General features: G+C 36.4%; 2 protein-coding genes across 3 annotated transcripts in view; both read left to right on the plus strand.

Moving 5' to 3' along the window:
- The window catches only part of LOC118823121 (dysbindin-like), a 21,757-nt gene extending 8,380 nt beyond the window's left edge, over positions 1–13,377 (plus strand). For both annotated transcript variants that reach the window (XM_036592530.1, XM_036592531.1), the window contains 3 exons: positions 4,491–4,637; positions 6,558–6,701; positions 12,899–13,377. In XM_036592530.1, the coding sequence (XP_036448423.1) occupies positions 4,491–4,637; positions 6,558–6,701; positions 12,899–13,152 (545 nt within the window). In that variant the 3' untranslated portion in view covers positions 13,153–13,377. The remainder of the gene's footprint in view (positions 1–4,490; positions 4,638–6,557; positions 6,702–12,898) is intronic.
- An 8,160-nt stretch (positions 13,378–21,537) lies between these two features.
- cdh26.1 (cadherin 26, tandem duplicate 1) lies at positions 21,538–56,037 on the plus strand. The gene is made up of 19 exons (XM_036591749.1): positions 21,538–21,706; positions 30,961–31,020; positions 31,514–31,609; positions 32,765–32,920; positions 33,366–33,513; positions 36,265–36,452; positions 38,140–38,268; positions 38,963–39,148; positions 39,817–40,097; positions 40,243–40,385; positions 42,013–42,243; positions 43,948–44,169; positions 44,506–44,627; positions 46,620–46,676; positions 47,532–47,588; positions 48,319–48,375; positions 51,640–51,672; positions 53,045–53,116; positions 55,119–56,037. The coding sequence occupies exons 1-19, from the start codon at positions 21,671–21,673 to the stop codon at positions 55,335–55,337; spliced, it is 2,493 nt and encodes an 830-aa protein (XP_036447642.1). The 5' UTR covers positions 21,538–21,670; the 3' UTR covers positions 55,338–56,037.
- Positions 56,038–72,089: the final 16,052 nt, after the last annotated feature.

The raw sequence follows: 72,089 nt of genomic DNA on the forward strand, positions 1-72,089 counted from the left end.
CAAAATTCAGTGTCTGTATTGGAAATGTGGTTTGCGCATTAGAACTGGAACATACATCTCCTTAATACACTCTTAGTGTCTCCTTTGGACTCTTGAGCCAGAAACTGAGTCTTTCTCTTTGGAGTTAAAGGGGTCACTGAAAGGGCAGCTGCTGAATGAGTTTGAATAAGTACACAGCCACTAGTCTTCATGAGCAAGTGTTACAGTGTGAGCTTTTGTTATTCTGTGAGCTTAATGACACGGTAAAGATAAAGCTATGACTTTGGGCACTGAGAGTTACATAATCCATGTGAATGCATCATTGTCAAACGCCTCCAAGAGAAGAAGCTAAACAAATCTGTCAGAAATCAGCATGAAGCCTAACCTTAGACCAATAAAATCACTCAGTGTCACTCGGGCAGCCTTCAGCTGTTCGCCGGTGGAGAGTTAGAGTGAAGTCTTCTTTTCACCTTTTGTTGCCAACAGTGTGCATGCAGGATTAGAAAACCCCAAAAACAGTTTTATTTACTTAGTTTACCTTCTTATCTTGAATGAAATCCATCACCTAAAGCATGTTTGGTGTGTGATATTTGCTGGATCTACAAAGCTAATTTAGCTATCAATAAAAAAAAAAATCCCCCAAAAATACAAAAAAACACATGACAAATGTTTTGTGCTCAAAAACAACCCCTTTATCCAAATCCAAATGTATCACACACGAAGAGAAGAGTGATGATATAAAGTCTAGTCCAGTGGTTGGCAACCCAAATATTAAGAAGAGCCATTTTGTCGTCTCACCAAAAAACAATCTGCCTAGAATCCAATTTATTGAAGTAACATTTTATCATCTTGGCTGAAAATATGTCTTAATATGTGCTAGTTAATGTCCTAGTATAGATTAAAAAATATAAACGGAAACGGTTTTTACAAGGCTGAAGTCACTTCTCGTTTGCCAGCTTCTTGTTTGAATTTGGTGGAACGGGAAAATTCAAACAAGAAGCTAGTGAATGTGAAGCTGACTTCAGCCTCGTGACTTTTCAGTATTTGTCAGTTTCTCATTGCAGATTAAATGTGTTATAAATGCAAATACATCCACTTGTCTCCAAATTATCGATGTTCGTCTTAAATCTTTCTCTTTGCTGTTTCATTAGCTACTAGCTAGACAAGATTGTTGTCTGCATTGGTAGTATGCCGCAGTCTGCGCACCAACCTTCAGGGTTAAAGGGTGAATTAGCAGTTCTACATTAACTCCAGCATTTAAGACCATTTATTGTTAAACCTGTGTTAGACCGATCAGCAGATCTTTATTTTACTGCAGAGGAGGATTATTTTATTTTTACCTAAAAATCTAGTTCTGCTGTGGAGCCATAAGAGCCACATGCCAAAGTTTGATTGGTTAACTAGTGAGGTTAAAATAGAAATTAAATGTACTGTATATATTGATGTTAAATAATCTGTTTTAAAACATATATATGTTTTACACATGCTGTTATTTGCAACTATTAAGAGTAATTGCAATAAATTAAAAAGGTATTCATGGCCACGCATGCGTAGACCTTGTGAGCAAGTTTTTACCTTAATTTATCAACCTATCTCTTTCTCTCTCTCTCTCTCTCTCTCTCTCTCTCTCTCTCTCTCTCTCTCTCTCCTTCATCTTAGTAAATGCTAAAGACCTATGTTAGAATCTTCTATCTCTTCATGTCTTCATGCTGGAACCTATCCCAGCTGTCACTGGGCAGAAGGCAGGATAAACCCTGGACAAGTTGTCTTAATATGAATGAATATTATTTCTTTTTTTTCAAATTTTATCGTTCAAGAGATCTGAGCTTTTCGGATTGCAGTTTTTTTTTAGAAATTTCAATACAGCGCCACCATCTGGTCATGGCTATAATGAACAATTCCACATTTTTACATGATGACACAACAGTGTAAAGAGACAGGTAAAGAAAAGGCAATAAAGTGATAATCTAGATCATGGAGATAAGGTTTGAGACACCTACAGGAGCTTTTATGAATCCCATTCGAAATCCATAGGCATTCATATGGAGTTGGTCCCCCTTTGCAGATATAACAGCTTCCACTCTTCTGGGAAGCTTTCTACAAGATTTTGGAGTGTGTCTGTGAGAATTTTTGGCCATTCATCCAGAAAAGCATTTGTAAGGTCAGACACTCATGTTGGATAAGAGAGCCTGGCTCACAATCCCCATTCTAATTCATCCCAAAGGTGTTTGATCGAGTTGAGGTCAAGGCTCTGTGCAGGCCAGTTAAGTTCTTCCATACCAACCAACCTCACCCAGCCATGCCTTTATGGACCTTGTTTTGTGCACTGGGGCTCAGTCATGCTGGAACAGAAAAGGGTCTTCCCCAAATTGTTCCCTTAAAGCTGGAAGCATAGAATTGTCCAAAATGTCTTGGTCTGCTGAAGCATTAAGTTTTCCTCTCACTGGAACTAAGGGGCCTAGACCAACCCCTGAGAACCAACCCCATAGCATTATCCCTCCTCCACCAAGCTTTACAGTTGGCACAATGCAGTCAGGCAGGTAACGTTCTCCTGGCTTTCGCCAAACCCAGACTCATCCATCAGACTGGCAGATAGAAAAGTGTGATTTATCTCTCCACAGAATGCGTTTCCACTGCTCCAAAGTGCTTTACACCACTCCATCTGCCACTTGGTTTCGTGCTTGGTAATGTAAGGCTTGCATAAAGCTGCTCAACCATGGAAACTCATGCCATGAAGCTCCCAGTACACAGTTTTCTTAGTTTTCTTTGAGATTACATTACTTCTTACCTCCTAGAAAAGGTAATCTCACTACTCATTACTTTACTTCAATGTTACAACATACCAAATTATTTCACTGTGCTGGCAGATCAGTTTGCTTGTTTGAAGCATATTTCTTGGCTCTTCATAGGTTATTTAGTGAAGAAAATGTTTCTATATAGAACAGTGAACACTCAAAGAACCTTTTGCACAGTTAATGAAAGGTTCTTCAGATTAATGGAGAATGTGCTGCAGATGGTGCTCCGTATAGCACCAAAAAGGTTTCTTCTTCACCATGCAAAGAACCCTTTAATCGTGCAAAGGGTTCATTGAGTGTTCATGATTCTATTTAGAACCAGTTTCTTCACTATTAAAATACTTTTAATAGTGTATATTGCCAAAAAATGTAGGTGATTAATGTGTTGAAAGTAATGCGACAAGCTTGTAACAGTGGCAGAACCCTTTTTGGTGCTATATAGAACCTTATGCAACACATTTTCCATCAATCTGAAGATCCATTTCACCATGCCCAAATGGTGCATATAGAACATTTTTTTAATTAAAGAACCCTTGAAGAACCATCATTTTGAAGTGTGTAGTGTAGCTTAAAACTCAGCTACCTTAAAATTGTGCATCTAGGGGGCGACATTCCTGTATTTGCCCAGTGCTGCAGAATTACTAAATCTGCCCTGACCGCTTCATATCATCATACTGCAGTATCGGCCTAACACAAGAACAAGTACCTGCGGTACTAGATCGGCCTGATGCCAAGCGCAACTGATGTTATCAATGCAGCCCTAGTTCTGCAGTGAAGCTGATGGTGAAACGTAGCTGATTAGGTTCTCTAATGCTGGTATCAGAGTCCACTTACAGTTTTACTTCAAACACAACTCTGTGGATGTGGCAACCAGCATGGTAGAGTTCTCTGACACGCGCCACTGAGAATGACTCACTGAGAAACAACCCTTCACCAACTTTGAAGATGGCAGATAAGTGTGTGTGTGTGTGTGTGTGTCAGAGCAAATCACAAACACTCTAATGACTCCAAAAACAGTGTTTGCTTTTGTATGTGTGCCAGCATAAGCAGTATTTGCATATTGGCAGAAGTGCAGTTACTCATGTACAACTATACAGATGAATTACGGCGTCTCTGATGAGTCATAATGCTTTAGGGAACAGTTTCAGTAGAACTACAGCAACACAAACACAGCATAGAGTGATTTCACTACTAAAACTTTTACTTTCTGTAATACACAAACACACAATTAACAAGATTAGATGCATTTAATTAAGTTCATGAACAACGTATATTTAATGACTTGGCCTATTCCTCTTGGCAAACCATGCTCAATTTCCCCCTGAGGTTACGAGGGTCCCAGAGTTACACTAACAATTTCAAATTTTCAATGGGATTCATGTCAGAAGATGGACCCATGCGAGCACCTTTACCTTCTTTTAGACACCAACCTTCAGTTATTTTGGCTGTATGTTTGGCGTCATTGTCATTAAAATGCTCAGATTCTTGGCTGATGAGATTAAATTCTCCTCTAATATCTCCTGATACATCATTCCATTCATGTTTTCTTCGACGGCATGTGATGATCCAGTATTGTTTGTAAAGAAGCAGCTTCAACCTAAAGAGAAACTGTAGAACAGACTCACTTTATATCACAATATCTACATTTATATGATTGTATTAATGTTTTCAATCTTTCCCTCTCTTTCTTTCTCGCCCTCTGTTTTTGACGCCCAGCTGGGCCAGATCATTCTCAGAAAGGTTTTGACATGGAGGCAGCCTCAGTAAAGCTGAGAGAGAGAGAGCGATTTTTTGAGGAAGTTCTCCAGCATGATGTGGACATCTACTTGTCTGCTAATCATCTTCATATCAACAGCAGGAAACGTCAGTAGCAATTATTGATTTTGCTTTATTCTTTTGTTTATTAGGTCATTAGTGACCTGTTCAACACAGACACACACACACAGGTGGCATTTCACTGTTAAAATCAGCTGATATTAAGGTTTCATAGATTTGTCAGCATCAATATGGTGAATGTAATTCCTTGCAGTTAAGTGCTGGATTAGAATTACTGATGGAGGTTTGTTAATGTAAATTGTTAGGGATTTGATTGTCCAATTTTTACAGGATTAAGTATCTTTGTAGTTTTCCCCAAATTACAAAAGATAGTCTAGATCGAAATGTCATGGGCTAGATGTTTACATCAGCATTTAGATTAAAACAAGGCCAAACGAGCAACAAAAAAAACAGTTTAAAACAAAACTCATATCTTTATAGCTGCACTCAAACCATTTATACACACAGGAGCACTGTTACATGTAGCTAGCTGACATTTTCAGAGGCTCCCCAAAAAGTTTCACACAGAGGTAGAGCATAGTGCTCCTATAACTTACTCTTTAATTTGATGAAAAGACTGAAGGTCCACCTCTTTCATGATTCAATTAAATGTTAGATGAGGACTCTTGGTAGTCTTCACTAATGTGATTTAACATTAGTAAATCTTTTCAGGATCAATATGAAGATTATAGTTTTGAATCAACATTAGTTAATCTATCCAGGATCAACATGAAGAAGATGGTCCTGATTCAACATTAGTTAATCTATCCAGGATCAACATGAAGAAGATGGTCCTGATTCAACATTAGTTAATCTATCCAGGATCAACATGAAGATGACAGTCCTGATTTAACATTAGTAAATCTATCCAGGATCAACATGAAGATAATGGTCTTGAATCAACTTTAGTAAATCTATCCAGGATCAAAATGAAGATGATGGTCCTGAATTAGCATTATTAAATCTATCCAGGATCAATATGAAGATGATGGTCCTGATTCAGCATTAGTTAGTCTATCCAGGATCAGCATGAAGATGATGGTCTTGAATCACCTTCAGTAAAATCTTTCCAGGATCAACATGAAGATAATGCTCTTGAATCACCTTTAGTAAAAATCGATCCAGGGTCAACATGAAGATAAAGGCCTTGAATCACCTTTAGTAAAAATCTATCCAGGATCCACATGAAAATGATGGTCTTGGAACAACTTTAGTAAAATCTACCCAGGATCAACATGAAGACAATTGTCCTGAATCAACATTAGTAAATCTATCTAGGATCAACATGAAGATGATGGTCCTGATTCAACATTAGTAAATCTATGCAGGATCCACATGAAGATGATGATCCTGATTCAGAATGAGATAATCTATCCAGGATCAACATGAAAATGATGGTCTTGGAACAACTTTAGTAAAAATCTATCCAGGATCAACATGAAGATGATGGTCTTGAATCAACATTAATAAATTTATCCAGGATCAACATGAAGATGATAGTCTTGAATAACATCAGTAAATTTATCCAGGGTCATGATGATAATAATATCCCTGTATCAATGGAATCAACATTTCAAAAAAGGCTATACAGCACAGAAATTTTATAATATAAATCTTATAGAAGAAAATTACATTCTGGAAGGAGATACTTTTTGAACAACAGCCAAATGTTGGCTGTAAATGCATATAATTTATGAATTTATAGGTTACTGCTATATTATTCAAATTATTTTGAAATATTTTAGAATTTTTACCTTCTTGAAATCAGTATCAGTGATTGACTTTTCACATCAATCAGTTCATATGTATAAAAATGTATACTTTTACCCAGGATTTCCATTTTTATGAAAGCATTTCCACACTAAAATAGTGTTTTGGGTTTTTTTAGCGTTTTGATAATTTTTCATGTAATAAATGGTAAATGATCAGCTCTCAATGCTTTGGATTAAACATGTTTTTCTCTTGTAGCTCCCATGGAAAGCATCTCATCATTGGAGGTTAATGTGGACATCCTGGAGCATATAGACCTTATGGAGATCTCTGACCACGAGGCTCTGGATGTCTTCCTAAACTCTGGCAATGATAATAGTGTTCTCACAACTACTCTACAGGGTTAGTGTGAAACCACACTCGGTTCACTACATAGTTCACTATACCGTCCCAAACTGTGCTGTATTCATTACATACACTCTTGAAAAAGGTAGTTCTTCAAAGGTTCTTTAGTAAAAGCAATAATCTATTTACAACTATGAGTTCCATATAGAACCTTTTGCATGCTGAAATAGTCCTTTGCATTGTGAAATCGTTCTTCAGACTGATGGAATGTGTGCATATGGTTCTATATAGCACCAAAAATGGTTCTTGTATTGTTACAAGCTTAATATCATACAGTAAAGACAATGGTTCTAGATAGAACCATGAACATTCAAAGAACTCTTTGCATGATTAAATGCTTCTTTGCATCATGAAGAGTTCTTCAGATTGGTAGAAATTGTGCATGAATGTGCTATAGATGGTTCTATATAGGACTTTTTTGAAAAAGGTTCTTCTATTGTTACAAACTTGACATCATAACAGTAGAAGAACCCTTTTGGGTGCTATATAGAACCATTTTCTTTACTAAGGAACCCTTGAAAGATCATCTTTTTTAAGAGTGTAACTATAGCAGAGCTCTTTTTGGTGTAATATAGAACCATTTTCAAAAAGGTTCTATATGGAACTGTACACAACACAGTCTCCATCAGTCTGAAGAACTAATTCACCATGTAAAGAAACTTGCAAGCATACAAATTGTTCTATGTAGACCTCCTGGACCTAAATAGAACCATTGTCTTCATTAAAGAAACTTTGAAGAACTATCTTTTTTAAGAGTATTGTGGTTCTATAGAATCAGCAATTATTGCTCTTTTTGACTATTTAATTATTGTGTTAAATATTTTAGAACAGGGCGGCACAGTGGCGTGGTGTATAGCGCTGTTGCCTCACAGCAAGAATTGCCGGGGTTCGATTCCCAGCCGGGCGACCGGGGTCATCTCTGTGTCGAGTTTGCATGTTCTCCCCGTGTCTGCATGGGTTTCCTCTGGGTTCTCCGGTTTTCTTCCCACAGTCCAAAAAAAAAAAAACATGCAGTCAGGCCAATTGGACATGCTAAATTGCCCCTAAGTGTGTGTGTGAATATGTGTGTCTGTCTGTCTGCCCTGCGATGGACTGGTGACCTGTCCAGGGTGCATCCTGCCTTCTGCCCAATGACAGCTGGGATGGGCTCCAGCACCCCACTGTGACCCAGAAGGATAAGTGGTTTAGATGGTGTGTGTGTGTGTGTTAGAACATAGAAATATTTTAGTGCATAAAATTATATTTACACTTCATTTACATTCTTTACGGAGAGTTTGGAGTCTGTGGTTGTGTATGATTCTGTGTGTGATAGTGACTTCTAAAATAAAAAAATTCACAGTTAACTTTTAGATCAGAATGTATTTACAGTTATGAAAAACATTCAGCATATTCAGTAGGGTGCGTCCAAACTTGTGAAACTGTCTCACACAAAGCACAACTGGCTGTCAGTGACTCATATTTCTTATGTGTAAGGGAGACAGCATGCCACAGGGTTACAAATGATTACCGACACTCATCTCTGGTATTTGTCTAATGACAGCACATCATTAAGTGTTTTACAAGCTGGAGAAGGAAAGTAAAACGCCTTAGAACATGAGAATGACACAGCAGTTAATTATGGCTCATTACAGCCCTAGTAACTCTGGTTTAGCTAGACTTTATGTATGACTAGCTAGACTAGCTAGTATGTTTGGGCAGGTTAATCTTAAAGTATCTGTACTTCTGATTATAACACTTACTTTTAAGAGTCAGTCATTTCTTATATATATATATATATATATATATATTTTTTTTTCCCATTTATAGCTTTCAAAAGTAAGTACAGCTGCTATTAGTAGTATTAATCCCACTGCTGTGACACTGACGTGGTGGTGACGTGTTAGTGTGTGTTGTGCTGGTGTAAGTGGATCACACACAGCAGTGCTGCTGAAGTTTTTAAACACTGTGTCCGCTCACTGTCCACTCTATTAGACTTTCCTACCTTGTTGGTCCACCTTGTAGATGTAAAGTCAGAGACGATAGCTCATCTGCTGCCGCACAGTTTGTGTTAGTCATCCTCTAGTCCTCCATCAGTGGTCACAGGACGCTGCCCACGGGACACTGTTGGTTGGATGTTTTTGGTTCTCAGTCCAGCAGTGACACTGCTGTGTTTAAAAACTTCAGCAGCACTGCTGTGTCTGATCCACTCACACCAGCGCAACACACACTAACACCACACCAGTGTCACTGCAGTGCTGAGAATGATCCATCGCCCAAATAATACCTGCTCTGTATATAGGGGTTCTGACCATTGAAGAACAAGGTAACCAAGTATGCAAACAGATGGACTAGAGTCTGTAATTGCAGATCTACAAAGTCCTCCTATATGGTCAGTGGACCTGATAAAGACGACAATGAGTGTTGATACAAGGAAGTGGTTTTAATGTTTTTGTTCTGGTTTATATCAATCTATATGGAACCTTTTTGAAAAGAGTTCTATATAGCACCTATTTTTACAGGCTTGACAGAAGAACCCTTTTTGGTGCTATTTAGAACCTCTTTTCAAAAAGGTTCTATATAGAACCATTCTCCATCAATCTGAACAACAATTTTGCCATGCGAAGAACCATTTAATCATGCAAAAGGTTTTTTTAGTGTTCATGGTTCTGTATAGAAGAACCTTTTTGGTACTGTGTAGAACCCTTTTCAACTGGGGGGGGGGCACCACATGATAATTCTGATGGTAAATGGAAAAACTGGGTCAAACAAGACAAATGCAATTAATTGCAACTACACATAATACAGCTAATTATGATTCATTATTTTAATTGTTTGGCAGCTCTAATGAAATACTGAAATATATTCAATTACAATCATCTTGCCTTAAAACTATATCAAGTTCACAATGTACCTCAGTTGTGTAATTGAGTTGGGTTTAAACTGCAGGTGTACTTTAAACGTAAGCAGCTGAGATTAGGAGCCCACACACACTTATACATTCTACTGTGATTGACATTGTCGCAATAACAGCAGAACCCTTTTTGGTGCTTTATAGAACCATTTACAACACATTCTCCATCAGTGTGAGAACTATTTTAGCATGCAGATAACCATTTAAGCATGAAAATGGGTCTTTTAGTGTTTATGGTTCTATATAGAACCACTGTCTTCACTAAAGGACCCTTGAAGAACCATCTTTTTTAAGAGTGTAGTAAACAGTAAACTGTGGCTTATTAAATAACCCGTAATCACCTCCACATCCTCCCTCTAGATGCTTTGGAGGTAAAACAGAAATAGATTTTGTTAAGACCCCCCCTTCCCCCCAACACAACATCTACAAAGATTTCATCACCATGTCACAACAAATAAAATTCCAAGAAACTCAAATTCACAGAAATGAAACTGAAGGTCTAAGTGTCATATTCCCTTGACATGATTTGGACTTTGGAAAATAACTTGTTTTGAATATGCATCTGTTGAAATAATAAAACATAAAACCATCGACATCTCAGCAGTTAAATTGGGTCAGGGAAGTGTTCAGGGTAAAGTTACTTTTGCAAGGGGACTGAGTGTCTATCTGGATTCTATTGTAGTGGAGAGTAAATGATATGAAACTTCCACTTTTTTGATGCTTTTACATATAATGCAATTGCCTGAAAACAAGGTCACTCCCTAAGCGAAATTCCACCAAAATTTCCATATTTCTGCAGAATTAAATGGTAAAAATGTACAACCCCATTTCCAAAAAAGTTGAGACGCTATGTAAAATGTAAATAAAAAACAAAATGCAACGTAAAGACAACATATCAAATGTTGAAATTGAGACATTTTATTGTTTATTGAAAAATGTATGTCCATTTTGAATTTGATGCTAATAACACGTTCCAAAAAAATTGGGACGGGAGCAACAAAAGGCTGGTAAAGTTGTGCAATGCTTAAAAAACACTTAATTGGCAACAGGTCAGTAACATAATTGGGTATAAAAAAAGCATCTCAGAGAGGCTGAGTCTTTCAGAAGTTTAACTGCATTAAACACAGACATTATTCTGTAGTGGAAATCACTGCATGGGCTCAGAAACACTTCTGAAAACCACTGTCTGTGAAAACAGTTTGTTGCTGCATCCACAAATGCAAGTTAAAACTCTAAAACACAAAGAAGAAAGCATATATAAACAGGATCCAGAAATGCGGCTGCCTTCTCTGGGCCTGAGCTCATTTAAAATGAACTGAGGAGAAGTGGAAAAGTGCCCAGTGGTCCAACAAATCAACATTTGAATTTCTTTTTAAGAAATCATGGACACTGTGTCCTGTGGGCTAAAGACCACTCAACTTGTTATCAGTTTACAGTTCAAAAGACAGTATTCATGATGGTATAGGGGAGCATTAGTGCACATGGTATGTGTGACATGCACATCTGTGAAGGTACCATTAATGCTGAACGATATATACATGTTTTGGCAACATATGCTGCCATTCAGACGACGTCTTTTTCAGTGAAGGCCTTGATTATTTCCACAAGACAATGCAAAACCACATTCTGCATGCATTACAACAGCATGGCTGTGGAGTAAAAGCATCCAGGTGCCTGCAGTCCAGTCCTGTCACCCACTGATAACATGTGGCACATTATGAAATGAAAAATACCATAAATGAGACCCCAAACTGAGGAGCAGCTGAAATCAAACAAGAAGGGGAAAATATTTATCTTTCAAAACTACAGCAGTTGGTCTCCTCAGTTCCCAAACGCTTGCAGTGTAGTGGCATCAAATTCACAGTGGACATATATTTTTCAAAAAACAATACAATTTCTCAGTTTCAACATTTGATATGTTGTCTTTGTAGTATTTTTCTTTAAAAATATGGTTTACATTATTTACACATCATTGCATTTTGTTTTTAAATAAATTCTGCAGAGCGTCCCAAATTTTTTGGAAATGGGCTTATAAACAGAGTCATTCAGAGTGGTTTGGTGTGAAATGCTCTGCTCTAGAGCAACTTACCGAGTCAGAATTGCTCACAGTGGTGGTGATAGGAACCAGACATCCACCTCAAAAATCTCCCTCACGGAAAGTTATTACATGAAATAGTTATGAATACACTGACTGAGGACTGAAACACTGTTTTACGATAGTTTTGAGAAGATTTTGGCCTCAAGCTCCATTCATGGTGGAGGGATACATAATATTCAAATATAGTCCCCAAAGAAAACTTATTATTTCAAATTTTCCACTATTTTCCCACTATCAACATTCCATATAAAACTCAGAAGACACGTATAGGTTCACTGGTGGTTTTGGACAGTAAATAAAATGTCTATATTTGTGTTGTAGTCATGGCAAACCCTGGTTCCTATCACCACCACTGTAAAGAAATCTGAACCATTTCACACCAAACCAAGCAGACCACTTTGAATTACTGTTTACATCTCAAACACTCAATAAAGCTTAAAAAATCCTCTTTAAGAAGCTCCAAACCGACTGATAAAGATGGACAAAAGCAAATGGATATGATAGTTAGTTAGTAGGTCAAAACCCCCTACATAGGTTTGGACACACCTACAAACACAATGTGGTTCTTAATAAGGAAAATGATAATGAAAACCTTAAAATAACACCTATAGAATTTTGAAATGACCAAAAAAGTGTGGCCACCTAGTCTGCTTCCCCACCAGCTTTAGGAAGTTCAATATATTGATGCTGTTATAACAAAAACAAGAAACAATTTTTTAATTTATAAAATTTATGTTTTATTTCCAAATAGGGCATATATAAGAAGGGATATAGATATATGAGGTTCATACATGAAATGAACCTTTTTAGCCAACTGTGTCTGAACACATGAGAATTAGACCTCTTTTAACCCTTCCGTGCAGTGAAACAACACACACACACACAGCACCCAGGGAGCAGTTGGGGGTTAGGTGCCTTGTTCAAGGGCACTTCAATCACATACTGTCAGCTGAGAGGATCAAACCAGCAACCTTCCAGTCACAAGGCTGGTTCCCTAACCTCCAGCCCACGACTGCCCATAGGCATCACCTTCACTATTATATTTGTCTTAGAAACAATTTACAGATTTCACTTTTTTACAATAGAAATTCTTCAATATAAAAAAATGCATGGATTTAAAACGAGTTGTTTTGTCAGTCTGGGTTCTTATTCATCATCATTCGAAAGTAAACAGATTGTCAGGAGGCTTCTGACTCTTTTTTTCAGAGGAAGACAATGAAGAGTTGGAAGATGATGACGATGGTGAGGTGGTTTTCAGACAGAAGCGAAAGCAAATCAAGTCCAGAACCTCGTCCACTTCCACATTGTCCAGCAAAGGCGACAGTGATGGAGGCAGGGACACTCCAATCATCCAATCAGATGAGGAGGAAGTCCAGGTGGACAATTTCATGTTGACCTCCACAACCTCAGCCGTGGAGGAGCATGAAGAGGAAGAGGTGGAGGAAGAAGAAGGGGGCTAACAACCTGGGCGGTTGCCATAGCAATGACACAAAAGCAATACGGGTCCCCCTTAGCCCAAATACAGGTGACATATGTTTGGTGACAAAGATCCTTGTGAAAATTATTCTTCAAGAGTCCATTAGTAAAGACAATGGTTCCATAAAGAACCACTGATACTCAAAGAACGACCTGTATGATTGCATGGTTCTTTGCATGGTGAAATGGTTCTTCGGATTGATGGAGAATGTGTCGTATATGGTTCTCTTTAGCACCAAAAATGGTTTTTCTATTGTTACAAACTTGACATTGTCACAACAGCAGCAGAACCGGTTTTGGTGCTATAGAGAACCATTTTCAAAAAGCTTCTATATAGAACAATATACAACACATTGTCCATCAATCTGAAGAATGATTTTACCATGTAAAGCATGTGTTCATGGTTCTACATAAAACCATCGTCTTTACTAAGAAACCCTTGAAGAACCATCTTTTGTAAGAATATAGGCTGTTATTTATTGTAGGTGTGCCACTAGCCATTCACACAGTGTTGGTGCAGCAAAGTGGTACAGCAGGCTTATGCTGCATTTACATTTTTGCAATGAAAGAAACATTAATCCACTCCTCATATCGGTATGTGACCAAAGACAACATAAAGCCACGCAAGTTACTATTGAAAATGAATGACTATTTAGCAGTGTGGATTGTTTATTTCAGGTGTAAAGGAAGGGAGGATGTTTTACACTCTTTTATTTTGTGTTGTATAATACTGGTTTCATCTGAAATTCAACAATGAAAGGTTTGGCATCAATGGCTCCCAAAACAATCTATATCCAGTGTATTTAACAGCTGTAATTGACAGCAAAAGATGAGAAAATTTAACTCTTGACAAAACATTCTGCTCACCACTGCAGTCTGTGGATCACGCTGAAACTAAAAAGCAAACTTCAGATGCTAAACATGTCCTGGCTGATTGATTACATTTGGGGTTAGATTGGTTAACATTTGGTAACACTTTCTTTTATAGTCTTTTAAGTTCTAGATAATTATTTTAATGGCAAGTTCCAAGGCAGTCTAACTTAATAACACTGGAATGCCCATAGTTTATCCACCAACTGCAAATAGTGAAACAATTGTCCTCTTAAAGGTGCAAACACCTGCCTCACAGCAAGGTGAAAACCAATGACATAACAGAAATGTTGGGATGGTCAATCAGATTTTAGGGGACACTGGCCAATTCAACAACCTCACCCTTGTGTATGCCAAATCTTGTACCAGCTAGCCTAATTGAAGCCACTGTAGATATTGAGTTAGCTTTGAATATGAAGAAGGCTCATGAAGAACTTTAGAATATGGTGACGCAGAAAGTAGCAGTGATGACTTAAAGTTCAGAACTGTTTAACCACAATAGCTAAAATATTAATAATAATAATAATAATAACAATAGTAAGATCTCAAATATAAAATGATTTGATAATGACACTAATAAATACGTATGTGTGATCATTTTAGAATGCAGTTTGTATTTTTTTTATGTATTGTATTTATATTACGTTTTATTAATATATTTTGAAAACCTGTAATGGATGTTCGCTGTTTAAAGGGCCCAGGGTATCATGTAAAACCAAATTTCTCCTGCTTTTTGGAAACAAAAGAGTTTGATGTAGTATGTACATGATTTACATTCAGTGTTTTTGTGATGTCACAAAAAATAACACATTTACATGTATTCACCTATTTAACAGTTTAGCCCAATCATTAAGCATACTGCAGTTTAGCCCCACTCATTCACACTGAAGTTATAAGCAGTGTTTTAACCTCAGTTTTTGATTAAGGCACAATACAGGGCACCAATAAAAACAGAGCTCATTTACATATATTAATCTTTAAGGCACAGTAACAAAAACAGATTGTTTACTTGTAAAAGATACAGATTTTTCCTAAGGGAAAATACTGGTAGGCCGGCCACTCCTGGGAAGGTTCCTGGTAGATTTCAATGACCTTGTTTTGCATCTGTGTTTGAATCGCTGTAGGACGTGGTGTCGTGCTGCTTTTGGAGACCTGCCTTCACATTGCCAGACAGGTTATATTTAAGTGATGTTTAGATTCAGCAGGTCTGGCAGTGATCATGTCTGGGTGTGGCAGTGAAATTGAACACAATAGTCAATTGAATTTGGTTACTTATACACATAGAGCCAGGTAGGGCTGAACTGCATTTTTCCTTCAATAAATGAAATCATCATTTAAAAACAGCATTTTGTGTTTACTTTGTGTTTACTTTGTGTTTTCTCTGTCTGATATTGAAAGTAGTTTGATGATCTGAAACATTCAAGTGTGACAAATATGGAGAAACAGAAGAGTGGGAAGGAGCAAATACTTTTCCCCAGCATCATATAAATAATATACCAAATTGACCCCTTCCCAATATCTATATGTATGTATATTCTTTTTTTAATATTATTTTTTGTGTCAATAATGTACATTTGATTATTGAATCTCGACATGTGACTCTCAGCATAACACAGTCACTTACCACACCACATGTCAATAGTATGCTCCGATCATTTTGGTAAAGTTTGTCCAGAATGAGGGATCAGATAAATCACTCCTCAGCTGCGTACCTGCTGCAATGAGGTGATGAGCTGAAGAGGTGTGTTTAACTAAGAAAAACGCACTTTGGCATTGAGAAGTGATTATCGGGGCTTTTACACACTACAAACAAAGCTCTACTGATGAGTGAGGATGGCCTGAGGTGAAGTTAACAGCTGGTTTTCACACACTGACACAGAGGGCAGCTCTGAACGAGTTTGTCTTTCCAGGGAAAGGGATTTTAAGGCCACAACCTTCTCAAAACAATCTTAAAACAATGTCTCAGACATCAGGCAGTGAATTCATAACCATTTAATGTAATAACTTTCTGTGAGGGAGCTTTTAGAGGTGGACGTCTGGTTCCTATCACCACCACTGTGAATGATTGTGAATTAGTAAGTTTCTCTACAAATTTAATTATAAAGACATTTTGAAATAGTGGTGGAATTATCCTTTAAAAGCACGGTGTTTTTGGTGACTTAATGTATTAATATATAATTCAGCTGTTTCATAGTTTAAAACCAGTTTCAAATTTTTATAATTTATAGTTTTGTCGTTTTCAGTGTTATTCTAAAATGAAGAAAACAGTAAAAATAAAGAAAAGCCTCATCAGTAAGTGTGTTCGACTTGTGAGTCGCAGGTTCTGAGTTCAGGTTGAACGGTGAATGCCCTGATCATGATGGACATTGTGTTTTTATTCTCACTCTGTCACTGCATGTCAACCAAGTGCACCTGCCTTTGTTTGGTTTGCAGTTTTCTAAGTCAAAGCTCTATAGTTTGAGTGCTAATCCTACTTACATACAGCTTTGTGAAATGTTCTGCTTCTGCCTGTGAACAACAACTAAGTGCAGTTTTACTGATTGAAGGAACTTATCTAGGAGACCATTCAGCAGTAACTTAATCCCCTAAACACTACAGCACTCATACACACATTCACATAGTCGAACACATCCTGTATCTAGCCAGACACATCAGTGTGTTCAGTTGGAGACGACACATTTTAGGTTACTTTTAACACAAAATGTGTCATCCATAACTGGGCACAGAAATATTTCAACAAATTTTGTGTTAAAAGTAACTTAAACTGAACACACTGATGTGTCTGGCTAGATACAGGATGTGTTTGACTATGTAAATGTGTGTTACTGTACAGTCCGATAGCATTGTGTACGTTCTGAACGTGATATATGTTCATGATTGGCAGCTCCTCCCTCTATCACGGCATGTCGATCATGTGGTTTGTTATTCTGTTAGTGGAAACGCCCTTGTTTACGTTTGAATACCTTCATACATACCGAGTATCTATAACATTACTGAGTTTTGATGCATTCGTTGCTCTAAATTGTGTAAAAGGATAAAAATAAAAACCTCTTGGATTGGATGGCTGTATGCAAACTTTTAACTGGTACTGTAAGTGCTTTTGGTAGCCACATGGGAATCAATATTCAGTACTACACATAAAAAATGGGCCCAAAATATAATGGTTTTTACTATTGATTTTGGCTGGTCAGAGTTCAGATTAAAACCCTGTAGAGAATATGTGGTCTCACATTATTAATAAACCAGCTTGGCACTGTTTTACATTTTAAAACCACTGATGTCATTTACTGATGCCTAATTAAGGCACAAGAGAGGATAGCGTGACAGGTCTGAAGAAACAAACTCATTAACCTTGGAATTTTCTCATATCTTAAACAGCTGCCAAACCTTAGCAACTGACTATCCATTTATCCAGCTGATGGCGTAGCCTGGAGGGATTCCTGAGAACTAGACACAGCCACTTCTCAACGCTCTTTACCCTCTACAGAAGGTTCACCAATTTGTACTCTTAAATTTTCTTAAATTTAATGGCACTCTTCAGGCTGGTCTTCACCCACTTGTCACGCTAGAACCTCACACTCAACCTGTCGGTGAATAAAACAGTAAGCTATGAGAGGCTGTGCATTACCAGTGTGTAAGGGACGTTATTAGGCATTGCACTGTAAAAAATGGCTCGTGAGCCATTATTCAACTAAAAAATTAGTTTGATTGAAAAAATCATTCATTCAAAGTATTTCTTTAGGTTAAGTAAAACTAGTTCATTTATTTGTCACCACTTGAAGTAATTTTCAGGGGCATGTATTTTAATGTATTTTATAGCTTCTAGAGGCAGGGGGTAAAAAATGCTCCATGCACCAGTGTTGCAGGGCTAGTAATAAACTTTTGATAGTCTCCTACACTATATGTTTTTCTGTGTTCTTTTTTCTTTCTTTTTTGTGAACAACGTTTTAATGAATTAATTATTATTCCCAGCTGGCACTGGGAACAATAAATATAGACAGTAGACTTTGGGTTGAGTTAAATTTAGGATTAGGATTAGGACCAAGGTGAGGGATAGGGTTGGAAGTTGGGTTGAGATTAAAGTTAGGATTTGGACCAGGTATAGATTTAAGTTCAGGCTTTGGGTTAAAGTTAATGTTAGAATTAGTATTTAGACCAGGGTGAGGGTTATATTTAGGTTTTTTGGTTTATATTAAGGTTAGGATTAGGGCCAAGGTGAGGTTTAGGTTCAGACTTTTGGTTAAGTTTAAAGTTAGGGTTGGGATCATGACCAGGGTTAGGGTTAGGTTTAAATTGGTGGTTGAGTTAGGAGTAAGGTTAAGACTAGGACTAAGGTTAGGTTTCAATTAAATAAAAGTGAATTTGCCAGATAATTGAATATAAATTAAAAGCAAGTCATTTTTAGAAAAAAAAAAACATTACAGGTCATATCCAAAAATGGTTACATTGCAAGGTTTTAGAGAAACAAAAGCAGCTGTTTTATGCCATCGCTCCACAGAATCCATTTTACCACTTTTATTTTTAGAGGTGTAGTTACAGAAAAATTAATATGGTTATTTAATAACAGGCCTTAAAGTTAACTGAAAAATACACCTGCAGTTTAAAAGGTTAAATGCATAGCATGTTGTTAGAGCTGTTATCTGTTTAGCAGCACCAGCTCTACTTTTATGTGAAACTCTATTAATCAAACACACAGATGGATTTGAAAAGGCTGTCAGTTTTCAGTCATCTCTACTCCGCCTCCTCTCAGCATCGGTCACACCCCAAACAAAAAGACTCAAGTCAACATCTCAGTCAAACGGGCGGATCGACCAAAATTACCTTTAATGTCATTATAATTACACTCATTATTCCTAACTGACATTGCAGAGACACAGAGACAGGCTTTAGACGTTAGCCCCACAGCAGAGCACATTCTCTCTCATCTTTATATTCAACCTCATAACCTGAGAATAAACGATTCAAATCATAGTCAAATTAGTTTATCACTAAATAAGTCAAAATGGTGTAGAAGGATAGAAATTTGAAAATCCTCCTTAGCTCTTTGGCTGAAAAGGGGGTTCTTAACTAATTTAATAATTATTGACAACAATCTGTGCAGTCTATAATGCTGTCTCTGCTCAAGTAGTCAATTAAAACGGTCATAATTAATAACATTCTGAGCATTTTTCTGTTGTTTTTGTATGCTATTGCCACTACAGGTTATTTACTGTAAGAAATCATAGCAGATTAGTTACCATTTTAGTAACGATGTGCATTTTCCAACAATTTTATTTTTATTTTTTTTTGCCTTAGAAGGATATCTTTAAAGTTGAAGTACCACAGGGTTCCATTTCGGGCCCTCTGTTGATTATACTTATCTATATGTAGAGGCCAGTATTAGCAACACTATTTAAAAAGAAGGGTTCTTTAGCAAAGATAAAGTTTCTATATAGAACCATTAACACTCATTTGCATTATTAAAAGTTTCTTTGCATTGTGAAATGGTTCTTCGGATTGATAGGGAATGTGTTGTATATGGTTATATCACCAAAAAGGGTTCTGCTATTGTGATAATATCAAGCTTGTAACAATAAAAAAAATGTATGTATATAGAACCATTTTCAAAAAGGTGTTATAAACAGCCATCTCCAACACATTCTCCATCAATCTGAAGAACCATTTTATCCCACACAGAACCATTTAATCATACAACATTAAACATACATGTTTAATCAAACATGCTGAGCTCTCTGTTTCATTGAAAGGAAATTTGTTCTATTATTGAATTAATTTTATAAAATTTAATTTGAGCGTAGACAATAAACTATCTTGTATCCTTCACATTGAGCAAATAATAAAGAAGCTAAACAGCTGCCTTTTTGCCGGGGGACACTTCATACACAGAAGCTCTGAAGACAGTTTTACAGTCACTGGATCTGGTCATCATCATATCAGATTCCAAACATTTGACTCATCACTACGATCTTCATCAAAAAGCTGGTCTAGTTTCACTTTCAGTGCAAAGGCTAATATAATGGAGTCCTTAGTGTTGGCCAGCTTCATTCATATTTGTGTGTATGTTTACTAGCAATACTAAGTACAGTCTGTACTCTAATGGTTTGATTTATTCTAAAGTTCTGACAGTAAAACCTTATTAACTTGGAACGGCCTACAGGAACACTGAGTGAGAATTACAATAACAGAGTGACTAATTTCAGATCTTAAGTTAGTCTTTGCTTAAGTGGATCATGTTTCTTGACATTCAGTTATTCTTTTTTTTAATTTATATTGTCTAGTTTTATATTGTTAACTGTTTTTATATATTTTAACATTGTGCATCTTCATTTTTCATGGGTTTCAGAAAGGAAGCAGGAAGCAGGTGGCACTGTGGGTAGAGCTGTCGCCTCACAGCAAGAAGGAGTTCAATTCCCTGACCAGGCAACCAGGGTCCTTTCTGTGTGGAGGGTGCTCTGGTTTCCTCCTACAGTCCAAAGACATGCAGTCAGGTCAGGGGTCAGCAACATGCGACTTCTAAAGCCCTGTTGCAACTCAACAGCAGAATTTGATTTTTAGGCAAAAATAAAACGATAATTTTTATTATTTAATAAAAATCAGTTTTAACAATATATGATTATAAACACTGGAGTTAATGTAGCCTATATCTGCTAATTGAGCAAACCTTAAACCTGAAGGTTGGCGTGCAGACTGCTGATCACCATAGCAACACAGACAACAATCTTGCCTAGCTAGTAGTTAACAAAAAGTAAAGAGAAACATTTAAGATGAACATAAATATTCATTAATAAAGCAGCTATGGCTGAGCTAAAGCTTAAAGCAGAGCAAATTAGTCTGTGGTTTTGTTTTTATTTTTATCCTATACTCACACATTAGCACATACTGAAACATATTTACAACCAAGATGGTAAAATAGACATAAAATGTTGTGGCTCCCAATGTGGTTTGATTTTTACTGAAAAGACAAAATGGCACTTTGTAACATTTGGGTTGCCGATCTCTGAGTCAGGTGAATTGGAGATACTAATTGCCTCCATTTGTGTGTGTGTCTATGTGTCTGCCCTGTGATATATGGGCGATCTGTCCAAGGTGTTTCTTGCCTTCTGTCAAAAGACTGCCGTGATAGGCTCCAGCACCCGCCGTAACCTAGGAGGATAAGTGGCTTAGATCATAAATGAGTGAGTAAATAAATAACAAATATAATTAAAAGGCATAAAAATCTCTTTGCTTGTCATCAAGAATATTGTGCTGCAGTCTGGTATACTTTACAGAAGCATAACATATTTCTTCCTCTTGGCAACTGGATAGTCCTGTTTATGTCCACGTGGGAAACTTCAGGGAAAACTGCGGTGCGCATGAGAAGAACAAGAGAGAGAAGAATAAACGAAGGGACGCGTCCGTCCGTATACAAGCTGTTCACGTCAAAGTGGCCCCTCCCAGACCTGCAGCCTGAGGGCTCTTTCCGTTCATGTGCGAGTGTTATTTGCAGAACAGAGAGAGAGAGAGAGAGAGAGAGAGAGAGAGAGAGAGAGAGAGAGCAGCAACTGTGTGGCGGCTGTTGTACCTTCTGTCGAGCAACTTACTGTCGTGTTTGGAAGCTAAAATTTATGATCATTTTAACTTGAATTCTTCAGGATGAGGATGACCTTCCGTCTCCTTCTTCTGCTGTCTGTAAGTAGAACACATTTCTGTCTGAGTCTCTCTTTGTTTTTCTTTATACTATCTAATGTGTTCAGTTCAGTTCTGCTTTACTGCTATTTGTAGGTATAAAAATACATACACTGGAATTTAAGAGTGGAGCTCATTGAAAAACATAATAAAAAGAAAGAACCTACACACATACACCCTCATACAGCCACTAACCATCCATACATCAATTTAAAATTCACACAGCACTACACTTGTTCAGATTGATGAAGAATGTGTTGTATATGGTTCTATACAGCACTAAAAAGCGTTCTTCTATTGTTATGATGTCAAACTTGTGACTTTTTACACTCAATATGGAGTTCAATTGTTGATGAAACAAAACTGAAACACTCCATTGTCATTTATTTGGCTTTCCCTGGAACAGAATTCTCTTTAAAATAAACACTTTTCATTCATCTGTGCCTAATACAAGTAAAACTGGTTACTCTAAAACAACACAATTCATTTGATTATTGTCTACATGTTTTAGTTTGTAATTCAAACAATCCAGTTGGTTCTTTGTTTTTTGTTTTTTCTAATGTAAAGAAATTCCTTATAATCTTCACACTCAAGCCTGCCTTCTTTGAAAGCCTTAACAATACAGACACTTTTGAGCCTTCATAATTGATATTAGTTGACCATGAATAATCAAATGAAATCACAAATCTAAAAAATTGAAATAAAAACTACTATTTCTTTCCATCTTTTTTTTATATAATTGGTCCACGTTCCTTTCATCTCTTTTGTTTTATTGACGTTCATAATGAGATTGTTATAGCCCACCATTCAGCCAAACCTTCTCTCTGTACCTGTTTTCCTCTGAAGTGATGAAACCATGTACTGAGATATCATCAGCGTATTTGATTATTAAATTAGAGTGTCACACTGAGCCTGACAGTCAGTAGCAGCAAAGATAGTAAAGCGCAGGCTTTGATGTAATGTGTTACAAGCTGAACAAGTTCTAAAGCAGAAGCATGCCGGTGTAGTAGAGGAGAGCGGGCACAATGGCACATTTTGTTTTTGGGGAATCATTTTTAAAATAGTTGGAATAATCATGTTTTTATGCAAGCAACATATACATCTCTGCTACAAACAAACACTTGAACTGTTTGTAGCTTCTACCATTCATGTACAATTCCACTCATAATGACAGGAAGTAGAGTGTTACAGTTTAGCCCATTGGTGCACTCTTAAAAATTATGGGGCTCTTCAGTACAGGAAGTGGTTCTATGTAGAACCATAAACACTCAAAGAGCCCCTTGCATGATTAAAGGGTTATCTGCATCATGAAAGGGTTCTTCAGACTGATGAAGAATGTGCTGTAGATGGACGTAGATAGAATCCTTTAGAAAAGGGTTCTATATAGCACCCAAAAGGGTTCTTCTATTGCAACAAGCTTGACATCGTAACAATAGAAGAACCCTTTTAGGTTCTATTTAGAACCCTTTTCAAAAAGCACATTCTCCATCAATCTTAAGAACCATTTCATGATGCAAAGAACCCTTTAATCATGAAAAGGGTTCTTTGAGTGTTCATGGTTCTATATAGAACCTTTTATATATATATATATATATATATATATATATATATATATATATATATATATATATAGAATCTTTGGGTTGGGAGTGTGGGTTCACTGTAACAGACAGAGGGTCAGTTTAACTCCTGCTAGAAAAGTCTAATCAATCAGTGCAAGGTAATTCAATATAATTCTGTGTTCTAAGAAATATATTTTTCAGCCGTACTGCATTTTATATTGTCATCTATACGACAGACAGATAAACTGATATACACACACATCAAATTGTATATGAACACTGACATGAGACAGCAAATAAAAACATCCCACATCAGTAAAATATGGAACATTGTTTCTGAATAACTACTTTACCAACTGTTAATGTCAATTTCATTGATATACCAAAACACTAACATCTGAAAGACTCTAATAAAGTAGAAGAAAATCCCTGTTTTCAGATCTTTTCTCTTTTTCATCTTAAAATCTGTGTAAACATGTGGAATAAAAAGACCAAATGTACTTTGTCTTTGTTTACTAAAGGTGTCTTAGCTGTATCGCCGTGTAAGAACTAACCCTGCAGTACTGTAATTAAGCCCAGCTGCACTTGCTGTCAGCTGCTTCAAAATGGTGCTGCGTTGTAGGAAACAAGATGATGATTAAAGTAATATAAAGCTGAATTTTGTGATTTACACAAACAGCTCAGTAACTGGAAAACCGTGCATTGAAAAAAATGACTTACATGCCCTGAAAACACTCTTTGGCTCAGATCTCTTTAAAACACTGACCAATCACTCTGAATTTTGGTGGGAGAAGCTCTAGCTACATTTAGAAGATTTGTTCTTAATGATTTTGCAAGACCAGAACTAAAGCAGAATTTATTCATTCTTAATAACCACTGCCTTACCCACAGAACGTGCTTATTATTCATTTTTTCAGGGCATAAAACGTTTGACTTTATAGCATGGGTGCTATAGTCTAACTAAGCTTATAGCACCCAGCCAATTTCTGGTATAGTAGTTCTTCTCAATTTATTAAGAATACATTACAGATGATACAAAATAAGTTGATCAGGGTTGTATTGAAAACATCTCCTTGTACACATTTGGAAGCAGATCATATTGAACAACTCAACCTTCTTCAGGTAGAGGAAAGAGTAAACGCAATTAAGCTAATAAATTTGTCCCGAACTACCTGCAGTTTAATCTTGTACAAGATAATTGCAGTTATGCAACTAGAGGAAGTGCAACAACAGTTCATTTGATAAAAATACATTTTTATATACTGTTATGTGGAAGATTTTGGGTGACCAGGGTTCTTTCTGTGTGGAGTTTCTGTTCTTCTCCCCGTGTCTGTGTGGGTTTCCTCCCACAGTCCAAAGACATGCAGTCAGGCCAATTGGAGATGCTAAATTGCCCCTTGGTGTGAATGAATATGTGTGTGTATCTGCCCTGTGATGGACAGTTTACCTGTCCAGGGTGTTTCCTGCTGTCTGATCAAAAAGTGTTGGGGTAGGCTCCAGCACCCCCTGTGGCCAGAAGGATAAGCTGCTTAGAAGGTATTTGTGTGTACTACCTTATCTATCATCTTGATATCTTTTATGAGAACCACAATAGAAACAAGCCTGTTTTTATTCTTGATTATTTTTAAATGCTTGTAAGTTCTGTATGAATGCACTCTTATGTGTATTTTATGTCATTGGCAAATAAATCATCACCATAATACAAAAAAACATGCTGCAAACCACCACTGAGATACATTCAGTGTATCTTTATTATAGATCAGCATAAGTGTCTGCAACAGACTTTAAAAACACAAATATTCATCCTAGAAAATTCCTCCACAGCTAATCAGACGAAAGGGACAAGTGAAGAATGAGGAAATCAGCAGGTATCGGGACGAAACAGAAGAGAGAGAGAGAGAGAGAGAGAGAGAGAGAGTGAGAATCCTGATCTGAGAGATGATGAGCGGAAGTGAGAGAATCCACTTACGCTGCATTAGTTCAGTGTTTTTATAGAGACTCGTAGAAACTAGAGCCTGACTGTCTCAGAGACCCAGAACAAAGAAGAAACAAAATGATTAATCCTTTGTCAGCAAAAATAACTAATAATTCTACCAATGAGCCCCTTCACTGGTCTCTGTTCATTTGTTTCTTTGTTATGCCACAAAGTTAATGTGTGCATTTTAGAAAGGTGCTGAAATCTGTAAAACATTATTATTATTATTATTATTATTATTATTATTATTATTATTATAGCAAATAATAAGAGTTATTTGTTCATATTCTATAGAGAAAATGTTTAAATATGAAAATTTTTAAAAAAATTCTGTACATATTAGTGCACAATTTATTTGCTGTTTGACATACTGAAAAAAAAAATTAAATGTGCCACAACTTTTGCACAAGCCACATTTTGTTTTTGGTTTTTTTTTTTAGTAGGAAGCTTTGTATAAAAATAGAGAAACATTAAATGAGTTCAGAATGATCCATACTACTACTACTACTACTAATAATAATAATAGTAGTAGTAGTCTTATTTTATGCTGCATCTTTCATACATTAAAATGTAGCTCAAAGTGCTTCACAGTAAAAACAGCAGATAAAGACGAGTAAAAAAGGTAATTAAAAGTAATAGTACCTAGTAAAAGTAATAATGATTAAAAGTTAAGGTGTACACGATCGAAGCAAAATATTAGACAAGCATTCAATCTAAAAGCCATAAACAGGGATGGACATATAAATTAAAAATGAAACCACTTAAAAAATAAAGAATGTAGGCACATGAAATTACAAACTCAGTGGTGTTAGAAGGTGCTAAACTGTTACTGAACAAATGCAGAAGATGTAAAAGGTTCTAAAATGACTAAAAAACATCAAGAATGAAGTTCTCACATCATTAATATCCAGACTGAAGCTCTAATTTAGTAGAATAAAAATGTTTATGCATTAACTCTTAAAACAGATGGTTCTTTTTAACACCCAAAGAACCATTTTCATGCTTAAACGATTCTATGCATGGTGATATGGTTCTTCAGGTTGATGGAGAATGTGTTGTATATGGTTCTTTTTACCCCCCAAAAAGGTTCTGCCATTGTTACTACACTCTTTAAAAAGATGATTCTTCAAAGAACCCTTATCCTGACTGGATAAGCGGTTCTTTGCATTGTGAAAAGGGACTTCAGATTGATAGAGAATGTGTTTTATAGGGTTCTATAAAGACCTTTTTTGAAAAGCGTTCTATAAGGTACCAAAAACAGTTCTATTGTTACAGGCTTGATGTCATAAGAATAGAAGAACCCTTTTTGGTGCTATATAGAACTCTTTTAAAAAAAGTTTCTACAAAGAACCATCTACATCACGTTCTTCATCAATCTGAAGAACCATTTCAACATGCAAAGAACCATTTAAGTGTTCTTTGAGGGTTCATGGTTGTATATAAACCATTTTCTTTACTAAAGAACCCTTAAAGAACAATATTTTTTAAGAGGGTATGTCAAGCTTGTTACAATAGAGGAACCCTTTTTGGTGCTATAGAACCATTTTCAAAAAGGTTCAATAAAGAACTACCAATTCACATAGCACAATGAAAGACTGCTCTTCAAGGGTTCTTTATCTAATATAATGGTTCTATATAGAACCCTGAACACTCAGTGAACCATTTGCACATTAAATAGTTTTTTTTTCATGGTAAAATTGTTCTTCAGATTGATGGAGAATGTGTAGTATATGGTTCTATATGGCACCAAAGGGTTCTTCTATTGTTATGAAGTCAAGCTTGTAACAACAGCAGAACTATTTTCAAAAAGATTCTACATAGAACCACATACCACACATTCCCTATCAATCTGTGAAAACATTTTACCATGCGGAGAACCATTCGAGCCTGCAAAGGGTTCTTTGAGTGCTCATGGTTCTATATAGAACCATTTTCTTTACTAAAGAACCCTTGAAGAACCATGTTTTTTAAGTTTGTAGCGGAAAAGTCATTAAGTGTCTACCTAGTTTGTGTAGTGTAGTGGGTAACACCTCTGCCTTCTACGCTGTAGACTGGGGTTCAATCCCCACCTGGGTAAACACCCTACACTATACCAATAAGAGTCCTTGGGCAAGACTCCTAACACTACCTTCACCTACCTATGTAAAATGATCAAATTGTAAGTCAGTCTGGGTAAGAGTGTCTGCCAAATGCCGTAATCAGTCAAGCTGATTAAACAATGTTAAGTGTGTGTTAGCTGGGTTTAAGAAAACCAGAGGTTCTACCCACAGGGACAAAGGAGATGTTTCCATGGTTACAGTGAGTTATTTTGCTGAATTTGCCTACCAGAAGCTCAGCTTCCTTCAGCTTTGCATGGCAGCTCCAGCTTTACTGCAGTCAGCAAATGCTGTAGAAACACACTTACAAACAGCAATACAACAAATACAATCTCGGTGGTTCCTCTAGAAGGAGAACTGTACTGACAAATACAGTTGTATGCAAAAGTTTGTATACAATGTGGCCTGTGCAAAAAATATGGTGCATTTTATACTGTTTTATTTTTCACTAACATGTTAAATTCAGCAAATAAACAGTAATTGTGTATTAAAATGTACAGAAGTGTGTCTCTGTAGAGGATGTGTTAACTTATTTAAACTTCAAATGAGCAACAACCTTTGCACACAACTGTATGTAGTCTTAATTGTTGAACATTTGCAGATTATTTGTTATTTAGTGCAGATTTCACAAGGATTCAATTTAATTTGAATATTTTGGTGAAATTCAGAATTATTTTTAAAACACACTGAATACACAAGTGTGACTGGAACTATTTTTATAGTACACTGTTATAAATAAAGTGCACCTTAAATAAGTTTTTCCAGGCGAAAAGTACGTTTTTGTACCTTTTCATAACCTAATGTTTTAAAACAGAACATTAAAATGAAAAGCCTGGAGACGAGATGGGGTGTGTGGAGTCAATACAACTTAGAAAATATGATTATGGTACAGTTATGTTCCGTGACTAAAGGTACTAAGATGTACTCTTGAGGATCCCACCCAAGTGACAAGAGTGACAGTTTAGTAGCTTTATTTCTGAGAGTGTAGTAGAATAGAAAGATTTCATCATTTACTTTTCTATTGAAAAATGTACAGTTTTTGTTTTTTACATTTTTGTTTGAAAATAGCCTGAGAATTTTATTCCAACCCATATTCTCCTACGTTTATTATTAAATGTGTTCTTGAAAAAGATACAAAGATAAAGTCTACATCACATTCATGATGTGCTCTTAAAGAGCAGAACTGTTTTTACCTTTGTTCTCTTGAGTGTGTGTAGATTCTGTTCTTACCTGAAAACAAATCCCAAATAAGAAAACACTGGTGAATGTCAGAATCTTTGTAAAAACTGCATCAAATCTGAAGAATGGATGGTAAATGAGGCCCAATGTTATTTTTCAAAGTGTTAAACAATAATAACTGATGATGGCCAGTTGTTCAGTGGGAACACTGTGAGTTTTACTTACAGGGCGTAAACCAGACAGAGGGTACTAAATAAGCAGCTCTGCTACTGTCAGAAACACTGTGTTCATATTGACAGGTGACATTTTTACAATGAACATTTTTTACCAGATTTGTCAGTTATGTTTAACAAAACTTGTGACACATTCCACTCGCTGTTCTCCTCTCAGACAGCGTTTATGATGGTGTTGAAAGTTTCGGAAGATGTTTGTCTGAATGTAAGTGTCCTACAGTTTAGTCCCCATAACGCCTCGGCCTGAGGGTTTGTGCAGCAGCTTGTCTATCAGCTGAACTGAGACTCTCGTCTCTCTTCAGCGTTTTAATTCAGCTTTTATTTTGGCTTCTTAGATTCAAAGAAATGAACTGTTCAGATTAGCAGGCACTGTAAAGATTGTTATTTTTGGCAGTAAAAGTCTATCTAATAATTGAATAACTACAAATAAATAAGGCTGTCAAATGATTCAAATAAAAAATTGTGATTAACTGTGTTATTTGGTGATTTGCTCAGATTTGACCTTCATAAAAAAGATTTGTATCCAGTTATGAAGCAGTGCATTGTGTTATAGTTATAAAAGTGGACAAAATAAGATTCACTGGAATGTATGTATTACTTTCAGTAGTTTAACATAATTTTTGAATGCAGAACCTGAAAAAAAAACCAATTTCTTGAGTTTAGTTTTCATCACCAATGTCCAGTGAGAGCAACCAACCAATGAGTGTATATATCATACATATCATATATACAATAAATAAGTGTATATGTCACATATACACATATCATATATACAGCCAATGAGTGCATATATCATGAATATCATAATTAAAGTCAATAAGTGTATATGCATCATACATACCATACACAGTTAATGAGGATACATATCATACATATCATATACAGTCAATTAGTGTATATATCACAGACGACATATAAACATTATATCAATAACTTTACTGAAAACAAAAACAATTTTTTTCTGTATTTTAATGTATTTTATGACTGTTAATCAACACATTAATAATAAGTTAACAACATTCAATTTGTGGTATTAAATGTTTAAAAGAAAAAGAAGGCAATTTAAAAAAAGGAGTGTAAAATGATGTTTCAGGTGTGTGAACGGTGAAACAGAGGGTGGGAGTGTGTGTGTGCATGTGTGTGTGTGTGTGTGTCTGTGGGAATGCTCTAACTGAAGGTTTGTTGGTATATAAATAATGACAGGTTTGTTTTTGGAATGACTTTTCATGATGGTTCCATCTGACCTAGTTTAATAACAGTAGTGTACTCTATGTGTACAGTAGTGTTGTGTGTGTATATATATATATATATATATATATATATATATATATATATATATATATATATATATATATATATGTGTGTGTGTGTGTATATATATATATATATATATACACACACACACACACACAAGTGATGCTCCCCTCCTTCTGGCTGTCACACAATGTTGCTTCTAGGCAACATACATATTCAGGGAAATTCCCAAAAATTATTTATACAATACAGAATGAACACCATAAAAGATGTGAAATATGTTTTTGGATGGATGAAAAAATGTGAAAAAATTTGCTTCTTTGAGGTAAATTGCCCAGATCAGAAATATTTGAGATCTACAAGCTTCACAATGTCAGAACAAGGTTTATAAATGCCCACCAGTAGACAATATGAACTGTAACAGCATCGTTTATTGGTTTATTTAAACACTTGCCTTCAATATTTACCCCATTCATTGCTATTAAATATTATATTATTGTAAAGTGAGAAAAATGAGTTTGTGGCTTTGTTGCTCTGAAGCAACATAAAGCAATGGAGACATAAATAATGAATCTAATTGCTCAAACCTGTTTGTATGTCCACATTGTATAAAATAGCTCTTCAGAACAGCCTAAAAAAATGATGTAGTAACAAGTACAACTAGTTTAAGTCAACCTAAATAAATACTTTAAATGAGTGATTCTTAAATAAAAGATATAAACAAAACTAGTTCAGTTGCTTGTTATTACATGAATTGTTTATTTTTTGTTATGAATAAAGTTACATTAACTCTGGTCAAGATAAAAATATCTGAGTACTCTTAATATTCCCAAAATAGTCACTATTTTAAGAAAATGAAATCTTACCTTACCTTTACTTTAAATTTGAGAGAAAGTTGAAAAACCCCAAAATTTCATTCTCCGCAATCACTGTTTTTTCTCATATTATTTTTCCTCAGCTCTGGACAGAAACTGCACTCAGCGACCTGAGCCTGGAGAGGAACCTCACAGAGAAACATGTATGTATTCAGAGCAAAACTTTAACCTAAAAACCTCAGGAAAACCTCAAACCCTGAAAAAAAATCTTGCCTTCAATTAACCATTTTTTTATTCAATGATTTACTCCTCACTTCATTATTACTGAAAATGCTTACTTATTCTTTACTTAATCACATTTTCAGGTGAAAAATACTTTTTAGTTCTTTTATTTAAATTTAGATCTTCAAGGATTTCAGTCACAAATCTCAAAGTCCAGTAGATTCGTCTCTCTCGACAGTCAAGTTCACGCACAGCTAAATTTTTACATTTATGAAATTGTTCTGTTGAAAACATTAATTGCACAGTGTTGAACCCTGATTACAAACGTGTTATCATTAGTGTCCCTGAGCATGTTTACATTTTCATAATTACATCATAATTTGATGTAATACCTGTTTTTCAACTTCAGTACAATTTCTCTACCTCAGCTGAACTTTATCATCATTAGCATTTCATTTCCATCTCCTTTGTAAGGAGCGTGTGCTGATTCGCACTAAGAGGAGGTGGGTTCTCTCTACAATCGAGCTGCAGGAGGAGGATCCTGGACCTTTTCCCAAAGTGGCCACACAGGTAACACACACAGTCACAGAGGAGGGATTACGAGCTGAGTCCTCACTCCACAGGGATGTCTCACTGCACCTGCAGAAGAAGCTAGAATTAGAAGTTTGGGCTGTACCAAAAAAAAAATAAATAAATGAACAAGTCTGAAAATACATAAGAAAAAAAAATGAATAAACAGAAAAATACATACTATTAGATAAAAAACAAATGAACCCAAAAACAGTAAAACATAAGGAGACTCCAGTTTATTCAGTTTTTATTTATAGTGATCTCGATAGAAGAACACAGGTTAATTTGTTGTTTTCCTCAGTGCAGCTTCAGCCACTGCTGGTATTTTTTCATATACACCAACAGCATAATGGATTTAACTTAATGAAGGTTGATTAACCTGACTGAACTCAATCAAGGATTATTAGCCTGATTTATTTTAATGAATGTTTGATTAGCCTGATTTACCTTAATGAAAAATTGATTAACCTGATTTGCCTTAATGAAGGATTGAGTAACCTGATTTAACTTAATGAAAGATGATTAAACTGGTTTAATGAAGGATTGATTAACTTAATGATGTACTAATTAAACTGATATAATTAAGGATCCATTAACTAATGAAGGATCATTTATATTGCTTTAACCTAATGAAGGTGTGATTAAATTGATTTAATATTAGGAAGGAAATAATTAATCTGGTTTAATTTAATAAAGGATTACTAACCTGATTTACCTTGATGAAGGATTGATTAACCTGATGTAACTTAATCAAGTATTATTAACCTGATTTAACTTAATGAAGGATAATTCATTGAAGCATTGCTTATACTGATTCAACATAATGAAGTTTTAATTAAATACATTTATTTAATGAAGTATCAATTACACTGATTTAAAGAAGGATTGATTAACTAAATGAAGGATTGTTTATACTGCTCTAACTTAATGAGTTGATTAAATTGAGATGTGATGAAGGATTGCTAAAATGGATTTTATTTAGTGAAGAATTAATTAAACTGGTTTAATGAAGGACTGATCAGAATAATGAAGGATTGATTATACTGAGTTAATTTAACAAGGGGTTGGTTAACCAGGATTAAAGTATTGAAGGATTGATTGAACTGATTTCAATAATAATAGTACAAATGTTTGTTCTCTCTCTGTTGGAACCAGTTGTATAACGATAAGAGCAATATGCACAAACTCCGGTTCAGTATCAGTGGTCAGGGCGTGACAGAAGACCCGCAGGGTATTCTCACCATTGATCCCTTCACTGGTGTGGTCAGCGTACACAAACCTATCGACCGAGAAACGTACGCTACTTTCATGGTGAGTCACTGCTTGTGGGTATTTCCCTTCAGATTTCTGACAGTGCTAAAAAGAAATGAACCTAAATAGTTAGCAGTTAGCATGATTCCCTTGCATAAAGCTAGCTAGTGGTTATTCACCTTTGTTCATTATTAGCATTGTTAGCATTTTCAAGTGAACTGCAACTTTAATGGTAATGATGACATTGTTGAAGTGCGAATCATTCATTTGAGAAGGTTTGTGTTCTTATCTCCATATAATCACTGTCATTAGAAAATGGGCACAAGCCGATTTTTTTCTGTTCTTATTTATTTGGAGTTGTGCTTGAAAGTTTGTGAGCCTTTTAAAATGTTCCATATTTCTGCATAAATATGACCTAAAAGATATTTTATACATATCACCCCTTTAGCTTCTGATTGTTTTTAATATATTCTGGATCTCCTTGTGTCTTATTGTTAATGATCAGGTGAAGTTTGATGTGTCAGATCGAGAAACCAACGAAATTCTTGACAAAACTTTGTCGTTCAGCGTAGCCGTAAAGGACATAAACGACAATGCACCTCAGTTCTTACCTGAGGTTCTACATACAACAATTCCAGAGAACATCCAAGAAGGTCAGAACCATGCAAACTACTGCCTCACAAGCACCATTAACAAGAGAACATTCACACAAAGTTTGCAAATTATTGTGTAATTCTATTGTAAGTGCACCAAAAAATAAATAAATACACATTGCATAAAACTACTGGGAACTGCAAATGAACATGAAGGTAAATATCATTATATGATTACAGTAAATTGATCATTGATAACTCTGTAAATGTAAAATATTTACATATCTAAATAATCAACACACAATTATTTCATAATTTAAATAATACACTGTAAAAAGTGGCTCGTCAGATCAACCTAAAAAGACTTACCTCATGTGGTAACAAGCAATTGAACAAAAACTACTTTGATTGAAAGAATCATTCATACAAAGTATTTATTTAGGTTGAATAAAACAAGTGAATTTACTTGTTAACACATGAAGTAATTTTTTTAGGTAGATCTGAGGAGCCACTTTTTACAGTGTAAAAAAAACAATGTTGTTCATGCATAACTCATTGTTAATCAATCTGAAGAACCATTTCACCATGCAAAGAACCATTTAAGCATACAAATGGTTCTCTGATTGTTCATGGTTCTACATAGAACCAATGTCTTTACTGAAGAGCTCTTGACGAACCATCTTTCTGTAAGAGTGGCATTACAACATTCATGTTCACAATGTTCTCATGAACAGATTTTGTACTATTATAATGAGTCATAAATCCTGACATAACAAAGTTATATACTCTTGCTTTATAAAGTGTTATAAATGTAACTGAACAGTAGCTACTTATAAGCAATTACACAAGGTCATGATGGACATTATAAGGTACTATGTGTGTCATACCGCTGTTGTCGGAACAAAACCTTGTATCTCCAAAATGGTAACTTCAGAATGAAGGAAAAAACTTTTTATGTAAGTCAATGGAACCAGACTTTTTTCATTTTGGGTCATTTCTTTTGGTCCATTCATCATGAAATTTATACACAATGTATAGGGCATTCAAATTCTATCAAAAACTGAGAAACAACCGAACAAAAATGAAGATATGAGGTTTTCTTTAGAGAGAAGCAATATAATGCCTGATAAATGTACTTAGTATGTATTTCTTGTAGAAAGCTTCCCAGAAGAGTGGAAGCTGTTATAGCTGCAAAGGGGGACCAACTCCATATGAATGCCTATGGATTTAGAATTTGTCATAAAGGCTCCTGTGGGTGTAATGTGGGTGTAATGTGTAGGTGTCCCAATAATTTTGTCTATATAGTATAACTCTTCTTGCACTCAAAACGCTAACTTAGTATAGACTGAAAGTTTACAGTGTGCACTTTATACACATTGTCTCCACTCGTGTCAGTGAGCTATAATTCATATAAAATCACAGCCTGCTTGTTGCTGCTGTAGCCGTGTGTGTGGGGGGGCTGGTGAGTTGCCATAAAACATGCTAATACAGGCTCTTCAACATAAGCTGTGCAGCCATGTATAACTATTTGTAAAGCCTGCAACTCACATAAACTTTTTGCACTTCATCATTTAATTTCATTTTTTACCAATAAACTCACTGTAAAAATGCCAGGCAGTTATTATAATTGATAATTACTGCACTCACACTACTGCACTCATACTGTGGTATTTCTTTATAGTAATGATGGATCACTAACTAAATTAAACAGCAGTGAAGAGGATGATGGTTTACTGCTTCAAAAAAGTACTTTGGCACATTTTTTTACAGTAAATCTATGTATTATTACAGTGTTGTTACAGTGATATTACAGCAGCCATACAATGGAGTGTTTGATACAGTAAAATCTGACTGTACTGTAAACTGTAAAACACATTTTAAGTGTCATACCGGCAATACTTGGAGAAATCATTTTTCTACTTTGAGGCTATTTTGTAAAATTTTGCAAAAGATTATGTCTTTGCTTGTTTGTTCCCTTTATATATTTCTCATACCCAAGGTCACTGTATAAGGAACAGTGCTGAGTGAAATTCAGAGACCACCCTTCATTTATTTAATTTCCAGTCAAAATGGCCATTAAGTAAAATGTATTCATTTTTTCAGGCAATTTCTGAATAGATTAGATATAACAGAATGAGTGTGCATAAAGAAGGAGAAGGTCACAGTGAAATAATTGAAAATGCAGTCCTTTAGTCCTTTAAATGAGTCCTTTAGATTGGAGTTCAAAAAATATTTAAAAGGTACAGAGAAAATGGGCCTTTTAACAACCACCTGGAAGATCTGGTAGACACCCAAACTGCCCCATCAGATAAACAGCACTTAAAGCTTTCCTCTTTGAGAGAGAGGAGAAAATCAAGCTGCTTCAGATCTAAAAAAAAAACATCCACAGTTGTTTCTGTCCATCCTTCCACTGTGAGAAGTCCAGACCTCAACATCACTGAATGTGTTTGATTACATTAGAAAATGATTAACCAACTTCTAAGACTGAACTTTGCACTGAACTGAAAATGAGTCTTCTGACAGGAATGGAAGCTGTAATGAAAGTAAAGAGTGACACACTGAACACTCAAATATCTAGTATTAGATTTAGCTGTTAAGGCTTCTGTTTTGGTTTTCTTTTAAATATGTTTTCTATTTTTTTTCTTCAACACTGAAAAATGAACTTAAAGGCTGTTTTGACTGGAAATTCAATAAATGAAAGGTGCTCTCTGATGTCTCTAACTTTCCATATAAATAAAATACATTGCACTGAAATGTTGCTTTTTTTGTGTGTTCAGACACAGTAACCTTGTTCTGTTCCTGCTGTAATAGGAGTGCTCTCAGTTTCACTGCAGGCCAAAGACAAAGATGAGAAAGGCAATGAGAACTCTCGCATCACCATGAGGGTGGTGTCTCAGGAGCCACCATCACCAGTTATCACCCTCAAGCCTCTCAGCACAAGCGCTACAGATGACAACATCATCGCACAGCTCGCCTTCACTGGGTGCTTTGATTACGACGTAAGTGTCATAGTTAACACAGAATAATACACAAAAACAGAGTGTCACTTTTGAGTTCTCTCCAGATAAGGCTGCAGATTTTTCAGTGTAACCATTTATTACTTGAGAAACATTCAAAATTAAACACATGCTAACCTACCCAAAGCTGAGAAATAAGTTCATGCTTTCATTCTGTTGTATGTGAAGTTTTAACATCCCCACACCATGACAGATGCTGGATTTTGAACAGACACTGGTAACAACTTGAATGGACCTTTTTTTCTTTGGCTCAGAGATCATGACATCCATAATTTCCATAAACAACCTAAAGCTTGACCCGTCAGACCACAACACATATTTCTGCTGTGCATCAGTTCATATCAGTTGAACTTTAGCTCAGAGAAGGCGGCGGTGTTTCTGGATGCTGTTGATATATGACTTCCACTGTGCACAGTATAGTCTTAACCTGCATTTGTGGATGCCGTGACAGTTTACTGATAATGGTTTGTCAAAGTATTCCCAAGCCCATGTGGTGCCTCCATCTCAGTTACATTTCTGTTTTCTATGCAGTGCATACTTAGGTGTCGAAGATCACAGTCGTGGTTTTTATTCTTTTCCTTTATGTACAGAGATTTCCCCAGATTCCCTAAATCATTTGATGATATTGTGTACTGTAGAGGGTGAAATACCTAAAATCCATGCTATTCTTTGCTGAGGAACATTATTTGTAGAGTTTTGGATTTTTTGCTGCTCACTTTTGGCAAAGTGGTGAACCTAAAACTAAACTCGCTTATAAAGGTCTCAGCCTTTCCTGGATGCTCCTTTGCTTAAGTACAATTGCATCACCTCTTTAAGATGTTTTTTGAACATTTCACAATGTTCCTGGTCTTAAATATCTCCTGTCCCAACTTTTTTGAAACATGTTGTGGGCATTCGTTTCAGAATGAACATATAATTACAAAGAAAAGGTACAATATTACGTATCTTGTCTTTGTACTGCATTCATTCAAATGCAGGTAGACTTATAAATCACTGCTTTCTGTTTTTATTTGCATTTTATGTAATATCCTAACTTTTTTTTTGGAACTGGGTTTGAATGTTAAGTTTTACATTTTTTCCAAAATGTTAAACTAATCAAATAAATAGAAAGCGAGCATTAATTTAAATAATATTAAATTTATTGAAGTATGTTCTCTGTAGAGCATGTTTTAACTTATTTTCAAATAGAAAATCAATAAAACGTAATGTAGTGTACAAACTTTTACATTCTATTGCAAATACTAGGCTAGGCTACTATACCATGTTAATGGCTGGTTGTCTTGCACTTTAAATCCAAGAAAAACACTGATTAATTCACATTTACTTATGGAAATTCACTTAAAATGTGTGAAACGTTAAATTGGCTCCAGCTAGTTCAGAATGCAGCAGCCAGTGTCCTAATCAGGAAATTATAGTTTGAACTTACTCCAGTCTCATTCAGTTTACACTCGCTTTCTGTTAAGTTCTGCATTTACTGCAAAGTCTTGCTGACATTTGAAGCCCTTTCCTTTAGCTCATTAAGACCATGACATTTATCCAATGTTTTACTTATGTTGCTTTGTATAAAATAGAGATTTCTAACTAAAACGACATGAAGATTATAAATGTATTACACTTCCATATGCATAAACACAAACTTGCTAACACATTCCTGTCTTGTGTGTTTTAGAAAGCAAAGGCTTATAAACTGCTTGTTGAAGCCCAAGATCATGGAAGCCCAGCGCTCTCCTCTACTGCCACTGTTAATATAGCCATCACTGACTCCAACACACATCTACCTGTGTTCACTGCCACAAAGGTGAGTCTGTTTAAACTGCTCATGTATTCACTCTGATTAGAGGAATAGCTAATGTGGCTAACAGTTAATGGAACCAGTGGCCTCCTAAGAGTATGAAGTCCTGTGTGTAATGCATCTTTTTTTTTTCCATTTTCTGTTAACATTGAATGAAGGGTAGCATGAGAGCTTTTAAGCTGCTTTATTAAGGTGCACATTTCTATGTAACATAAGGCAATTAATCAAGTAACCAAATACCCAAATGCAAAAACAAACAAACAAGAAAACAAAAAAAAAAATAAAAACAAAACTTTGGAGGTCCAACATGGCCTGTTTAATGGTATCAGTATGTTGTAATCGTTACAAACAGTGTATTATTTGCTAAAATTTGCATTATTTTTTGCTATTTTTCTTGCATTATTTTAGACTAAAATGTATAATCACTGCTGCCTACCACATCTATCTATTTATCTATCTGTGTCACAACCACCTTTTTACGGCACTGCCAAAAATCTTAAATATTTACAGTACCTAACGGTGACCCTAACACTGAACCTTGAGGCACTCCTTTTTTCCTTTTGTTTTCCAATTGTTTTACAATTGTTAAATGTATTAAATTGTATTATAGATCTAAAATGTCACAAAGTCAAAGGCCAAAGTTTCCACACTGATTTTAACTCCCCTGACATAACGACTATCTTGACATCTCTTGGTGTAGTACAATACTCAGGTTATGGAGATGGAAACCAACAAAGAGATTTTAAGGCTGTCCGTAGAAGACAAGGATACCCCCAACACTAAAGCATCTAAAGCTGTGTACAAGATCCTGAAGGGCAATGAGGAGGGCAACTACAAGATTGAGACAGACCCGAAAACGAACGAAGGAGTGTTAACAGTAATCAAGGTACACTTTATTCATACTTCACATAAAATTATGTTATTTCTTATAGAAGTCTTGACTCTTCAGTGACACTTCATTTAAATGCTACCTAAATAGGGGCTTCATAACACAGGCACAGAATAAAACATTTTAAATGTAATACTTGGGTGTTTATGAACAGTGTATGCCATAATAATTTTAATTTTCATGCATATTTTCCCAGTTTACTATAGTTTAAGGGCATAGGATTGGAAATGATGCATTCTAACAGTAAAATAAATGTCAGTCACTTTAATTGAAGTTAATACAATGCCATTTACTTTAAAATGCACCTTATGTCCAAATAGGTTAAATATTAAAGTATTGTTTATTAACCCTTTAAAGGGCTCACCAAAAGACCCAAAGTTTTATTACACACTTCTATAGTCTAAGAATTGCTCAGCCAGTTTGCACTGAAGTCCCTGTAGTTACTGAATAATAAGCCTTAGTATGTAATAAGCCTGAGATTTTAAGTGGTTAACCCTTAGACATGTCATATAGCTGCCTTGGCATTAAGGATAATATAGATTTTTTTAGATAGATTAGTTAATATACAGTTTTAAAAGCAGTAGCATGTCTTGGTTGATGAAAGGTGCTTAGAACTCATAGCATTTTACTAGTTTTTTGTGGAAATCAATGTCCATTCTTTACAGGGGAAGGATTATGAGAGGACAACTCTCACTAAACTGGAAATATCAGTGGAGAACGAGGAGCTGTTGTTTTTATGCATCGACGGAAAGCCAGCATCTCCTGCCATGCGCGCTGCGAGAAAACCCAACACTACTACAGTTGAAGTCAAAGTCATTGATGTGAACGACCCGCCAGTGTTTCAGCAGAAGATTCAGACAGTGTACAAGAAAGAGGAAGGGAACCCGGGAGAGGTGCTGTACGAACCCATTGTCAAAGATGTGGATTCAGACGTTGATAAAATCAGGTGCGTATGAAAAGTAGCTGAATTCACCTCTGGGTGTGGCTCTGTGGTTGTATCGTTTTTAGCCTCAGGCTGTCTAGCCACAAGAATCTTAAAGAGTTTAACATTATGAGTCATCAAGATTGTTTGTTCGTTTTTTGGTTTCAAGGTATGAATTAGCAGACGATCCAGCCAAGTGGGTAAAGGTGGACCCCAAAACAGGCAAGGTCACCACAGTGATGAAGATGGACCGTGAGTCTCCATACGTAGTCAATGGCACCTACACGGTTCTGATCCGAGCAATAGACAATGGTACAACAAGCACATTTCAGACATCCTTCATTCATTCTGTTGTAGTTATTTTGTATGTGTTATGTTGTGCAGGTATTTCATAAAGAATCCTTTCTGTGGTTCTTGCACTGAAGACCCATCTGTTAATTGGGGTGATTCCACACTAAACAAAATATTAAACACAGATAAGACTCTGAATGAGTTCTGCGAGGCCATCCAAAGTATATTTAAAAATGTAGTTTTACAAAAATGAGAGATCGCGAGTCTTTAGTTAGTTAGAATGATGTTTGTTGTATGCTAATGCAATTATCAAATCAAGGCCCTATTCTTGGGTGGAATATTTGCTACAAATCCATAAGCATTGTAAACATGCAATAATTGTAACTTCACATTTGTCTGCAGACTAATCAAGTAAAATAATGTATAAACTAGCCACAGGGGAATCAGACGCTTGCAGATATAAAATACAAAGGCTTTACTAGTAGAAGTGCAGTGCAAGTTCGTGGTCAAAAAACAGGCATGGGTCAATTCCAGAAAGCAGATGAGAAACAAAACAATAAACATAACACCAGGCAAACAGTCCAAACAGGAGAAGGCAAAAACGTGGTCAAAAACATAAGCGGAGGGTCTAAGTCCAAAATCCAAAATCAGGCAAACAATCCAAAGGGCTGGGCAAAAAGACAAAGTCAAAGAACAAAGGCAAAGGTCATACACGATAATCAGATACAGGAATAAACACTCAGTAGATCACGAAAACGGATGCAGTACTTCGCAAGTTACCTACTCTAAAGCCCAGGCTTAAATACTACACTATAGTAGTCATATGATCAAAACACAGGTGACATTCATTAGTATTCTGGAGATCGCGAACGCGGATAGGAGTTTGAGGTCAGGTGGGGAGTCATGTGACCTCCCGGAGAGTTCTGGGAGTTTGAGTCCAGCTGTCTATCGTCGTTGGTTGGCTGCGTGGAGGTCAGGTGATCTCCCAGAGGACTCTGGGAGATCGAGTCCGAATCCAATGAGGCACTCGGCGGATGCGTGACAGCCTGGCAGTTTGATGGATGAGTCTGGGTTTGGCGAATGCCAGGAGAATGTTACCTGCCTGACTGCAAAGTTTGGTGGAAGAGGGATAATGCAATGGGGTTGTTTTTCAGGGATTGTTCTAGGCCACTTAATGTTTTAACAGACCAAGACATTTTGGACAATTGTATGCTTCCTACTTTGTGGGAACAGTTTGGGGAAGGCCCTTTTCTGTTCCAGTATTACTGAGCCCCAGTGCACAAAGCAAGGTCCATAAAGACATGGCTGGGTAAGTTTGGTGTGGAAGATCTTGACTGGCCCTCACAGAGCTCTGACCTCAACCACATCGGGGACCAACTCCATATTAATGCCTATGGATTTAGATTGGGCTGACATAAAAGCTCCTGTATGTGTAATTTGTAGGTGTCCCAATACTTTTGTCCATACAGTGTATATCATATATATAGTCAGGGAGTGTATATATCATATGTTTCATATAAACAATCAATGTGTGTAAACTAGGAAAATGAAAATACATTTAAAAATATCACTTTAAGTATGTACTTGGGTGCTCAGTCCTCATATATTAAACTTCAAGTCAGTTACTTTCTCCGTCTTTGTTCTGTAGGGGAGCCTCCTGCCACAGGCACAGGAACTTTGGTGATCCAACTGGGAGATCTAAATGATAACGTACCCTACTTGACTACCAACAACTCGATCATGTGTGGGAATAAGACTGACCGGGTGACGGTGAAGCCTGATGACGCTGACGCACCTCCATTTGCAGGACCCTTTTCCTTCTCTGTTGCGAGTGAAGATAAGGAGCTGTTGAGCATGTGGAAGTTAAACCCAAGCACAGGTGATGTCAGCATTGTTTCAGTATTTTTACAAAAAGTCAGTGTTTTTCTCCCAACATTTTTGATCTTTAAAAGATTCATGAATGTGCTACAGAATGAGGCATTCTGTTCTCTGTCCTAATTTGAAAGCTTGCATAAACGCCTTCATTAGAAACGGTCAATCATCACAAGGCAAGAGCTTTGCTGATGAAAACTTCTCTTTTCTGATCATAGTCAAAATAAAAGTGTTTAAATTAGTCAGGAGGCATATGAGGATATGAAAACCCCTGCCTATTCATCTCACTATAATCTATAGTTTTTGTGGTGGGTTTACTTTTGTCTTTTCTGTTGAGAATTTATACATTAACTAGCTATGTTAGCTGCCTAAAACATGGCTCACATTTTTTTTCCCCATAAAATTACTTTACAGGTGTGTTACACAATAAAACACAGGAGAAATTTCTCCACCGTGTCTGCAAAGATGACCATGCTGACTCAAGAGAGGAGTTCAGAGCAACCTCAGTTTCAGAAGCAACAGTCCAACAGTCACGTCATCTAACTACTTTTAATATTAGACAGAGATAACCCAACAAATACAATATCATGCACTGATGGAAAATCCTGTTCAGCCCTACCTGGCCCTATGTGAAAAAGTAATTGCTCCTTAACTACGAAATCCAACAATTAACCAAATTAAACTGAATATGGGGTTCAGTTTCACTGCCACACCCAGACATAATTACTGCCAGACCTGCTGAATCTAAACATCACTTAAATAGATGGCAAAAAAAACTCTGGCAATGGAAAGCAGGTAAACGAGCTCAAAAAGCAGCACATGTGACCATGTTCTAAAAAGATTCACATACAGATGCTAAACAAAGTCATTGAAATCTTCCAGTCTGGAAAATGTTGTAAAGCCATTGCTGAGGCTCTGGGACTCCAGCAAACCTCAGTGAGAGCCATTATCCACAAATTGAGAAAACTTGGAACAGTGAGGAACCTTTCCAGGAGTGGCCGGCCTACAAAAATTTCACCCAGAGAACATCAACAACTCATCCAGGAGGTCACAAAAGAACGCAGATGAACATCTAAAGAACTGCAGGCCTCACTTGTCTCAATTAAGGTCAGTGTACATGATTCCACAATAAGAAAGACACTGGGCAAAAATGGCATCCACAGGAGAGCTGCAAGGTGCAAACCACTGCTGACCACAAAGAACACAAAGACTCATCTCACATTTGCCAAAAAACATCTACATGACTCCCAAGACTTTTGGGATAATATTCTGTGGACTGATGAGTTAAAGGTGGAACCTTTTGGAAGACATGGGTCCTGTTACATCTGGCGTAAAGCTAACAGTGCATTCCACCATAAGAACATCATACCAACAGTGAAACATGGTGGTGGTAGTGTGACGGTCTGGGGCTGCTTTGCATCTGCAGGACCTGGACAACTTGGCATAACTGATGGAGCCATGAATTCTGCTCTCTGTCAAAAATTCACCTTTGTACGTTTTCATAACCTATTGTTTAAACATAACAGAAGGACCTTGAATGGCTGGATCAGATTCTTTAGTGTTAGGCAGGGTGGGTGGGAGCAGGGGGGTCAGCATGTTAGATGAACATAGGAATTAAGCTTTGCAGGACAGCAGATCTCCAATAGCATGGTTGATGACCACTGTTACGGTGCTTAGTAGATCTAAAAGGTGTGCTGTGTTTCTACTGCAGGGTCTGAATCTTCATTGATAAGTCTGAAGAGTTTGCCATACGGGAACTACTCGGTTCCACTGCGGATCGAGGACCAGCAGGGGAAAGTAGGACTGGACACTCTGAATGTGGTGGTGTGTGACTGTGGGGGTAAAGATGTGTGTCGATCGCTCCTGCCTCGTTCTTCCAACCTGCATGGAGCAGCTATAGGAATCTTACTGGGATCGATGCTGTTATTGGCTTGTAAGTGTCTTCTGGAAAGGAGTCAGAATAGAAAATATAGCTTTCTCATTTATACCAGCTGCAGTATTTCGCATGCCAACTAGGCCTCTTCTTTGTATCTGCTGGCAGGAAATCAAATCACTCTCTTTAAAATGCCTTTGTCTTCTGCAGCTTCTCAAACTGTGACTCCTAACTTTACTTATATTGGCAAGTTACCAGCAGAGGTGTTTTCCCGGCCTGATCACAATAAAAAACGAAAACAAAGAGCAATGCAGCCACATTCCACACCAGTGAGAGTGCAACAGATCCAACACATCATTTTCTGAAATGTAACAATCTGTTGTCAATCTTTTTCAGTGCTGCTCTGCTGTTGTTTTCTTTGTGAGTACAAAGCGAAGGAATTTATACTAAACATCCAAGACGAAGGGAACCAAACCCTCATCAAATACAATGAAGAAGGAGGGGGCTCACTCGCCAAGGTCTGTTTGTCAAGTCAAGTCACCTTAATTTCTTTAAAAGACGACAAGTGCTGCACGATAATATCAATTAAAATAACAAAGACAGAACAGATACTGAGTGCATAATCATTAAAAAGAATCAAAAGCCTTGACTTAAAAACCTTTATTGCGGGGTACTCCTACTGTTCCAGACCCTTAGGGCAGCTACAGAAAAGGCCCAGTCACCTTTGAATCTTATCCAAGAGCATGGAGTGGCTAAGAGCAACTGGTTAGAAGATCGTAAGACTGGTGAGGTGGAATGGAAGCAGAGGAGGTCAGAGATATAGCTCTGAGCCAAACCATACAACCCTTTAAAAAAGAATAATAAAACTTAAACTTCAGTATTTATTTTACTGGTAACCAGTGCATGACGCAAGCACGTCCCTTTTCTTGGTACCAGTCAGGAGCCTCGCGGATGCATTTTGGACCAGCAACAGACTTGACAAACTTCACTTGTTTGGATTGATTGGCATATTAAACCATGTGAAATATCATATATGTGAACTGACCTATTTATGCACTTCCCACAAAAGCTAAAATTGATTGTTAGTTTATCCAGAAATTAAATTCACAGTCTAGTTTTTTCAGTATAAACACATATCATTTCTATATTAAATTGTGTTTATGCTTTCAACTTAGATGATAACCTTTTTTTTAAAAAAAAGTTATAGATGGTTCTTCAAGTGTTCTTTAGTAAAGAAAATGGTTCTAAATAGACTCAAAGAACCCATTGCACGATGAAAGGTTCTTTGCATCGTGAATGGGTTCTTCAGATTGATGGAGAATGTGTTTTGAAAAGGATTCCATATAGCACCCAAAAGGGTTCTTCTATTTTTACAGGCTTGACAACCTTCAAAAAGGTTCTATATAGAACCATCTACAGCATAGTCTCCATTAATCTGCAAAGAACTGTTGAACCATGCAGTGTTATTTGAGTGTTCATGTTTCTATATAGACCATCTTTTTACTTAAGAACCCTTAAAGAACCATCTTTTTAGAGAGTGTTTTATGTCTTACCCTTCCCTACCATGTCATGTTCACCCTACCCTACTTTTTATGTATCCTAATTCCTACCCCACCTTATGCTACTCTACCCTACCATACATCACCCTACTATACATACCCCACCCTGCCATTTCCTATCTTACACCCTTAAAAAAGTGGTTCTTCCAGGGTTCTTTAGTAAAGAAAAAAGGTCTATACAGAACAATGAACACTCAAAGAACCATTACATAGTGAAAGTGTTCTTCAGATCGATGGGGAATGTGTTATATATGGTTCTGTTATTATAATGTCAAGCTTGTAACAATAAAAGAACCCGTTTTGGCACTGGATAGGGAATGTGTTATATATGGTTCTGTTATTATAATGTCAAGCTTGTAACAATAAAAGAACCCGTTTTGGTGCTGGATACACCAAAAGTTCTATATGAAAGAACTATTTCAGGCTTAAATGATTTTTTGCATGGTGAAATTATCCTTCAGATTATATGTGGTTCTATATAGCACCAAAAAGTGTTCTTCCATTGTTACAAGCCTGACATTGCATCAATAGCAGAACCCTTTTTGTTGTTTTATAGAACCATATACAACACATTCTCAATCAATCTGACCAACCATTTTACCATGCAAAGAACCATTTAAGCCTATATAAGCCTTTGTCTTTACAAAGAACCCTTTGACAGAGAATTTGTTACCCTTTTTGGTGCTATATAGAACCGTTTTATGTATAGAAACATTTTATGCATGCAAAGTGGTTGTTCTCTTCACTAACGAATCTTTTAAGAACCTTCTTTTTTAAGAGTGTACCTCACCCTATCTTACTGTATTTTGTAATACCCTACCCTCTTAGTCTACCCTATGATTACTGCACCCTGTCCTGTCTATCTCAACAGTTTTACTATAGCCCACCCTTCCATTTCTAGCCTCTTCTCTAACCTCTTATTGTAACCTTTTATCTTCTCTCTCTTCTCAGGCTGAAACACTAGTAGGCCAGTCCTCCACTGTTGGCCTGAAGTCAGGACCTATACAGGTGTGTAATGTGTATTTATGTTCTTTTCCTTGATATACTTGACTGATACATGACTGATACGGTCTAGATCAAAGAAAATCCTATTCAGTCAGATTAGTGATTACCGTTGAGGAACTTGGCAGGGGATTTGTGCTTGTTAGAACACTTCTCCCCTTCGGCAAGAAACACACACTGCTTCTGTGGTTTGGATTCCTAAAGTAGGTTCTCACGATACTGTTTGCAGCAACTGTATTTGTTTAAGTTTGCTGGTATGTGATGTTCAGAAATATGTGCTGGAACTACATTATCCAGATATTACTCACACAGTCAACCTCAAAATTGTAGTAGACATTGAATTTCTGGTGACACTTTATTTTGAGTGGCCCTTTTTAGATGAAATAAACACTCAACAGACTCTCAGTAACATCAACAACATAACAGTGACATGGCAGCAGTGAGTACATTCAGGTTTTGGGTTGAGGTTAAGATTAGGGTTAGGATTAGGGCCAGGGTGAGGGTTAGGATTAGGTTTTGGGTTGAGGTTAAGGCTAGGGTTAAGATTAGGGGCAGGGTGAGGGTTAAGATTAGGTTTTGGGATGAGGTTAGGGTTAGGGTTAGAATTATTTTAGAACAAAAAAATCTTAGCTGGAAAGTTACCTTTTTGAAGATACAAGGTTTTGTTCTGATGGCAGAGATAAGTTTCTTTGCAACCAAATGGTTTGCATTTCATTACAGATTGTAATTTCAAACTTTTTAACAGTAGAGTATACATTTATGACTGTTATGACATCAGAACAGTAGAGTTACAAGGAAGTTTACATGGAGTTTTCTAACATGCCCAACACTCATTAACTGACAGTTGTTCTGTCTGCATAGCTCACGGAGTTCTCCAATGGATACGGAGGGATTAACAGCTCAACAAAAAGGAGAACAGTAAGTTTCATCTTGCAACAAAGTAAACCCTAATGCCACGTTCACATGGGTGCGGTAGACGGACAACAGCAAACTGGATTTTTTACTGTTTTTAATTTCGCTCACCACTGCAATGAGTTCAAATTTCCCAGGTTTTGCAATTGACCACAGTGCTGGAAGGGAATGTTGATTTTTTTGGAAATCGTGAACGTCAAACATCTTGTTATTGAATTCCAGATGAACCTAGTATTGTACAACAAAAATAAAAGAGTGTAGTGCATCCTCCTGCCTTTCTCCACCTTAACTATTCCCTCTACACTGCTAAAGCTCTCCTCTAATAATCATCCATTTTCTTCCATTTGCAGATATGTGAATGTGGCATAAATGTTTGCGTAAGTTAATAATATGGGCCTTAATGAGATTATGCATGATATTAGATTTGACTTATTCACCTTTTTGCATTCATTCGCACTTCATTTGTGATGTGTGTTTTATTACTTTATTTTTTAAAAATGCACTTAATTTATTCTCCAATGTTTGCCCTTGTGCTTATGTATTTCATTAGGCTAGGCAGTCTTATGGCTTATAGATTTTTGCAGTATCTCAGTACTTTGCATCACATTGGCTATTACTGTTTGCGTGTTTTGTAAGTCATTCTGGATGACGGCGTCTGCTAATTGTAAATGTAAATTTGGTCTTGACCTTTTGACCCACAAAAGTATGATATGTCCTGGATATTTTGACCTTCTAGATGTCTTCAGGGGGCTTTCAGCAGATGGCTGAGGCTGGCGGAACCTTGATGAGTCAGGTAAGTCTCTAGTGGCTGTCTGTACCTGAACAATCCGTATGCATTTCTGTGAGTGGATTTGATCAGGCTGATGGGATATGTATGACTGCAAACAGTTGTTCTCTCTGCATAGCGTAACTGAGCCTTTCAGAGTGATATAGATACTAGATTAAACTCATTAAACGGTTAAGGGTCATTATACACATCTATCATCTAAGAAAGGCTCAGCCAGTTTGCATTAAAGTCCCTCTAGTTACTGAAAAATAAGCCTCAGTGTGTAATAAGCCTGGCCTTACACTTGCTAAGATATGGTTTTAACATACAGGTGGTGACAGTTCTGTAACAAAAACAATCCACAGAAACAAACGCATCAGCACGTGACTTCTAAATGTTACAAAGACGACTCTTAAATGAGGTTTAAAGATGTGGTGTCTGAACTTTACAACCATTTTGTTAACCCCTTAAAATCTCAGGCTTATTACATACTAAGACTTAATTATTCAGTAACTACAGGCACTTAAATGCAAACTGGTTGAGCTATTCCTAGGCTATAGAAGTGAGTAATAAACTTTGGCAGGCCCTGGCCTTTTAAGGGGTTAAAAAATGTTGCAAACTTTAGACATCACATCTTTAAACATCATTTAAGAGTCATCTTTGAAACATTTAAAAGTCATGTGCTGATGCCTTTGTTTCCTGTGGGTTTGCTCAGAAAACACTTTCATCGATATGTATGCAAGCTCGGAAAACACTTTCATCGAAATGTAGAAACATTTCAGAAACGTGCTGCAAATACAGAAAACACATGCAACTTCTGAAAAGCCAGTCACAGCACAACACAACGGATATGTTTCTGGAGAACACTCAAAGAGGACGGAGACATTGAGACATTTAAATTTGATGTAGCACAAACATTCACCGGTAAAAGTAAGCTAATTTAATCTTGTGAAAGTGTCTTATTCCATTAGCAGCTCATTTGACTCATTTTACGTATTATTTCTTGAAGCAAGCAAGATTAATATCAATACTCCATGTGCAATATTCCTATGTGCAGTGCATGTAAATAATTCTTCTTATAACAAGTAAAAATGTACAGAAACAGGTGGAATACACTTACAATTATCTCATAATGAGAACATTATATATATATATATATATATATATATATATATATATATATATATATATATATACTACATTTGAGATGTTTTCACTTGCGAAGAGATGTATTGCAGTGTGATAGGTTCTTTTGTAAGTCAGTGAAACGGCCCTTCCTCTCAAAGCAGGCAGTTCTTGGGCACATAAAGGGACAAAATGCACCAGATTCCCTGACGATAGACAGAAGTCTGACTTGCGAAACTAAGCAATCAGTAACAAAGCAAAGCTTTCTAAAACTCTCGCTAAGATAAACCTTCTTTGTTTGCATGACAGTGTGTTCAGGTTAGATTCAGCTTTCAAATTTAGCTCTAGCAGTTGGGCCAGACCATGTCAGGTCAGGTCGGGCCAGGCTCGACCAGGTTGTGATAGGTCTGGTCAGTAGCATGAATCATCATTTAACAGAAGTAAACAAGAATCTAAGTCACTGAGGCAGTGCCCTTCTTGTCACTGGGGTGGAACCCTCAAGGATACATCTCAGTACCTTTAGTCAGGGAACATAATTGTAACATAATCCACTGATATTATATTTTCTAAGATGTACTGACTCCACACACCCTGTCTCCAGGCTTTTTATTCTATTGTTCTGTTTTAAAACATTAGGTTACGAAAAGGTACAAATATGTACTTTTCAACTGGAAAAACTTATGTGCACAAATGGACCACAAAACCACTGTTGTGCCTTTGAAGGAACATTTACATTGTTACATTTACAAAAAATTATGAAGAAATGTACCCTTAGAGTTATTCTTACGTATCTTACAACTAGGATCTGACTCACGATTCATTAAATGCCATTTAAATGGTGTACAGTACACATGAATAAGCTTGAGGTGAATGACTACATGTGCTAGTTTGCCATTCAGATCATCAGCTAATTGAAACACATATTCATGTCAGATCTGGAAATCTCCTGTGGAAATAGGTCAAGCTGTGCTTGTGAAATTTTAGCATGTACAGATTTTGTGTGGCCCTTAATAAATATATCTGTCATATGAAACCTAAAGCAGATGGGAGGACCTCATGTAGAAGAATGTAATGTATACCTAAAGCGCTCTTTACGTATGTGCATGTTCATACAAGTTCAGCTTCATATGACAGTGCTAAACTTTGCTCCCCTCTAAATTAGACAAAAGGTTTATTCAGCCTTAATTAGTTTATGGTTAATGTTCTGATTTCCATTGTCTGAAATGCTACTAATAAATTTAGTTAATAAACATGTCACTTTGTTTACTTGTCTGCAAAATAGGACTTAAAGGCAAAAGAGCATTAAAAAGTGATTATGGGCTTGCACACTTTAGTGCTACACTCTCAGAAATAAAGGTACTAAACTGTCACTGGGACAGTACCCCTCTTGTCACTGGGGTGAAACCTTTAAGGGTACATCTCAGTACCCTTAGTTAGGGAACATAACTGTACCATAATCCATTAAAATGATATTTTCTATGTTGTATTGTCCCCACACACCCAGTCTCGTCTCCAGGCTTTTCATTTTATTGTTCTGTATTAAAACATTAGGTTATTAAAAGGTTCACCACTGGTGTACCTTTGGGGGCACATTTACATGTACCTTGATGAATCAAAAATATACCTGCACAAAATCTTTATTTCTAACAGTGTACGGAAATTGTGAGATTATTTCAGCCCTTGTTTGTGTTCTGTTTTGCTGCCTGTGGTCTATGTGCTGTTATGCCCGAGTGAGTTGAGCTAGATGTCTGGCTATGGTTTTAGCTTCAAAACGGTTGTGGTGAAAAGTACACATCTTCCAGCATGTTCTTCATCTAATACGACTTTGCTAAGCTGGTCTTCCAGAAAATTCAGGGAATAAAGGAACAAAAGCTGTTTTGATAGAGAATAAAAATTGCCACCATGAAGCCGTGACTGCCTTCTGTCCTGACATGACCTGTTTATGTGTCAGAGCCTTTGGTTTGTGCAAAAACTTACAAACTGGCAGTTGGGGAGTCTAATTGTTCAACTTTATCTCACAGGGATTAGTAGGAAGTTCACATGAAAGGCTATGAATTGCCCCTTCATGTAAACACATGACTGAATCTGCATTTGGATGGAGTCATAGAGAAATGAGAAAAAATAAAGTAGAGAGAAAAATAACAGCTGTTTTTTCTGTCCTAATAGAACTGGGGTACGAGCAGGAGCTTCACCTTCAGGGTAAGTTGTCTTCTGTCATAAGCCCACTTAGAACTTTTATTGGTCTCTATTATTTTTACTTCCCTCAGGGGTGTCCAAACTTTCTTAAAAGAGGGCCAGACAGAGCCCTGCCATGTCAGAATACCTGAGGGCCGAAATATTATTCACAAACAATTCAAAATATTAAGTTTTCTAAGCTTTCTGTGAGCAATTGTGTTTCCTATCACTGTATAAAAGATGCACAAGTCTTCTTATATTGTTGGATTGCTTGTTGATAAGCTCTTATATCAAATAATTAAATTGTTTAAGGGTAAAAATAAAACATATCTAATGTATTAATAATATTCCTTTTCAAGTGTTTATTTGTTCAAAAATATATAGATTTTTCTTTTCTGGCCTTAAACACAATCCTGAACTGCTGAATTAGCTCTGATGAAAAGGTAGTGGTTTCTATCTAGAACCACGAACACTAAAAAATCCATTTGCTTGCTTAAATGGCATTGGCATGGTGGAAACATTTTTCAGATTGATTGAGAATGTTTTGTAGATGATTTTTCATAGAGCCATTTTGAAAATGGTTCTATTTAATACAAAAAAGGTTCTGCTGTTGTGATATTGTCAAGCTTTTAACAATAAAAGAACCCTTTTTGGTACCATACAGAAACATTTTCAAAAAGATTCTATAGAGAACCATATATGACATATTCTCCATCAATCTGAAGAACAATTTCACTATGCAAAGAACCACTTAAGTATAAAATGGTTCTATACTCTTAAAGATTATGATTCTTTAAGAGTTCTTCAGTAAAAACATAAGTTCTATGTAAAACAATAAACACTCACAAAACATTTGCATGCTTATATGGCTCTTTGCATGGTGGAATAGTTGTTCAGATTGATGAAGAATGTGTTGTAGATGGTTCTATATAGAACCCTTTTGAGAAATGGTTCTGTATAGTACCAAAAAGGGTTCTGCTATTGTGACAATGTCAAGTTGGTAGCAACAGAACACCTGCTTTATAGAACCTTTATAGAATCTTCAAAAAGGTTCTAAATAGAACCATATACAACACATTCTCAAATAATCTGAAGGGTTCTTTTGTTGTTCACGGTTCTATATAGTGTATTTACTAATGAACTCTTGAAGAATCATTATTTTTAAGAGTGTACTCTGTTCTAACATCAAGTTGTTCCCAAAATACTGTAAACTGTGAATAAAGTGTTGGTTTAAGTTTTGGTGTTGAATTTAAAGCATTTCAATCTAAACTGGATGAGTTATTACTGAATAACAATTATTATTATGACAAGTGACCCCAAACTTTTAAGCAATAGTGTATATTCATACTCTGGTTCATCCAGTTCCATGTTCTGAAGATGATGTTTGTGTTTCTAGAATGGGTCTCACAGATTCTCCAGATCCTTCAGCCTGATGTCAGACTGGAACATAGAAGACCATCTTCTAAGGGTGAGACAGCTTTGTTCCTTTTTTCTTTTTCTCTTTCTCTTCTTTCTTTTTCTTCTCTTTCCACTTCTATGTTCTTATGCTTCTGCAACCCAAAACCAAAATCAGGGGCCAGATTCCTGAAAGTGTCTTAAGAAAGAAAATCTTAAGAAAAAAGTTATGAGAAATTGTTGTTCTTCAAAAAACCTCTTAAGAGTTATCTTATTTTCTTTTCTTAACTATTCTCTGAAGAATAATTCTAAGAAGAAGTGCTATTCTTGAAAATATTATCTTCTTAAGTGTGTTCTTAACCTGACAGCCTTAGACATGTCTCAGGCTGTAAGAGTTGACGAGGTCAGCATGTAAATTTATCCGTTTTTTTACCCCTGCTTATCCTCGTCTCTTGCTTTCTGCCGTCACCCCACAATTATTGTATTTTCCAAGGAGGATTTTTTTCCTGTTGGCTGTTTCTTCTACCGACTCCTGTCGTTCTTGTTTGCTAAAATTTTTAAACACTTGGTTTGAGGTTTTCCCTCATTTTGCTCTTCTGAGCAGATGAACCTAATAATGGAAATAACAGTTAATACAAATTCAAAATATATCTTGCACCATTTATGGTACATAGTAAAATGCAATGTAGCCCACGAAAGAAAACAATGATGATTTTCTTAACAAAAGTCTTAAGAAAATAATTAAGATTATCTTAAGAAAATGTTTGAGAACATCTTAATTTTTTTTTGAGAATTGCATTTAAGAACATTGGTCCTCATTCACCAATGTCTTTCAAAGTTTGTCCTTAAATGTGTTCTGTCATGTGCAGCTGTGTGGAAAAAGGCAAGTTTATGTAGCACCTTTTATCCACTGCTGTCATTCAAAGTGCTTTACAAATGAGAAAATTTGAAGATAATTCATATTAAAAAGATGAATTAAAATATGATTACGTTTTCAGGGTGATTTTAAAGTGTCCAGTGTCGGGGCTCTTCTAATGCTCTCTGTCAACTGGGTCCATTTAAGAGCAGCATAGTAGCTAAACGCTGCTTCTCCATGTTTAGTCTTCACCTTCTGCAGGACTAACTGACTAGTTCCTAATGATCTGAGAGTTCTGCTCGGCTCATTTTGCTGCAGCAGATCAGATAAATACGCTGCTCCTGCACCATTAAGACATTTATAGAGCAGTAACAGCACCTTAAAGTCTATTTTGGAACAGACTAGTGTCCAGTGTAAGGATTTAAGAATGGGGGGGTGTGCTCCTTCTTTTAATCGTAGTGAGATTCTGGCAGCTGCATTCTGAATCAGCTGAAGCAGTTTAAGGATCAGTAAAGCTTAAAAAGTTCATGTGAAAGTTGGCAAAAAAGATCAGACATCCTGTGTGCTCACAAGCACTCATATCAAAACATGATGACAGATTTCACGCCCTCATGTTTTGATTTGACATCAGACAGTCCAATCAGAGGCCTGTGATTGTGCCACTGTTGTATAAATGAGAAGAATAACTGTCTAACACCATCTACTGGACAGACAGTGAAAAAACAACAGAGGCCCAAAACAAAACAGAAAATCCAGCACAACATTATAGTGTGTGAACATGCTGTTTATACAAATCTGACAGTAATATGTACAATAATAACAATAGGATAAAATGTTAATAATAATTCCTGAAATCTGAGAATCTCAGCATGCTTTCAAAATGATTACTGCACCCCACCAACATCAGACCGGTAGTTTACAGTGTCTACTGAATTGCTTTAGGGTCGGTCGGTCGGTCTAGTCTATCTATCTATCTATCTATCTATCTATCTATCTAGGGAATATGTTGAAATGCATGAAACTAAAATGATGGCCTCATCACATCATTCACTTAAGTAAAATATGTCACAAATGTTCTGAATAAAACAATAAACACAGTTTTCTGTGCTTTGCAATTATAGATATTTATGCATAATAGTTATACTTCATTTCTTCTCAGCATCAGTGTATGAAGGCCTTTGTGCTAATTCTCTCTTTTCTTTGTGCTTCATCCCTACAGAAGCTGTATGAACTTCCTGAAGACCAGCTTGACTTCCCTGAGTGCCACCCTCATGAATACAGCTACGAGGGAATGGGCAGCAAGTGTCCATCTCTAGACAAGCTCTCCTTTAGCGCTGATGGAGATGATCTGGACTTTCTCAACAACCTAGGCCCAAAATTTCATACTTTGGATGCGATTTGTCAGAAGGCAATGGAGGAGAAGAACATAAAGTTGTAAGACAGGACACAGACAATGGATTATTTCTTTTTTACTTTTTTTGATTTTTTTAAATGGATCATGGACATTTTATGGGTTTATGGAAACAGTGGGTGATCGTTTTAATATAACACTGGTGGATAATATCTCTCACGGGCATCAACTAATGAGAAAACTTGTCTTCAGCCCTGATTGGGCCACAGCTGCAAAACCTTCCTTTTATATCACTTCTGAAAGGAAATGCCTGCAAAAACATCAGAGCTCCAGCATCTGGACATCAAATCCAGGCTTTGCTGTGGGCTGGTTATAAAGCAGTGGACCTGCTGGTTATATTTGGTGGTGGATATTATCAGATGGAGATAAAATGGTTATGGTATAGCTGGACTACAGCTCTGGAATGTTGATACATCTCTGGAATGTTTTTGGTTTTAGGCTTTAAGCCATATACAGTAATCTTGGGTAAGTACTCTGAAGACTACTCATCACTCTACATCAGGTAAAGTGCTGGGCTATACTGACAGAATTAAACATCACAATATTTCCCAAATATCAGTTTTGTGATTTTTGATATGTAAATTAGCACAGATAAAGTAAACGAACCCATGCTTTGATAAAGTTAATATGTTAGCATCATTAAAGCGAATTAGTCCATGTTTTAATAAAGTTAATGATCCCATGCGTTAATCACATTAACGATTAATAAAAAATTTAATTCATAAAATTTGTGAACCCTTGTATTAATGACATTAATGATAGCATTAATATAAAGTTAACTTGTCTTCGTGAATTTGCCTGTTTTATGACAAAATTCATATTTTGGCTACCTGACAGCCTTATAATTGAGAAAATCAGTGAAATTCAGTGGAAAAATGAAATGTACATATAGCAAAATGTATCAAGTTTGGAACTATTTTGTTATCCAGCCGCCGATTTTTAAATCCAGCATTAATGACCACAATCTTAAAAAAGATGTTTCTTTACAATTTCTTTCATAAAGGGAATGTTTCTGTTTAGAACTATGAGTTATGTGTAAAAAAACATTCTTTTCATGATGAAATAGTTCTTCAGACTGATGGAGGATGTGTTGTATATGTTTCTGTATAGAATTTTTTCAAAATAGTTCTATATAGCACCAAAAAGTGTTCTTGTATTGCAGAGGCCAGCAACCCAAAAGTTAAGAAGAGCCATTTTGTCCTTTCAACAAAAATCAAACCACCCTGAGAGCCACAGCAGTTTATGTCCATTTTATTTAAGTAGCATTTTACCATCTTGGCTGAAAATGTGTCTCAGTATGTGCCAATGTACTAGTATAGGATAAAAAATATAAAAGAAAACACAGGCTTACTTTGCTCTGCTTTAAGCTTTAGCTCAGATATAGCCGCTTTTTTCACACCTCTGGCAGTTTCTTCTCAACATTTGCACCATTTAAGGTGGAACGGAAAAATTCAAACAAGAAGTTGGCGAACGAGAAGCGACTTCAGCCTTGTGTTTTTTTTAGTTTTTGATAGTTTCTCGTTGCAGATTAAACGTATCAGGAAACCAGCTGGAGTGATTATACATGCAAATAAGTCCAGTCGTCTCCAAATGATCGATGTTCGCCTTATATCTTTCTTCTTGCCTTCTCATTAGCTACTAGGTAGGTGAGACTGTTGTCTGTGTTGCTTTGGTGACCAGCAGTCTATGTGCCAATCATCAGAGTTAAAGGGTGAATTAGCTGTTGTACAATAACTCCAGCATTTCAGACCATTTATTGTTAAAACTGTGTTAGCAAAAAAGAGGATTATTTTATACCTAAAAATCTAATTTTGCTGTGAAGCCGCAACAGCAGAGTAAAAGAGCCGCATATTGCTGATCCCTGTCTACTGGGACAATGTCAAGCTTGTAACAATTAAACATACAACCATACAACACAATCTGAAGAACTATTTCACCATGCAAATTGTTCTATACAGTACTCATGATTCTAAATAGAACTATTCTCTTTAAGAGAACTCTTAAAGAACCATCTTTTTAAAGAGTGTATGAAGACAGCTCTACAGAAGTATCAGATATGGAGCTTCTTTTGGGGTTTACAGCTCGCTTCCTTCGCCTTTAAAATCCACTGAAAATATCCGCTGAACTAGAAGGGTCTGTTTGTGGGTACACACTTCAACTCTTCACTTTTATAAGTACAGAACTTCTTATTTTCATAGTAAATACAGAATAATTGAGGTTAGTTGCTGAATAATAAGCCATATTACTAATGAACCTGCAGTTTAAGGAAATCAGGTGATAAAATCTTTGTTTTGTTGTGCTGTTGTTTTATCAGACACACTGATCTTTGCATCGTTGCATAATGGCTAAAAGGCTCATGGAAGCATCATTGAAGCACCTGTTGGGATTTACTGCACCTTGGAAACTAGTTTTGTAATAGGCTTAGTTTTTAATAACAGAGGCTTTTAAACATCAACGCTAGAGGTCGACATCCATTGTAATATATAAACAGTCTGTTAGTTTGACTGCCTAACAGCTGTACTTGCAATGAAATGAAGCATAGTATCAAAAGTAAATGCTCGGCTGCATTTACATTATGTCTACATGCACTACTGTAGATATTAAATGAATTCTTAAACTTTTACATGTTTTTTCATGATACTTCTGATTTACTTGCAATCAATTTAGGTTTCATCGTTGTAAGACATATTCTAATGCCATACATATTTTTATATTGTTGTAAAGGGACTAATACTATAAAGGGGCCAAAGTTGTGCCTTAAAGCAGAGATGTTTATAGAACTTGAGGGTTTGTCATTGTTTTAGCACAATTTCACTGTTATTAGCCTTTTCCATTGAGTTGTTGTCTGAATGTAGTATTCAGGTTGACTGGTAGGTGGCAGTATTGTACGCACTGTGTGAATGAGTCATTGTTTTAGTTTATTGTTCAACAGCTCAACTCCTTACATACATATAACATAATTACATTACATTATTACAGCTCAATAACAATGAAATACAGCTTTATTAATGGATTAAGGGTTTATTAAGGGTTTATTACAGAACCTATAGCTTTCAACGTAAGAAGAATGACTTATGATTTATGTCCATTAGCCTGTTGGATTGTTAGTTGGATTATTATTGTCTCAGTCAGCATGATGAGATGACTGAACACATTATTGAGTTATTTTGTGGTGAAAAAATCAATACAGTGTTATTTAAGGTGTCTTGATGTACAGTATTTCACCTTAGAACGCTAAAATTAGGGCTTACAGAAATGTTCATCCTAAAAATGTGTAATATGCATCATTTCTGGTCTGTAGTTTCAGAGACATAAGAATATAAACAGATTCACTCAGTTGTTTAGCAATTAGCTAAAATGATGAGCAGCTGTTTATGCTGTATTTGAAGAGATATGGCCTTTTTTTTCATATCTCTTTCTCTTCTGAAAATATAAGCTTAAGAACAAAGGTTGTCAAAGGTTCTTGGCTTGGACAAGGGACAAGAACCTCATTTTTAAATGGCTTATTTACAGATGTGGTTCTTTAAAGGGCCATCAACTAACTGAAAGACTTTTTGTGGAACCAAATGTGGTTCAGCTACCCTGTGAGTGTGGGGGGTAGTGTAACATTTGTGGTGGGCTGAGGTCTACAAAGACAAAACAGTACACAAATAAAGAAAGCGTTTTTCAAATCCAGCTGTATTGTATTGTCTAAGATTACACTATGTTTCTACAAATGTTTCAAAAATATACATTTAATATAAAATTAAGGATAGAATAAGTTACAGTATAAACATTATTGAATGATGTTTGTTCTGTCATTGGGTGAAAAGGTGGGCAGACCAAATCAAATGTCCTTTTGCCGCACTTGGGACAGGGAAGCCCAGTCCAGTGTAATTTTGGTAGACTGTCTTGGAAGTCACCACCATTTCACTCAAAAGGAGTGTGTACCTCACCTGTACCTGGTTAATACCTAGAACCTAAAGGGCAGTAAAAGAAAACGTTACAGAAAATGAATATTTTGCAAGTGTTCTCATCAAATAAAAAAAATTAGAGCGTATCAAATTTGGTCTGTGTCTTGAGTGAGGGTGGGGGTGAGGGTGGGAGGTAGTGTGATGTCTGTAGTGGGCTGAGGTCTAAAAAAGACAAAACAATATACAAGTAAAGAATTTAGGCTTGAAATGGAGTTGTTAAAATTGTATTGTTTAACATTACACTATGCTTTGCTTTTAACATGCTTTAAAAACAAATTTAATAGAAAAATGAAAAATAATATAAAATTATGTTTGTTCTCTCACTGGGTATAGAGGTGGGGAGACCAATTCAAATGTCCTGTGGGCCGCACTTTGGGAAGCCCTCTCCATCGCAATTTTAGTAGACTATCTTGGAAGTCACCATTATTTTACTCAAAATAGTTATCTAGTACTTTAGAGTTTGTACCTCACACTTACCTGGTTAATACCTAGAACCTAGAGGGCAGTAAAAGAGAGCATTAGAGAAAACTGTAACATTTTAAAAGTGTTCTCATCAAATATAATAATAATAATAATAATAATAATAATAATAATAATATTTTTAAGAACATACCAAATTTGCTTCAGCTGTGTCTTGAAGAGGGGGGGGCGCTTAGAGGTAGTGCAGTGTTTGGGCTGTATTAACACTGAGATAAACTGTAATAACACTTTATTTTCCTGATTATTCTGAGGACATTTGCAAAGAAACTATTCACATTACTGTATCCATATTGGCATATGTAAGAGAACTTCTTTGCATGACATCAAGAAAAAATAAAAAAAATATATTTCAGCCAACAGATAGCTGACGGTTTCTGTGCCACATTAAATGTGATCAGTAGGGGGCAGCACTTCTCTGTATTGCTGAAAAAAGCCTTAGCCAATGCGGTTCACTATTTATCTTCTAACGCACTGCTAGAAAACTGGAGAACCCTGTCTTTTTACAATGTATCAAGATCTAGATATTAATCAAGGAAGCTTACAGTAAAAAGTTCCTAGACCTAGAACTAAATCACAATGACAAACAATGGACAAATAAAGAAAGTGGGTTTCAAATCGAGCTGTTAAATTGTATTGTCTAATTTACATTATGTTTTATTTATATACCTGGTTAATACCTAGAACCTAGAGGGCAAAAAAAGTGTTACAGAAAACTGTAATGTTTGAAGTGTTCTCACTTTAATTGGTTGACAAAAAAAGACTGAATACTCCAGTTAGGCAATATACAGCTTGACCAGTGAGGGAGTGTTTTGAAGAAATTCAGGAGATGACCTGTCTAGCACCATTTAACCCCATTGAGAACGTTAGCCAATGCAGTTCACTATTTATCTGCTAATGCACTGCTAGAAAACTGGAGAACCCTGTCTTTTATAGTGCCTCAAGCTCTAGATATTAATCAGGGAAGCCTAGAGTGGAAAGTTCCTAGACCTACAGTGTTAAAAATGTTATACAGTATGTAAAGTGAATGTATGTAAATTGAATGCAAATACAGTAAAACCACAGTAGAAATCATTGTTTTCTTTTAGAGCACAGTTTTATTTCCAGGTAATAAACAGGGATTACGTTAAACTCTTACTCTGTATAACTGCTGTCTACTGCAAGCTGAAATCATTCATTTTGCTCTCCTGCATAAATGACATTACACTGAAATGTAGTGTGTGTTTGCACTGACCACCTCATTACTCCAAATAATTATTCAATTATGATTTTTAATTATGTTCTTTATCAGACTATTATTTAAAAGCTGTTAGTCATTTCAGTGTAGTTTAGTTAGATTTAAAATAGTAACGCAGTACTTTGGAGTTTGTATCACACACTTCCCCCATTATATCTAGAACCAGTTTGCCATTTATGATAACTTTGATGGACCATCTTGGAACTCACCACTATTTCACCCCAGATAGTTACCTAGTACACACTAAAATTGATGCCTCCTCAGGGGTTCTTTAGTAAAGAAAATGGTTCTATATAGAACTATGAACACTAAAAGAATCCTTTGCATGATTAAAGTGCTCTTCAAATTGATGGAAAGTGTGTTCACCAAAAAGAGTTCTTCTATTGTGACAAAGTCAAGCATGTAATAACAGCAGAACCCTTTTGATGTGACATAGAACTCTTTTCAAAACAGTTCCATTTAGAACCATATTCAACACATTCTCCATCAATCTTAAGAATGCTTTCATGCCTTTAATCATGCAAAGAGTTCTTTGAATGTTCATAGTTTTATGTTGAACAATTTTCTTTACTAAAGAACCCTTGAAGAGCCATCTTTTTCAAGTATGTACTTTAGAGTTTGTATGTCACACTTATCTGGTTAATAACTAGAACCTCTTTAGTGTTTCAGTGTAATTTTATAGATCGTCTTGGAACTCACCATCATTTTACCTAAAAATAGTTATCTAGTACTTTTGGATTTTTTTATGTCACATTGACTAATATCATAACATAGCTAATATCCAGAACTTTTTTGACATTTCAGTTAAATTTAAATGTTTTCAATCTTAATATCCATGATGTACCCATACTTTGGACTTTTTACCTATCCAGTACTTTGGAGTACTGAACACTGACCTGGTTAATACCTAGAACTTGTTTAGTGTTTCAGTGTCATTTTGGTAGACCATCTTCAAACTCACCACCATTTTACCCAAAATAGTTATTTAGTAATTTGGAGTTTGTATGTCACACTTACTCATAGAACTCATTTAGCATTTCTGGGTATTCTAATTTCAGTGAGTTTTGAAACTCACTATCATGCAACCCAATGATGTACTTCGGACTTTTCATCTAGTATTTTGGAGTACCTCATTCTTGCTTGGTTAATATCTAGAAACTAGAGGGCTGTAAATAACAGCATTATAGAAAATTTCAATATTATAAAAGTGTTCTCATCAAATTACTTACAATTTTTAGTACAGATTTTAACATTTCACACAAATCATGAGCTAGCTGGCTCTAGCTAACTCTGAAAAAAAAATAAAAACTGCTTTTTCACAGTGCAAACCTGCACTGAAGTTTGATGCTTCTCTAAGGTCTGACCGTCTACGTGAAGGACGCTGGTCGTTGGTATTTGTCAGTGCAAAGGTACAAAGGGGTCTCGTATGGTACCTGTCAGCAGAAACACTCACACCTGGATTACAATCACTGAAGGAACAGAATAATTAAAATTACTTGGTGGACATTTTGTGCAATTTTTTTAACTGTCGTAACCTTTTCCCCGCGGCGCTGGGGAGAGGTCGCTCAACTTGCTTGTAAGAAAAACAGAGTGTCACATGATCACGCATTCAAAAACAAACACCCACACTCTCCACAGCATTACTGTAAACACAAAATGCCATAAAAGTCCTCAACAGGTGCATCCAGCCAAACGAAAACACACGTGCACTACAACTGACATTTCTCTCTGTCTGATCTCTAGCAACTCTTCAGCACAGCATTAAGCCTATTAAACTGGTAGTTTGTATTCAACTGGCTGCTCATTACTACTTTATTAAGCAATAACTACAATTATTTTATCTATAATACTTTTATTACTGTATTATACACCATAATCTTTTTCAGATACTTTTGAGCATTCAATATGTCATCATTTATGGAGAATATGCTGTAGATGTTCTATATAGAACCTTTTTGCAAATGGTTCTATCAAGCACCCAAAATGGTTCTTCTATTGTTACGGTGTCAAGATTGTAACAACAGAAGAACCTTTTTCAAACAGGTTCTAAATAGAACCATCTACAGCACATTTGTGCACATTTCCCATCAGTCTGAAAACCCCTTTCATAATGCAAAGAACCATTTAATTATGTAAAGGGTTCTTTGAGTGTTCATGGTTCTATAAAAAAACATTTTCTTCACTAAAGAACCCTTGAAGAGCCATCTTTTTAAAGAGTGTATATATAACAATATATAACTTATCATGGCAATAACGATCACCAGACTGTTTATTACTATGGTATTAAGCAGTAACTATGGTGGATTAAGGAGTTATTGGAATAATAATCAGCCAATTAGTGATTTGTTAAGGCATAATAAGCACAGGTTAGACTATGTGTGAACCAACATTTACACTTGTAGGTATGACATTGTCTAAGCACAGAAGGATAGAGGTGGGTACCATCCCCTGTATGCTTTTGTTATCTCAGCACAGAGTAGCAGCTAAAGCTTTCTTTAATATTTTGGGCTAGGTAAGTTAGATGTTTAGCTCTCAGCTTAGAATAGCTGTTTTTGTTTATTTCTTTTCTGTGTTACTGTCTGTTGTCCCCCTTTGGGTAGATTTTCCAGTTATTATTACACAAAATTATTACAATAATAATAATAATATTGTTGTTTTTATTTGTTTACAGCTTTACCCTTTAACATTCCATGTTTATTTCATAGAAGAACTTCAGTGCACACTAATAGAGCTATTTTTAGATTATACAAGAGTGTAATACAACTTTGGGACCACCTGCAGATACATGGCTTGTTAAGGGGTAAACTTCATGTTTCACTTGTTTGTCTGTATAACAAAAACTTTACCAGTAACACGCTCTACTCTTCTGGGAAGGCTTTACACTAGATGTTGGAACATAGCTGTGAGTATTTGATTATATGCAGCCACAATGCTAGATGGAGTTCCATCACTCTAGAGAATGAAGTTCCACTGCTCCACAGTCAAACACTGGTGAGCTTTACACCCCTCTAGCCCACACTTGCTATTGGACATGGTGACCTTAAGCTGCTCAAGAATGTTCCATCCTATTGGTCAGTGCTTTACTATGAAGATTACACAAGCAGGTGTGCACAACTGAATGCCTGGGTGCACCTTAATTTCTATAAATTGTTTCAACATCCCTGCATAATAAAATGGTTGAGATGAAAATAGAGTGGTTTGGTGTGAAATGCTTCATTATAGTGAGACTTACAGAATCAGAACTGTTCACAGTGGTGGTGATAGGAACCAGGCATCCACCTCTAAAAGCTCCCTCACAGAAAGCTATCACATGAAAAGGTTATTAATATGCTGCCTGATGTCTGAGACATTGTTTTACGATAGTTTTGAATAGTGGCCTTCATGGTGGAGAAGTACACGCTGGATATTATTAGGCAAAATAGTCATGACCCCTGGTTCCTATCACCACCACCGTAAAGAAATCGGATTGTCCAGAATCAACTATTTCACACCAAACCACTCTGAATCAAGGTTTACATCTTAAAAACTGACATTGCAGAAAATATTTAACAGTCCCATCGACAGTAGCAGAACTCAGTAATTACAAAGGCTCACTGGAGATATTTGGATATGTAGTGTGTCTTTATTAATCCAGTGATTGTTTGCAGAACAGCAACATTTAGCAGATTCTCAGAATCCAAAACATAGAAGTTTGTCTGTTGAAGTCCTCAGGAATGTTTCCCCTGAAGGACAACTGCAGAAAGGCTGAGTTTTGTGCACAGCTGCACAGCATGAAAACCCTGCTGTTAAAGCCTTTCTCACTCAGGAGGGGTGGGTTTGTGTCTGAAGGGCCTGAGGGGGTTTTACACTCTGAGCTGTAGACATTTCTGTACCGGCTGGCTGAGATTCTTGTGAGTATTTCTCCTGTCATTTTCTGAGGAAATAGCAAAAAAGAGCAAAAGACTCACTCAAGGGACCATACACTGCAATAAACGCACAATGTCCAAAAGTTTGTGGACACGTGTTCACCCAACGTTTATTCTAAAATCAAGGGTAATAATATTGAGTTCCCCCTTTACTGCAGTAACAGCCTCTACTCTTCTAGAGAGGCTCTACTCTAGATGTTAGGACATTGCTAGGAGGATTTAACTGTACTCAGCCACAAGAACATTTGTGAGGTCAGGTACTGATGTTGGATGGTCAGTTCTGGATCAATCCAACTCATTCCAAAGGTATTGGAAGGAGCTCAATTACTTCAGAGAATACAGTTCCACCCCAGTTTATACCCCTTTAGCTAGCTCTTAGCATTGGGCATGGAGATCTTAGACTTATGTGTGGCTGCTCCAGAGCATCTCATTCTATTTCCAATGCTTTTCTATGGAGATTACACAGGCTGTGTATATGCAATTGGCAACCAGCATCAGCATGGAGGGCACCTTAAAGAGAAATTCCACCAATTTTTAAAAATGTTACATTTTTTTTAGAATTCAGTGATCTTTGCCTTCATGGTGAGATCCATATGAGATATATGAGATATTTTGACTTGATTCACTTTTTAGAATAGAAATGAGCTGAATCCTGGTCCTGGAGATCTACCATCCTGCAGAAGTCCTTTCATCTTATCCATTTTGGCAGCCAAACAGAGATTCTCTTGTCATGGGTCTTTAATATTTATGATCTCATTTGCATGTGGATTTTGATTGGCTCTTTTTTATACTGCAATAAGTATTTCTTTTAGCCAGTTGAACTAGTATTGTCATGTTGAGCGAACTGACCGACCAGTACAACTAAATAAAATGAGTTTCAAAAACTTTAACTTAAATATGAACATTAAAACTTAAAATCACTTGTTTGATCAATGAAAATAATTGGTTTCCAACCAACTTTTTGTATGCAATGCATGCACCCAGGCTCTGATGTCAGCACTGGTTCATCTTTGGAAACAGAGACAAAGGACAGCATTCTGGAAAACCAGGATGCCCAGCAATCAACTGCTACTCACCGCAAATCCTGCTTCAGAGGTCATCCACTACACTCTTAAAAAAAGATTGTTCTTCAAGAGTTCTTTTATAATGGAACCATGAATGCCCAAAGAACAGCTTGACATCATTACAATAAAAGAACCCTTTTGAGTGTTATATAGAATCCTTTACACAAAGATTCCATATAGAACCATCTACAGCACATTATCCAGCAAGGTGAAGAACCCTTTCATGATACAATCTATGAAAATTACACTGAAATGATAAAGAGGTTCTAGGGAACCAGGTAAGTGTGGCACACAAACTCCAAAGTACACACTTAAAAATGATGGTTCTTCAAGAAATGATGGTTCTTCAAAAAAATGATGGTCCCTCACTCAAAGAACCCTTTGCATGATTAAAGGTCTCTTTGCATCATGAAAGCAATCTTTAGATTGATGGAGAATTTGTTGAATATGGTTCTATTTAGAACCTTTTTGCACCAAAAAGGGTTCTGCTATTATTACAAGCTTGACATCATTCACTCTTTTTGGTGAACACATTCACCATCAGTTTAAAGAAGACTTTCATGATGCAAAGAACCCTTTAATCATGCAAAGGGTTCTTTCAGTGTTCATTGTTCTTTATAGTTCCATTTTCTTTACTAAAGAACCCTTGAATTACCATCTTTTTGAATGTATACACTACATCGAAGATTATCTTTAGAGCTGAAGTAAGTAACTTAAACATTGGCTTTACCTGGCTCTAAGTTTTTGTACTAGCTAGCTGGCTAATGCTAGTGATTAGCTGAAAGCTATGGGAATGAAATGTTAATTACTTGGTCATGCATGCCAGATGGTCACTGTGAACTGAAGATAGTTAGCTAGCAAGTAAATGATATGTTGCTTTATTTTATTTATAGTTATAGTTTATCAGGTGAAAGTTATCACATTTTGTCATCTCAACTACTTGTTTTCAGAGCTAAAAGGAGTAGCTGAGTATTAGGTTAAAAATGCTATGGTGACTGGCACATTAAGCAGAGTTTTAACTGCTGTTACTGGCTAACAAGTGTGTTAACTTGTGGAAGGTGCCTCAAATGTGTGGCATTTGATGCTGCTGTGTTTATATGTATAGCATATAATATATAGCAGGTTTATATGTATAGCATACAATGTATAGCAGGTCTATGAAGTAAATAACAATAAGAGTTAATATACCACTGAAAAAAAATACATGCAACACTTTCTACTAGATTTTACTGATGGCCTGTAAAACCAGGGTTGGGCTGAAACTGAACTCCCACATTAGTACGTGCCGAAACTTGAGAGCAAAACCAATAGTTTTTGTTCAGTACACACTCTTAAAAAGGATGGTTCTTCAATGGTTCTTTAGTAAAGACAATGGTTCTATAAAGAATAATGAATGCTTAAAGAACCCATTGCATGATTGAAAGGTTTTTTGCATCATTAAAGCATTCTTCAGATTGATTGAGAATGCGCTGTAGATGATTCTATGTGGAACCTTTTTGAAAAGGTTTATATATAGCGCTTTTGGGTGCATTCTTAAAAAAGAGGGTTCTTCAGGGGAGAAAATGGTTTTATATAAAACCATGAACACCCAAAGAACCCTTTGCATGCTTAAAGAGTTTTTTGCAAAAATTGACAGAGAATGTGATGTAGATGCTTTGATAAAGAACCTTTTTGAAAAGGGTTCCACTATTGTTACAAACTTTTTTGGTAATGTATTGAACTCTTTTTGCTAAATGTGTGCTACATAGAGCCCTTTTCAAAAAGGTTCAATATAGAACCATCCACAGCACATTCTGAAGAACCCTTTCATGTCGCAAAAAAATTAAACATTTAATCATGTAAAGGGTCCTTTAAGAGTTTATAGTTCTAAATATAACCATTTTCTTTCCTAAAGAACCTTTGAAGAACCCTTTTTTAAGTGTAGTTCTATGTGAGCCCTACATCACATCCATTAAAATGATATGTATCATAAAAACGGGCCACTGAAAATATAGGTAAACTAAAAAGGCACGTCACCATGAAAATTAACATTATAGCATGACTTTACTTGCTGTGACATGCTTCAGTCTCGCTCCAGTTCTCATGCATTTTTTGACATTTTTCTGAGCAATGAACGCTTCCCCTTGAGGCCTACAGGGCTGACAGCACTGAGTTTAACCCTTTAGATCTGTTTTTCTTCACCCTCAGAAAAGCTTGTGTGAAGTTGCTGTCTATGAAAAAATCTCCAATAGTGTAGCAGGTAAAGAGATGAATCCCAGCTGTGGAGAATTCATAAATAGCATATCTGCATGCCCACATTAATTCAAAAGATATTTATGAAGCCCAACTTAAGCTCAGAAAACAGAAGATTGAGCAGTCCATTAGATCTTCAGGCCTAAATTACAGAGAATAAATAAATGAAGACATAATCTTATTCAACCTAATGAGAAACTGTAGAACAGACTTAGTTTATATGTTTATATAAACTATATATATAGTTTAAATGTTGTTCACATATAACAGTTATAGCCCATTATTTCTCTTCAAAAGAAAATATTTGCATTTGCACAATAGTTTTAGACCCTGTCAAAAACTAAAGTGATTGAATTTTTGTGTGTTTTTATATACGTTTTTATATACGTACTCTACCCAGACTCTTGAAGATATCCAGCTTTTCACTGCACAGAGCAGACCGTCACCCCGCTCTCAGTCAGAAAACCAAAAGCACAGGAGTATGATTTTATATTGACCTACACTCTCAGAAAAAAAAGGTAGTATACTGTCACTGGGGCAGTACCCTCAAGGGTACATCTCAGTACCTTTAGTCAGGGAACATAACTGTGCCATAATCTATTAAAATTATATTTTCTAAGTTGTACTGACTCCACAGACCCCATCTCATCTCCAGGCTTTTTATCTTACGAAAAGGCACAAATACATACTTTTCACCTGGAAAAACTTATTTCAGGTTCACATTTACACTGTTTGTTCCTTGATAAATGAAAAATGTATTTGCACAGAACCTTTGTTTCTAACAGTATTGAGGGTGCAGGAACATAACTTATATAAACATAACTCATGTGACAATGAATGTGATTTGATTTAATTTGATTCAAATAAAAAACCTGTAGACAAGACAACATGTGTGAAGTCAATACATCTTAAACATAGAACTGCAATGAAATATCATACAGTTATGTTCCTGAACTAAAGGTACTACATCCATACTCTTGAGGGTCCCACCCCAGTGACAGTTTAGTACCTTTTTTTAGCAAGTGCAATGACAATCATTGCTGGCATTCCCATACACTGAAAAAATCCTGATATGAATTTCTCCAGAAGCCTCACAGCAATGCCCTGTTGAAACACCTGAGCCTCGCCCTGCTGGTACACACGGCAGGTAGACACTCTGCTAACACAGTATCAGGGCGGTGCTGCTTCTACATTAAATTTCATAACTGCTTTCTCTGAGAACCACAATACATCCCACATGTACTGAGGTCTGTACTTCAATGGGTACATTTACATACACTCAATAATCCTATCATAACTGGATTTCTCGAGTCGTCTGATCAAATGGTCATGTAAACAGCACACTTTGATTTCTAGATCAGGGTTAGGTCTAGAAATCTGATGAAGAATTCTGATAAAGAGAGCTGAATTTCTGCTCAGTAACCAGATCTCTCATCACATGTAAACTCTTACTCAGAGTTCTCAGTCTGTGCATGTGTGAAAACAGGTTTCAGGTAAAGTGGCACAATGTTTAAAAAAAAAACTGCAACATGAAGCTTCAGTTTTACATTACATTTACATCACGACTTCTTCTGTGAGTTTATTGGCTGATTGTAAAGCAGAAATCTAATTACTGCCTGACTCATGTAGACATGGAGTTTCCCCATTATCTGATTACCCAAGTGCATGTAAACACACTTATTAGAATACTGATAAAATCTGATTTTCTGCAGATACCAGATTATTAAGTACCTGTAAACGCACTCAATGGGCCTCATTCACCATGATCTCCCCAGGTTTGTTCTTAAATATGTTCTCGAAAAAGGTCCTAAGACAAAGTCTATGTCAGACTATGTCAGATGTGTTCTTAAACCGCAAAACTGTTCTCATCTTTGTGCTCTTGAGTGTGTGCAGATTCTGTTCTTACCTAAGAACAAATCTCAAAAAAGAAAACATTGGTGAATGTCAGAATATTTGTGAAAACTGCGTAAGTGGGATTTAAGAAGAAATTTCTTCTTAGGAATGGTTGGTGAATGAGACCTAATGTTCTCATACATAGCTAGCAGAGGTGGGTACTAAATATTTACAGTTACTTAAGTAAAGTACTGAGGGACCTGTGCTCTACTAAGTATTTTCAAATTGTAATACTTTTACTTCTGAGTACATTAGTGAGTAAAGTCTACGTTTACTCCGTTACATTTTAGACGTTCACATTTAGTTACTAATTCCTTTTTGTGTTTAATTTCATTCTGTTTTTGTTATTGACATAGTAACATTTGTACTGCTTTGTGATTGGTCACATCTCCGACTTCAGCTTTAGTATTTTATCCAAAAAGACAACAATAGAGCTGGTAAGCACGTATCTATTTTTTGTGTTTGTGTCTCTCCCTTCACAGGTGTACTTGCTTTGCAGTCAGTCATTTGAGGAAGACCTCTAACTATTTAGAGGCCTGGCTGGTGTAGTTGGGGGGAGCAGCATATGCTTCAATGGAGGCCTTCAAGATGGCTGGAGGGAAGGGACTGTTTACATGTGTGCTGTGTTTTAGTTTGTGGTTGTAGCACGTCATGCACTATCCCAGGCTCAAGAAGGATGCTGAAGGCAGGGTTAAGGCAGCCATTAACTTTAATTTTAAACAACCAAACAAAGCAAACAACAACTTATGCTGGTCACATTTCAGTGGCTTCTCTGACTTTTCTGTCCTTTTCTCAATCAAGCTTTCTAGCTTTTCACTGTCACTGCTGCCACTGCTCATCCCTCTCTCTCTCTCTGCTTTTATAAAAGGCATGAGCACCTGAGCCAAGAGAGAAAAAGAGCTCTTTGTTCCGCCTCGCCATCACTGGCAGCTCCGCAGCTCTTCCACCTGGATTGAAGGTGAGGTGTAGTAAAGCGGCCTCGCTGTGGAACAGGAGGCGGGGCCCAAGCATCAGAGTTCAGGACTCACATCCGACCTGCATGCCTCTCATGGCCGTGATTGTCGTAGTCCCCTCTCTGGCAGCTGACATCCTCTTCCTGCTGTCTCTCGCGTCCCTCAGTGGTGTTCGAGATTCAGGCCCCACCTGGCGAGCTCTTGTGGCTGTCACTGGGGCCTGGGCACAGGGCACAGTGTTTTCAATCTCTTATGTTTGGAATGTGCTTTTGTTTTAGGTATTTTACCAAAACGTCTTTTAACTTAGTTTACAAAGTTTGTCTCTTGTGTTGGAGAAGTGCTTTAGTTTTGATATTTTACCTGCACACTTTTAACCTTAGTTTTACAAGAGATTGCTTGTACTACCTGGGGTTTCAAACAGGTAAGATGGGCATGTCTGTACATTCTGACCAAGTCTACTCTGTCTAGATCTGTAGGTCAGAGCACAGCGCCACATGTACTTCTGATTACTGGCCAGGGAAGTATAGAGTAGTTGCCTTTTGTTTCCTTTTTTAGGTTGGCTAAGTTCTTTTTGTTTCAGAGTAGACAGGGGTGGTTAGATTTTTAGATCTTTCCTTTCACGCTGTCCTTGATTTGATTCTTCCAGTATGGTACTTCACTGTCACAAATAATGGTAGTAAACTGTCACTGGGGCAGTACCCCCCTTGTCACTAGGGTGGAACCATCAAAGGTACATCTCAGTACCTTTAGCCAGGGAACATTATTGTATCATAATCCATTGAAACTATATTTATTATGTTGTACTGATTCCACACACCCCGTCTCGTCTCAAGGCTTTTTATTTTATTATTCTGTTTTAAAACATTAGGTTATGAAAAGGTACAAATATGTACTTTTTTACCTGGAAACGCTTTTCGTAACAGCCATATGAACTTCAGTTCCTGTTCTGATAGGTGCTGGATTTACTGAGAAGTTCTACTGCAGTTCTATATGTTACTCAGTACTAAAGTAGGTTTCTGACCTCATACTTTTGTACTGCTAATCAAGTTGTTTAATTTGAAAGTA

The sequence above is a fragment of the Colossoma macropomum genome, unplaced genomic scaffold (genome assembly GCF_904425465.1).
Source record: "Colossoma macropomum unplaced genomic scaffold, Colossoma_macropomum, whole genome shotgun sequence".
NCBI classification, from domain to species: Eukaryota; Metazoa; Chordata; class Actinopteri; order Characiformes; family Serrasalmidae; genus Colossoma; species Colossoma macropomum.

Bases quoted from the DNA above. Each gene is read 5' to 3' on its own strand.
- cdh26.1 (XM_036591749.1), top strand. From the start codon at position 21,671: ATGAGGATGACCTTCCGTCTCCTTCTTCTGCTGTCT. The intron at 32,921-33,365 runs GTGAGTCACTGC...GTTAATGATCAG, and splicing joins AAACGTACGCTACTTTCATG to GTGAAGTTTGATGTGTCAGA. The intron at 47,589-48,318 runs GTAAGTTTCATC...TTGACCTTCTAG, and splicing joins GCTCAACAAAAAGGAGAACA to ATGTCTTCAGGGGGCTTTCA.